The 72,089-nt window shown below is 42.2% G+C and overlaps 1 pseudogene; it reads left to right on the forward strand.

Moving 5' to 3' along the window:
• The first annotated feature begins 43,632 nt into the window (after nucleotides 1-43,632).
• Nucleotides 43,633-44,730, forward strand: LOC125388780 (large ribosomal subunit protein uL2 pseudogene; annotated as a pseudogene).
• The last annotated feature ends 27,359 nt before the right edge of the window (nucleotides 44,731-72,089 follow it).

Here is a 72,089-nt window from a genome sequence, read left to right on the forward strand (position 1 = left end):
GCTCTCTTCTTTAGGAATTAACCCTCCTGCGTGTAGTCACAGCTAGTGACTGCATTCGTCTCGGCAGGATGCTGAGCAAATGAAGGACTCTGACACTCATGGTCTCATTTAATCTGAGTCTACTACTGCTTGTCATGCAGTATTTATATCTCTTCCCCTTCTCTATCCATGGCACTCTCCAGCACGGAAGGAGGACTCTTCATTACCTCATTGACATTGGACTTTACCGAGTGACTAGCTTTTTTTTTCTTTCTGTTTTTTCAAGACAAGGTTTCTCTGTAGCTTTGGAGTGTGTTCTGGAACTAGCTCTTGTAGACCAGGTTGGCCTCAAACTCACGGAGATCCACCTGTCTCTGCTTTCTGAGTGCTGGGATTAAAGACGTGTGCCACCACCACATGACTTCTTTACCCACTGTGAGTCAACATGTCAGTGTGCTGCCTCTAGCCGTTAGAAGGACCACCCTTCTGTTTCTCCTGTCTTAGGACCCTCGTATTCTGGTTAGGCAGGTGATCCTTTGCCCTGGGTCCTAGAATGAGAACATACTGGTGGGGTACATGGCTGCCACCAGTAACATACGGCAAGAAAATACAGTAGTTGTAATCATAGAGATTGTGTTTGATTTCATGTCTTTATTGTAGTGACAAGTGACTTACACTAGCATGATCCCAGTGACACTTGTTGGTGCTCCTTTGAGTCATTTGAATGACCTGTGGTAACTAGGACAAAGGCCAAAGGAACTAGACACATAATTGCTGGCCAGTATGGTAGCTTCAGCTTTTCCGTGAATATTCTTCTCAGACTATAACAGTTTCCTTTTCTGTGCAGTTTTCTCAGAGCCCATGTTATGAATAGAAAATTAGACATAAACTGTGGCACATTCAAGCTGTGGGATACTACTCAGCGATAAAAAGGATAACAACCAAGACTTACAAACGTGTGACGTCTCAACACGCACTGAAGAAAAGAAGACAGACACAAAAGGTTACTCACAGTGTAATCTCATTCTGAAGTACAGGCTGAGTGTCGCTTCTCTGAGATGCTGAAGGCTAGAAAGGTTTATATTTTTAAAACATATTTTGAAATTTGAAGTATCTTGGGGATGGAATCAAAGTCAACACAAAAATTATTTAGCTTTCATTTACATCTTATATAAATGGGTTAAAGGAAATTCTAAATAATTTTGCAATCTATTTTCTATGATCTATCTGTCTGTCTGTCTGTTCCTCTGTCCATCCATGTGTGTGTATGTGTGCAGGTACAGCATACAAGTTCCCCAACATTCTGCCATTGGTTCTTTCCTTCTACAATGCAGGTTCTGGGGATCGAGTTCAGACTTGGTAGCAAGGGCCTTTACCTGCTGGGTCATCTCACCAGCCTCTGAAGTTGTATTTTGACTGTGGCGTGTTATATGAAGTCAGCTGTGGGGTTTTCCAGTTGTCTGTCATGCCAGCGCTCAGTAAGCTGTGGATTTGTTAGTATTTGTAACTTGGGATCAAGGCTGTTCAGTCTGTAGATTAGGGAAAGATGAGATTAATCTATGGCACTTGGTATTTGTTGTCACGTGTGCGACCTCTCTGCTCCAAAACACTCCATTCTCTTTTCCTTCTGAAACCACAATTGTCCACAAGGGAGGACAGAGGAAGACAGGAGTCTAAACTCTCCTGGTGTCTCTTTCAGACACTCTCCTGTGTGTTTCAGAATCACTCTTGCTTTTGAACCTATGTCTCAGGACTGAAGGATTTTCCTTTTAGAACAGCAAAGAAATATTTCTCTAAGTCTATTTCAGTTAGAGAAGACTCAAGCAGAGTCTTCGCCTTCCCCCTTATGGTGGAAACAGGCTTTTTTATAGCTACAAGGCCTTGTACCTATAACATGTCAGGAGCCAGGGTAGAGCAGATGAGCTGGGAAAGATTCAGAAACCCATAATCACTGAAAGAAGTCATCCATCCAGGAAGGGAAACTCCTGGGCAGACGACATTACAGTTTCTGGTCCCTTGGGCAGCCATCTGCTTTCTTCCTCTAAAATCTTGTCTCAGTTCAGTTAATAAAACTGCTCAGGTACAGCATTTCATAGTTCTGAAAGTGGTTCTCTATATTGTTTATATCATGTAATGTTTAGACAGCATAAAAATATATACCCCTGTTTTACAGACATGGAAGGAGGGGCTCCATGTGCCTCTTACATCCTGGACATCTTAGAGAGATGTTCCCTCGGTGACTTCAAGGAGACCATGGCTGCAAAGCTTCCCAGTATACTCAAAAGAGCAGGTATTAGAGGAGAGCTGGTACCTCTCTTGGATCTAACACAAAATACACAACTTTGTCACATCAAAGCTTTGTAGAGTGCTAGGCTTGTTAAACTAGTCTAGCCAAGGCTGAGTAAGGCTCTTCTAGCTCAAACATTTCTCCTTCCTTCCCCTTTATCTGTCCCCAGTTTTATATTTACTGAGACAGCAACATGTAACAATATTAAAAAGAAAGAACTGAAGGCAAAGAGGAGAAAAGGAAAATCAAATAAATTATGCCATTTCCAGTCACCTTAAATCACTACCCTTATCTTTCCTAGGACCCTCCACATGCCCACCTGTCTTATGTCCTGTCTGCCATTCCCTAGACATCACCTTGGGTTTCTCTTTCTGATCTTATGTTATGGGGATTTCTCTATGTTGCTGTGAGGTCCTCTGTGGACCATGCTCAGGGGCCAAAGCTGTTTCCATCAAATCACAGGCCCTCTCTGCTTCCCTGCGTTCCGCTCAGCTTCCTCACAGGTCAACATCAGTCTTCAGAGGAAGGCACTATGTCCCTCTGTGGGCTTTCAGAGATCTATCTTCAATAGGCCTCACATTGGAGTACATAGACAGGAACAAATATGCATGCTGTTAAAGTAGGGATCTTTTAGTAGGGCTGTTCATCAGCAGGTGAGTGTGTTCAAATTTCTGCTTTAAATTGGTATATTGGAGTCCAAGAGGAAATAGAAGGTAACGGCTCTCTAATGCCTTCATTTGCCCAGACGTTCAGCAGGGATGGCAATTTCACTTAAGGGAAAAATTCAGTAGGAATCAATTTTTCTAAATCAAATTCAAGGGTCACTGATTGTTAAGGCAACCATGGGTACGCTAATGATGCTATTTATAGTTTGGCTAATATGTATGCATAATAAGAGAAAATTATTTACAGAGATGATGAATTTAATATTGGGAGTGAAGCAGATTTACAGCCTGGAAAATGTAATTGCTTTTTGATATCAATTAAAGGACTGTTTCAAAAATCAATAAGAATTTTAAAGAATAGTACAAGCCTGAATGAATGATAAGTAACTTGGAAGCAATTTTAAAATCTTATGGCAGACGGTTCTCTTGAGCCTCATGAAGGGCTTTATGGGCCTTTGAGGAATAAGGTAAGATTTTTTCAAAAAACCTTCCGTTGATTCCAAATGAAAGCAAAGCTTGCACACACCACTGAACTGCCACTTGTGTCGCTACATAAAGCCATGTTGGACACAGAGTCCTGGGAGTGATGAATCAGAGGGGATGGGAGGGCTTAGGAATGGATGCCTCATAGGCTGGAGTCAGAAATGAAATATATAAGGAACCTTGGGAAAGCAACAAGGTCAAGGTGGGGAAAGAGAAGTTGGCATCCCTACCCCACCCCACCCCCATCCCAATTCCAGGACTGAACATTTAGAGAGGGTGAGTAGAAGAGAACCAAAGAATCAAAGGTATCAAGGTTCACCACTGCAGAGGTGGGGTTTGTCCATCTATTGGAAAGTCACTGTGGTTGGCTCTGAAGAGTCAGACATGGGTAGGGCAGTCTTGTCCTCGAGGAGCTGATAGATTCGAAGAAGTGTAGACAGTAATTGGATGGTAAAAAGTGTTCCTTTCCATGTATGGAGAACGTACTCCATGACAAGCAATTCATACAACAACTTACCCTGTTGTTACAGGAGCCTATTACTCCACTTAATTAAGTCAAAAACAGAAATGACCCATCCAAGATCACCTGGGTAGTAAGTATAAGAGCTGGAAATCAAAACCAAGCATTCTTCTGGTGTTAAATAAGATAGCATTATTTCCAGAGAGGTAGAGTCATGAATCTCTGCCATGTAGCGTAGAAGTAACAGCCACAAACAGTGAAACTTGGTATGGTGAGTGCCCTATGCTGCAGGGCTGCCTCGGTTTTACTTCATATGGGGCAAGCAGGAGGGGAGCTCAGATTAGTGCAATTCCCAGGTGAAATGGCATATGATTGGCTCTGCTGGGCTTAGCAGGGGATAAAAGGAAGGATGCTTTACGAGGACCGCGATGCTTTATGAGGACCGCATCATAAGATGCCCAAGGAGGCAAGGATGGCCATGCGGTAGTCCCACTACTTGCAGAATAAATGCCATCTGGTCACCACCAACCATGTGCACTATTCCTGTTTTTCATGATTCCCCATAACATTTGTGTGTGGCAAACTCCATTGGCGGGTGATCCTTGCCTGGGCAGCTGAAAGAACCTCCTGAGTCACTGTGGAATGCTTACTCAGGTAACTGCAGGTCAGAGTATGCATCCTGCCTCTTCCTAGCTTTGTATCAGTGGGCTAGTTACTTAACCCTGATACATCTCCATTTCTCTAATTTCAAAATGTGAATATAATAACTATCTCTAATAGGTTTAATTTGTGAACTTTAATATGTGATATTAATCTAAAGTGTCTGGGATGGGACCTTGTATAGAATTAGGGCAAATGATTCTTAGTGTAACTATATTTACTTCTATGTCCATAGTTATGTCCATCCTTTAATATGCATATGCAAATAATCTTACCTGCAATGACAAATACATACAACACTAAAAACCAAGGCAAAGAAACACTGGATTGCACAGACTTGGAATCAAGCCCTTTAAGAGTTGATCTGGTTTAGCTTGTGGATGGGACACAATCCTTGGCTAACTTGCTTCCTTGAACACCACATCGTATGGTGTAGTCACAAAAGACTTCCCGTATTGAACAAAAGACAAATATCTATCCCGATTAGATACTTGATCATGCATTGTCTAACAAGGCCTGGGTCCTGCAGTCATTCCTACTCACCTGTGAAAGCTTGTACAACTTGGTAAACTTCAATGTGTGTTTCTTCAGCTTTAAAATGGAACAGTGATTGCACCCACATCAGCAGACCTTTGGGAGAATGGACTGAGAAATGTGCACACATCTTCTACAACCCTTGCTCCATAAAAAGCGTTTTTAAAAAGTCCATTAGTATTAATATCAAAACATTGCAAAGTTGCTCCCAATGGGTTGTGGATGCAGCCAGTACGTTCCTATCAATGCAGCTAAAAGTTATATGGGCAATGAACTGGAATTTTCAGCTACAGAGGTTGATCTATATTCTATTTTCCTCATGGGCTTACAGAACAGTACTCTATTGATCCCAAACAAATTTAGATAAATTATATTGGTTCACAGATTGATCTTCCCTGAGCGTTGGCTTTGGCTCCCACTGTGATGTTACCAAGAAGAAATCGGCATCATCTTGGGAAAAGGGAGACACGGAAAGATCAATCCTAACATGGCGTGTAAAGAAAACTCACAAAGCACACTGTGCTGGAGAGAACTCTCTCATCTGTGAGAACCAATGACGCTGATGAATGGTGCCATGGGCTTTGGGGGCACTGTGGGCAGGTCACCTTGGTTGCTTCTGCCTCAGGTGCTGCATTCACGAAATGGGGATAATTAAAACGCCTAATTCCAAAGTTTGTTGTGAAGGTTAAATACATGCACATATAAAGTGCTTATAATCTAGTAAATTCTGGATGCTCATCACATATTGTTAATAAAACATGAATCAAATGCACTAGGAGAGTTGCCCAGGGTGGGAGTGGGAAAGAAGATCTTGGGAATTCTTTCTAAATTTTGGGAATTCACCCTAAATTTCTCCACCATCCTAGAATAATTAATGTTTTTTAAAGCAGTTCTTTGACAAACGCATTTTCTGAGGGTCAGCTGTGGGACTTGCAGTACACATGATTCTTCTGGGAACCTACAAGGAGGAGCAGGAACTATGAGGCAACACTTGTATCCCCAAGGGGATTTCCATTTAACTGACTCTGAGCAGCAAGCCCTCTCCTGGTGTCAGGGCTGGACCGTTGCTCTAGCTCAGGCAAGGGGACACGGGGATTGGGTGCATGTTCTCCTCTAAGCAAGAATCCATGAGAGGTTTATGCATCTGTGGACTTCAGAAGCACAGTCAGGGAGGCATCTATGATAAATTGATGGACTGGGGGCAAGCCAGGCTGGCTGGAAAGAGGTGGTTCATCTTAAGGGGCTAGTACAAATAATATTGTCATCCAAGCGACAAAATAAGGCATACCTACTGTTAAGTCACTGAAATCCATCCACATGCTGTCATCAACCTGGGACACAACATTTCAAGTGTCCCAAACCCAGATCTAAAGATTAACTCCCACAACTACAGCAGAATCCAGGGCTATCCTCTTCTAGCACTGCAAACCAGTGTTCATTTGGACTGGAAAGGCCATCTCAGTTGCCCATGCCTTTAGGACCTTGAGGGCCAAGCTGGAGAAATTATGTATTACTCTGGAGACCATGGAGAGATACTTGGCTGCTGATTTTCTTGAAATTTTTATTTGCTTGGGTTGGTGTCATGGTTCTGTCAGTGAAGAGCTTACCTTGAAAGCGCAAGAGCTTGACCTGAATCCCCAGAACCCACATCAAAAACTCCAGGCACAGTGGTGCTTTCTGGCAATCCCAGGGCTGAGGAGGCAGCGAGGTAGATAGATCCGCGGGACATGCTGACCTACCAGCCTAGTCTGCTTATCAAGTTTCAGGCCAATTAGAAACCTCAACCAAGGTGAATGAAGAACGATGAATGAGATCCAAGATCATCCTCTGGCCTCCACATATATGATCACATATGTGCATGTGCAAACACACCTGCATGTGCACCTGCACATTACACAAACATAGCTGGACAATGATCCCTGTTGAGGTGGCATTTGCTCTGTCCAGCCTTAGTGGCATGAGGTCTTGCCCATAGAATTTCCATGGATTCTCTAAACCTGGTGGGCAGTGGCATCGATGTGCACACCAAGGCCCCAAATCAACTCCGAATCGCTAATCTGCTCTGCTATCCTCTCTCGGATCCCAGTTTTGTACTTGTGGTAGTTAATCAGCCTTCCTTCCCATTCTTACAGAGAAGATATCGCTGTTCATGCTGCATCTGCCCCTGCTTTTTACATCCTGTACAAAATGTTGTTCATTCTTTTGCACCCCTTTTTTCTCACCCTAATCTTAGCCTGTCTTTTTCTCTGGTACCCTCCAAGGCTCTAGATCAGCCAGTACAGCCCTGTGACTGACTATACCTGCTGCCCTGATCCTATCTCATGATTCACTGTCCTCTTGGGACACAAGAGGGACAGGTTAATGAAGTAAAGGGCTCCAAGAAAGTGCTGGTATAGCAGAGAACAGTTTAGACCAATTGGAAAAGCTTTCTTGAAGATATAAAATGGACATGGATTTCTGATACTTTTAATTTAAAGAAGGAAGTGTTTAAATGTTTGGTAAATTTGGGTAATTTTAGTAAGGAGGTAGGTTATATTGAAAATTTTGATTGATTAAGAAACATAATTATTTTAATTTGGAAATATACCAACCATTATTGGATAGAGCAATCATTTCTGCTTTAATTTTGAACAGATTATAGTATTCTTTGTTCTATTCTCTATAGATGGGTAGTTAGCTACAGCTGGATCAAACAGTCACTTGATTGGCTTCTTTTTCAGACTCGAAGCACAAAAATGATACCGTTCCTTTTCTATGCAGAAATCCAACAGAAGGAGTAAACTGCAGTCCAATATAGAAATTTCTAGAAAATCTGATAGAAAACATTAATGAGATAACAACAATCCATTTGCCACAGAAACAGAGGGCTTGGGGAGAAGATGAAGGCAAACTATGATGCTGTCCTATTATTCATCAACGTGGACATCTGCTAACTCTGTCCGTTACTCTTCCGACCAACTGCTCACCACTTGATTTCTTTAGGCAACTCTGTCAGCACCTCCATCTCTCCCTAGACTTTCTCCATACTTTTTGGTATATTAATCATGCATCCCTAATCTATTAACAACTCCTTGAGATCTTGGAATCTGTCTTTTACCAAGACCCTCAAAATTGTAGTGCACAGGTCTTTACAGAACAACTTATAAGTCAAATGTATGGCCTCTGTGAGGAAGGCAATCCAGAGGGCTGGTGTTGTACGCTTTATGACTGTGGTTAAAGATGGAGATGGATATTTTGCAGTAACTCTATTATTGCAGGCTGGGTATAAATAAATGACTGAGAATGGGAGTCCACATGTCCATCACTTCCACAAAACCAGCTTTGGTAATCTGCTTGTTTGTTTGTTTGTTTGCTTGCTTGCTTGCTTGCTTGGTTTTTCGAGAGGGTTTCTCTGTGTAGCTTTGGAGTCTATCCTGGAACTCACTCTGTAGACCAAGGTTGAATTCGAACTTACAGAGATCCACCTGCCTCTGCCTCCCAAGTGTTGTGATTAAGGCATGCACCACCCAGCCACCTTTTGTAATCTGGATAGGGGCCAAGGAGACAAGACTGGGTTCAAAGGTAGAAGGCCTGCAAGGTCAGAGAAATGATGGCAGACAGAAACTCAGAAGCTAATCCCTGAGATCAGGTTACCTATGCCAGAATCCTGATTCTTCATTCACTTTCTGAATATTTTTTTAAAAGTGCCTTTTCATGGCATCAAATCACCAAAAAAAAAAAAGATGCTGCTGAGAATAGAGAACACCAAAATTAAAAAAAAAATGTTGTGAAAGGGCCTTGGAAAGAGCATCTGGGGGTTCAACCTGGCAATATTCAGAAACTGGTGGCTGTTGCTAACATCACCTGGAATCTCTTTAGCAAGCCTCACAAATGCCTTCTATATGTTTGTGTTTATCTGGAGGATTACCTCATACATGGATTTATCAGAAACACTTGTTAGTCATGTCATAGGACAGCAAAGAGAGGTCATAAGATAGTTATCCTACACTTAGACCTGTTCCGTGAGCTGTCTCCAAACATGCACTTCTCTGGGGTCCAGCCACCTTCCCCTTTAAGCCACCACCAATAGTCAACAAACTTTTCATCAGCTTGGGAAGTCACCTTCTACCTCGCTGTAGTCCACATATCCCCAGAGTCTCAGGCCTACGCAAACGGTAATTTATATTATGCCATTATAGATTATTTTGCATTTTGTCAAAGATTTTCATAAGCAGATCTATGCTTGTGTATTTACATAAGGCCTATTTTAACAAAGCACAGTTACTCTGAACTGCATACATGCTGTGTGCACAAACCGGTCACCAATTTTTATTGCTGAGTAGAATTCCAGTGAGCGAGCGCACCATGCTTGTTTAGCCATTCATCTGTGGATAGAGCTTATGCTGTTTCCATTTTTCGTTTTTTTTGTTTGATTATTGTGTCAAATGCAGCAGCTATGAATATGCATGTATCTTTGGGCATTTGCATTTGTACCTAGGAGTAGAACAACTGGGTCAAGGGCTGTGTATGTTCAACTTTGTGACAAACTGTCCAACTTTGGTTCCCACTAGCAGTCCATGAGGGTTTCAGGTCCTTGGTGTGCTCTCCAACATGGTTGTGGTTGGGCTTTATTTTTAGACTTTCTTCTAGTGGTTGGCTAGTGGGCTTTCAGTGTGATCTTAATTCACATTTCCCTGGTGACTAGTGATGTCATACATCTTTTCATGTATTCATTGGCTCTTTGAATACATTCTTTCTTTCACAAGTTTTTACCTCATTTCATAGGCTTGTCTTGTTATTGAATGTTGAATGTTTTCATTCAGACAGTATTCTCTGATGTATATTGGTCAATATTCCCGCCTAGTAGGTGTGGTTCCTTTTCATTATTGTCTTGTTTTCTTGATGATTTCTTTTTGGATGCTCTTAAAAACTGAAATATTGAACTTCCACATGACACTGCTATATTACTTCTAGATATATACCTAAAAGAATTAAGTTGGGTTATGGGGCACTTTGAGTAAGAGTACCCCTCTAGGCCCATCGATTTAAATGTTTGGTCCCAAGTTGGTGTAACTGTATGGGAAGGATTAGGAGGTGTGACCTTGTTGGAGTAGGTGTGCCACTGCAAATGAGCTTTGAGAAAAGCCTACACCAGGTCCAGTGTTACTCTCCCGGCCTACCTGCTCCCATGCTTCTTGCCATAATGATCAGGGACTAATGCTTTGAAACTGTAAAACAAAGCCCCCAATTAAGTGCTTTCTTTTTATAAGAGTTGCCTTAGTCATTGTGTCTCTTCACATGCAATAGAATAGTAATTAAGACAGGTTACTATGACGATACCTTTACCCATGTTTACTGTTTCACTATTCAGAATAGTCAAGTTACAGAATTGATCTAAACATTCATGGATGAATAAAGAAAAATTCTCCCTCTCTCTCTCACACACACACACACACACAGTGATAGAGAAGAATAAAATTGTGTGTTTTGTAGGAAAGTAGATAGATTGAAGCTGAGGGAATTAAGCCAGATCCAGAGAAACAAATATCTCACACTGTGCATTGTCTCCCAAATGTGGGATAAAAGACACAGAAGTAAAATGAGGTCTACTAGAAATGTGGAAGAGGAAAATCTGGAGGAAAGAGAAAGAGCCTGAGGGTTGAACTCAGGTCCTAGGATCACAAGGCAAACCCTTTATTGATGGAGATATTTTTTTATCCCAGATGATTTGAGTCTATTGTTTTTGTATGGTGTGAGAGAAAGTGCAGTGTTCATTATTTTTTTTTTGTTTAACCACATAGATACCTGGCCCTCATTTTTGAAATACTTTTCCTTTCTAGTGAATTGCCTTAGTATCTTTGTCAAAAATCAACTACAAATGTGTATTGTGAATTTTTTTACTTACTCATTGATTTATTTATTTTATTTTCAAGGTATGGTTTCTCTGTGTAGTCCTGGCTGTCTCAGAACTTGCTTTGTAGATCAGGCTGACCTTTTAACTCAGAGATCTTCCTGCCTTTGCCTCTGAGTTCTGGGATTAAAAACGTGAGCCATGAGTCTGGTTTAGAATTTCTGGATTCTTGATTTCTTTTTCTCTGATATGTATGTATATATATATAAGCAAATGATCATATTTACTAAAATTAGGTAGTGTAAGTTCCATAACACTGATCTAAATAAAAATTGCTTGGGTTAGTTTAGCTGAGTTGAAGTTTTATATAATGCTCAGAATTTATAATCAGAATTAAGACTCTCCATATACTTTTTATCTTCTTAATTCCTACTAAAGTTTTGATTGAAATTGTAATGAATATGGAGAAAAATGTTATCTACTAATAGAACCTTCTAATCCATGAGGAAAATCATTTATTTGTGCATTCATGTTGATTTCTCTTTATTTTTCTTAGTAATGATTTGTTATCCCTGTAGAACAGTCTTTGGTCTCCTTGTTAGATTATTCCTACACAGTGTAGTTTTGACTCTAATCTATGTGGACATTCTAAATTTCACTTTCCACTAGGTTGTCCTTGGCACATAGTAATAAAATTTACTTTTGCAAAATAATCTACACTATGATATTGCTAAGTTTATTTATTTATTTTCATTAATTCTAGTACTCACTTTATTGATTCTGCTGGATTGTCTACATAAATAATGGCATCAATTACAACTGAAAGGAATTTTGCATTTTTCTTTCTTATTTCTCGCCTATGTTAATGCAATCACCAGAACTTCTAGAAAGACACAGACTCTGTGTGGTGAAAGTGGGTATTCTTGAAACGTTCTTATTAGGAGGCAAATCATTCATTTCAGTCTTTTACACCAAACATGGTCTTAGTTATATTTTGTTTTACTTTGTTATGTATTGATACTCAACTTGAATCAGTTTTTCATTCTTAAATGGAATATGTGTTTCAATATTCATAGCAAAAATTTGTATTTATTTTGACAAACATTTTTCCAAGTCTATTAAAATTTTAGCGATTGGCTTGTGGGTATCTTTGGGAAAGTATGTGCTTATTACACCATTTCAATCTGGAATTTTCGTTGTCATTTATGGACACAGTGCTATTTAGTTTTTCTGTTTCTTTTTATGTCAATTTTGGTGCATTGATTTAAAAAATGGTTTATGTTTCACATAAATTGTTAAATTGGTTAACATAAATGCTTATAGTATTTTCTTATTCTCTTATTAATATACAGAGGCTCAATGGTGGAAAACCTGTTCCATGTTAAATATTGGTGGCATATGTTTCTTTCTCTGTTTTTCTTGATCTGTTTAGTTAGAGTTGCTCAATTTTGTTGAGATTTTAAAAAATGAACTAGTTTTCTGCTAAGCTGATTTCCTCTCTGGCATTTTATTAAATCAGTTTCTGTGTGGAGATTCATTATTCTTGCCCTTCTATATATTTTGAGTTTATTTTGTTCTTTCTCATTTCTTAATCTAAAATTTAGGTCATCGGTTTTAGGGTATTCTATCATAATACAAACTTACCTGCCTCTGGCAAATTCTGGTGTACCATAACTTTACTGTTTTTTTTAAAAGATTGTTGTCTCCAATAGATACTGTGTGTCTCTTGCATTCTTAAGACAATTATTAAAAACTAGAATCTAAAATTGAGAATGTTTTCACACCTTAAACTGGCTTTTGGAATGTGGTTATCCCTTAAATTAAAAATAAAACAAAGTGTTAATCTTGAACTCAAGACACCATTTAGTTCAATCGTTATTACCTCCTGGCCCACAATACTTTTTCTGAAGGGAAGAATCCTGTAATTGCTTCAAGTGTATCCTGTGCCCATGCTCAAGCCCAACCTGGCTGGAAACCCAAGCCTTGACAACTTTGACAGTCTTCTTCTAGTGATTTTGAATCGATTAGAATTGTTTATTCCATATAAACAAAGAATCCCTTCCTTGTGCTAAATGGGATGCACTGTGTCTCATGAAGGACGGGTGTACTGGAAGGGGATGATGCTGGGTAGGGCTCTTAGAAGCCATAAGGTAGCATGTGGGCTAAAAGTCAGATTTCTGGGTGCTGGTACAGCTCTACCACAGTAAGGTTAATTTTCTCTCTCTCTCTCTTTCTCTCTTTCTCTCTTTCTCTCTCTCTCCTCTCTCTTTCTCTTAGTCTGTCCTGCCAAGAGAGTGAGCTATGGGGTCCTCAGTGAAGACTGCGGGTGTAAAAGTCCCACATAGGCTAACGCCTGTACGGGTGGCTATTGCCTGGCACAACTCCCTGCTTTAACACCCCTATACTTGCTCTTTATTTCTCCAACAGACCCTATCTTGTATCTGCAAGGGCTGGCTTTAGCCATTGCACAAAGACCTGTACTCAGAAGGGTTCTTGGGAACTCTGATAGGCTGTTGTCACCTTGAAATTCTTAGTAACTTTCCCTAAGGGGTCTTGCATTTTCGTTTTGTACAGAGGCCACACAAATGCTATAGCTTATCCTGCTTGGCCTGGAAAATTCCTTGAAGACACACGATAGTAAAGTGGGCATCGCAGGCTCCCGGGAAACTGTTTACAAGTGAACATAGCATATAGCACGTGCAGCCCAGGATGAACTGTTGTGTTTTCCACGTCTCACTAGAAGAAGCTCAGCAGCACTGCCCCAACTGCATGCCTCCTTGCAAGGATAATTTTTGGAAGGCTGAGCTATATTTTGCCGGATATTCTTCATCATGCACCTGCCCCAGCAACTCCCCCAGTACTCATTCACATCTAGCCACCCAAGAATCAACAGCTTCCATATGGTGCACCCTCTATAAATGAAAGCGCTTTTAATTAGTGATGGGACACCTCAAATAGTTTCAGCAGATGCTTCCATCTCATGAACACAGGCACATGCTTTGCAACTGGGCAATATTGTTCTAATTATATCATAGCCTGCAGCCCGACTGGGTGTGTCTCTCAGGGAGTCTTTCTGGGAGGCGGCCATGGGTTGGGGAGATCTATTTTACTCACCCTCCTACACCCATGCCCTAGCTTATGCCACCAGTTCATGTTGGCTAGTGGCTTTCTGTTTTGTTTTGTTCTTTAATGTTTTGATTTCAAGATGCTTTAGACAGTCAGGAAAGGAGACATAGAAAGACACAATTACTTAATAATAGTAGGAAAGATGAGGAAAGGCATGGTAGTTTCTCTTCTTTCAACAATTTTCTTTCAAAGAATGGGTCCAGTGATGCAAGGCGGCAGGGTAATGCAGACATTTGCTGTCTCTCTGATAAGGGCACTAAGAGTCTGTGAAAGAGACATGAGGGCCATTTTCTTCACCCCGAACTCACTTAGGACAGAGGGGAGATGCACACAATCTCTGAGCAGGTTGGGTTTATTTCTGGAGGTATCAATATGGTTCTGAGAAGTACTTGATGAGAGAGGTTGATGAGCGCACTGCACTGGGGAAAGTACCTTGCTTGGGTCCCTCAGATTCTGGTAGCGGTTGTCACCCCACTAGTATGGGGTTATCTACTTCTGTGCACACCATTGTATCATGCTTCTGTCTCTTTTGATTCTACAGGAATGTGAGAGATACTTTGATCCATGAAACATAAGCAGACAAGAAATATGCCCCTTCCAGGGGGAAGACTCCTTCCTTTTGCTATGGTAGTCATGGAAACAGATACGAAGAATAACCCCTGTCACTGAACCCTTGAGGGTCAATTCATAACAGAGCCCAGGGAGCCTGGGATGTGCTTGGTTTGGCCATTGAGACCTTGAAGCTTTTGTTCATGCAGTATAATCTAACCTATACTGATTAATCTGCTAGTGATGAAGCTAGCCAAGCCTTCTTTTTGACTTCCCACAGGGCTACTCTGAGCTGAAACAAGAGGGCTTCCTAGAAAGAAGACTGGGAATAGGTAGAGGGAAAACCAACCAGGAAGGACAGTTAATGTCTGCCCATTTCAGGAACATATCTCTCTAGCTATGAAAGTAGAGTAATTAGCCAGGAGGCCCTCAGACCATTTTAGATAAGAGAGGAACATCTTGACTATGCAGCAAGGGGAGACAGAGAAGGTGACTCATGACAACTCCAAGGACAGGCTAAAATAGGCTGCAATGGGTGCTACCTTAAAAAACACAAAAACAAACAAACATAACAAAAAACAAAGTCTCCTGGCACACATGACAGCCTTGCTGTGCAGGGTCATCAAGGAACGTCTTGTCCTTCGCAGACTGACACTGAACTCATCCAGGCTGCGTTGAGGAGCCCACGGTGCACTCAGACATTCCATCTGAAGGTGAATTCCCAAAAATGGCTGTGACTCCCTGGTATCTTGCCTAACAGTCTAGTAGACTCTTTTATTTGTCATCCTCTGACATCCCAAGGTACCAAAACAAGCTCAGAGTGACATGATCCCATTTCTGCTTCTGACCTGATGTTGAAGATTCCCTGTTAAAGCAAATGCCATCTAAACCTCAAAGAACCAGCTGATCATGGCTTCCACTGAAGAGCCCATAAGGACACACAGCGATCCTTAAGTGCTTCATTTTTTTTAAACCAAGGCAGGGTATAAACAAAAATGAAAGCAAATAAGAAATAAAGCAAGCTCCTTATTTCAAACCTCTCCCCCCCACACACTTCAATCTGTTTTATTACCAAGATAGTAAAAGTAATGGGGTTAAATTTAGATAAAAGCAAGGAGACATGGCAACTTTCATTTTAAGTGGCACATAACATATTTAAATTGGTCTCTCTGTGTAAATACTCCAAGCTGAGTCTCCGTCCGGCCTAGGAAGCCTCTCGTTTTGCCCGCTGACAGTGCGTTGTTGAACAGATGGGTCTTTGGCATCCACTGTTGGACTACCCACAAGTGTCTCGTCTGCATCTACTTCATGCTGACTTAGGGGTATTGACAGATTGATGTAAAGCAGAGTCCAGAAGTCTCCTTCAGCCCTGCTCAGAGGTAAGGGACTTGGTAGGTGATCTGCAAGGGGTTCTTTCATCCTAAAAGAGTGATAGTCTAAGATAGGGTCCCCAGGCAATGGCCCTTGCACTGCCCGACTGCTCTGACCTGCAGCTCTGCGTCACAACTGCCACTCTTCAGTCTGGCAGCTTGCCCTGCACGCTATTCCTGGTTAGCTTCCCAGAGGAAGACACAAAGAGATGAGCCTTAAAGAGCTAAATTATAAAAGGACTTTAGTTTAGAAAACTGAATCCCAGCTTTCCATTTCCCTACTCCTTGGTTTTCATTTCTGTGAAATGGGAAGCTGGACTGATGCTCTCTCTGGGTGCTTTCAACACAGGAAGAGCACCAAACTAGTACCATCCATACAGATGGATGAGCCAGTTCCAGGGAGTCTGATTCAGTAGGTCTGAGATGGTACACGCTCCTAGGTGATGTTGATGCTGCTGGTCTAGGACCATACAGGGAGGACTGTGTTTTCCACCTTGTACTTCCTTATACAGCCCAGTTTCCAGCCATACAATCTTGAGAACAGAGACATCAGATGAGGTGCCCTGTTTGAATCCGTGGTGCTGAGCAGTGTCCTCCTGACTCCTGGGCTAGGGACTATTCTGGGGTAGGTAGGTGTGGCTGAGACAGGTGAGGATCAGGACAGTCGGGATATATGGGGGTCCTGATGTCTCCTGAACTGACCTTCAGGGCTATGTCATCACTTTGATTTTGCATGCTCCTGAATCCCCTATCTCTTATGTCCTTTATCCTGATATGTGGAAAAATCAATGCCTGGAAGGTATTAGAAAAGCCATCGAATTGCCCTTACCTGCCACCAGGTGACACTTGATATTGATTTAGCTTATGAAAGTGATTCACAGGTTTGCTGAAGCCTGGAAAAGATCAAATGTTATGAGCCTCATGATCCCATCTTCCATCTCTGCTCTCAGCTAACACCAGAGGAGGTAATTGGGAAATAATAGACCAAAGAAGCTTTTTCTTTGGTATGCTCACACATAGACCAAAAATACAGGAGAACCGTTTCATTGGGACACAGGGATCTTAGCATCATTCGTTTTTATTAAGGGCAATTTCCCCTTTAAGTGCAACATTCTGTAGATGTGACCATTATAGAACAACAATTTTTTTTAACACACCCAGTAAATCAAAGGGAAAAAAAAGTCACTGCCGATGGGGAGCTTTTTACAGATGTGCCAGTGGTTCTTTGCCAGGCAGACCTCTTTTAAAAAGAGAAGGGCACGAGTCTGCCAAAGAGACCCGACTGGAGTAGCCGGGCCTGCTAGAGAAGGCCATCCCTCTTTTAAGTAGAAGAATGCTGGTAATAAGACAGACGATTGCTGGCTGTGACTTCAGACAATCCCAGCCCCTCCGAGTCTTGATTGATGGTAAGAAGCAATGAACTTACTTGTGGGGCTGTTACACGGGCTAAGATTGTGCAAAGGGCTAATGGGCTGGTACACAGCGAACAAGGGTAAGGCTGCTCTTGCATTGTCACGGTGTTGGAAGTCATAGTGGCTAAAAGTAGAAACAGCGGCAGGAGAGCCGAGTTTCCGTTTATTCCGTGTTGTGGAACCTCTGCGACATGCTTAGCCTTGTAAATCAAGGGAAGACCACACCTCCCAGCCTCCTTTTGGCAGTCTAGAACCATGTGACAGGATTCTAACCAATGGGTGGTAAGCTGTTCTAGGCTGGGCGTTAGAAATGTTTTTATAAAATGTTTCTTGCCTATGTTGAACTTGGTCATGAATACCGTGTTTCTTAGCTACAAGACGGAGGAGAGCTACACGACCTGCACTATATTTTTTATGCGTGATGAGAAAGCCTTTTCGGACCAGGACCCTGGGCCCGGGATTTTGTTACTACTGTGTCGCTGATACTCTCCTAGAAAACACAAATGCCTACTACATGTTAAACAATCACTTAGAAAGATGAATAAGTAATTCGGCCTCAATTGATCTCCATAAAACATCCTAAATTCTTTGGTCCCTCATCCTGTTAGCTCACCGCTGGAGCCCTGCAGACACAGCTTCTCTGGGCACGGATTATAAAACACAGCTCAAGGAAGGGAGGAGGCAGGGGTCTTGAAACTGGTCCCTGCTTTGCATAGACATTCTTGCCCTCACTAGGGTAGGACAGGGGACCCTTTATTTAATCATTAATGGATTCCATGCTCTTAATCATCCAAGTGCCATATGGAATCTCACTGCCAGTTCAGGACTGCTGTACTTTATTTCTAGAACATTCATTTTATCATTTGTGTGGCTATTCTTCATGACTTTGTGCTGTCATATATAGCATCATGAGTGAAATGAATATTGTTACATTGGAATTCTTTTGTTTAAATCTGATTGAATGCTGTAGACTGTTTGCTCAGCAAATGTCTTTACCATTTCCACCATGGAATTATGTTCTCTATTGCTACGCATTCCCCATTTTTTGCTGTGATATTTTATATTGATATTGTTTTCTGTCTTTATTCCATTGCCTTTAGAATATTCTCCACACAGACAAAACACCCTCTATGTTGTTGTTTCTGTTTAGAAACACATCTCCATGTCTGGAACTATGACCCCCACACAAGATAGCCCAAAACATGCTAGTTAATATTGGTAAGCGATTTTCATTCATTCCGTTTTCAACCTTTGTCTTTGTCTTAAGCATGACTCCTATTAAAATGTTATCTAAATTAATTTGTATTAGTTATCAAATGCAACCATATTTTTATTTAATTGAAGTGATAGTACATTTATTACAATCCTGAGGAGGTGTGCCTGTTTCTCCAACTGGTAGCAAGACTGTAGCATCACTGCCAAGACATTTCTATTGATAAAGTTACCACCATTTCTCACCTTTTTCTGCACTGACGCATCTCTGTGCAGGGGAGTGTGTACCTGTGTGAATTCGGGCTCCAATAAAGGCTTTTATCCAATGTCACAATCAAACACTAAACGACTACAATGCCATCAAAGCCTCTTCTGAATGACTTTGACTTTGATGGCATACCTTGCCTTGGCACTCTACAACCTCATCTGTGGTCCATTTAAAAACTTTTTATTTTCAGGGCCTAGAGAGATGGTTCGGGGGTAAGAGTGTTTACTGCTCTTGTATAGAACCAGAACTCAGCTCCCATCATCTATATCAGATAACTTGCAACTTTCTGTAATTCCAGCTCCTGGGGATCCAATGCCCTTTTCTGACCTTGTCTTAGTTAGGGTTTCTATTGCTGTGAAGAGACACCACGACTTCAACAACCCTTATAAAGGAAACCATTGAACTGGGATGGCTTATAGTTCAGAGGCATAGCTCATTGTCATCACAGGAAGAAGCATGGCATTATACAGGCAGACATGGTGCTGGAGAGGTGGCTGAGAGTTCCACATCTAGACTGGCAGACAGCAAGAAGAGAGTGCCATACTGGGCCTGGTTTGAGCATCTGAGACCTCAGTGATACACTTCCTCCAACAATACCATACCTACTCCAACAAGGCTATACTTCCTAATAACGCCATTCTCTATAAACCTATGGGGGGCACTCTCTTTCAAACTACCAGAGACCTCTAAGGACACACATACACACGCAAGTATTTATTTCAGAAATAAATGTTACACAATTAGAATTGTATAGTATATACAGTTGGAGTTTGATTTTTTAAAGATAGCATTTAATACTGTAAAAGATAGCATTTATGCCATGGTTAAATATTAACCATTTTAAAATGCACCATTCAGTAGCCATTTGGTACCTTTCCAATTTGTCACCATAACATTGATTGCATCAGAGCCCCTTTATTACTATAAAGGAAGAAACTCTACCCATCGAGCTGCTGTTCCAGCCCCACAGTCTATGACAGCCTCTACTCTGCTGTGGGTCTCTGTGAGTTTAGATGTCCTGGGCATTTCACATAAAAGGATTCACAGTATGTCATCATTCACGTGGTATTCTTTCCCCTAACATAACTCTTTGTTGTTTATCCATGTTGTATCATGTACCAGTAAGTAATTCCTGTTCAGGACTGAATACTATTTCCATTATACTGATATACTCCGTTTTTGTGTATTTATGTACCATTCATTGACATTCTTGTTGCTGCTATTCCCTAGTTACTGTGAGTAATTCTACTCTGAGCAGTCAGGCTAAGCTTCTGCATGGCAAGCGTTTTCAGCTCTTTAAAACATGGATCTCAGAGTGGAATTCCAGGATTGGATCAGATGGTGATTTTCACATTTTCCGAGAAGGTGTCACGCTATTTTCGAAGATTGCTGCACCATTTCACGTTCTCACCAGCAAGGTGTGATCGTCACCAATGCTCCTCCACGTTTTCACCAATACTTGCCATTTTCCATTTGGTAGCGCACATAATTGAATAGCCACAGAGTGGCATCTCGCTGCGGTTTTGTAGTAATGCTGGTCAGCCTTCTCAGGGCTGTGTCAGCCGTCAGTGTTTCCTTGTGGGAAGATGTCATTCAAGGGTCCTGCTCATTCCTTCATTGGGCTGTTTTATTTATTATTACCATAAGAGTTCTTTGTGTATTCCAGGAACCAGACGCTTCTCAAGCCTTTCCCGTTGTTATTCGATTTCTCCCTCCATGCCTTTGAAACACTAAACTTTTTATTTTGGCAAATTCCCATATGTCTGTTTTCTTCTTCTGCCTTTTGGGCATCACATCCAAGAATCCTTTGCCAGAGTCATGGAGATTTGCTCTGGCAGTTTGTTCTATAAATTATTTTTAAGCTTTTATATTTAGCTTTCTCGGCCCATTTTAACTTAATTTTTATTAATATACAGTCAGGTTGGTTTGTAACTTAATTTCTTTGCTTGTGCAAACCCAACTTTTCTAAGACTGAAAAGACTATCTGTTCTTCCACCATTGGATGATCTTGGCACCCATGTTTAAAATGAACTGACAATAGTTGCATAGATTAATCTGTGGCTGCCACTTCTACCCTTGTCTTATGAAAATACAATGATATTTGCAATACTGGTAACTTTGTAATTAAGTTCAAAATTGGAAGATGCAACTACTATAACTTTCTTCTTTTTTAAAAATGACTGTTCTGGCTAATTCAGGATGTTGTTCAATTCCATATGAATATTAAAATCCATTTTTCAATTTCTGCAAAAAAAAAAAACAACTACCATTGGGATTTTGGCATGGATTGCACTGCATCAGTAGATAGCTTTGGGGAGTTTGGTGACTTTAACAATATTTAACCTTCCAATTTCTGAATACGGATGCCTTTTTATTTATTAGGTTTTATTAGATTTCTTTCAGAAATGTTTTACAGTGTTTGGTATACAGTTCTTGCATGGTTCTTAACCTTGGTTAAATTTATTCTGAAGTGTACTTTTCTTTTTGATAGCATTGTGAGTGCTGCTGCCTCCTTGGTTTTCTGTTTGGACTGTGCATTTGTAGTATGCAGAAATATGATTGATTTTGTTGTCCTATCATTCCACTGAATTTGCTTATGGCTTTTAAAAAAGATTATCTAAATAGATGTAGATAGACATGAATACATATATATTATATGTCGATCCCTTCAGAGTGTGTGTGTGTGTGTGTGTGTGTGTGTGTGTGTGTGTGTGTTCATGTGGATGTGTTAGCTCCTGACAGAGATAAATTTAATCCCTTCTCAATTTAGGTACTTTTTATTTCTTTTCCTTGCTTAAGTTCCCTGGATGAGCTTTCCTCATGGTGTAAATAGAACTGATAAAAGGGAGCATTTTGTGTTGTTGTTCATTGTGTGGAAACAACTCTAATAACTTCCTGTGAGTTTTTCATAAATGTCCTTTGTTAGGCTGAAGACATTCATTCCCTTCCAATTTTTAAATCTTAAAAAGATGTTAGATTTTTTTTCTGTCTCTGCTGCGATTAATGTATGATTTATTGACCTTATTAATATGGTTAATTACATTGATGTGTTTATCATAGTTTTAATTTTATTGCTCTTGATAATGGTTTTCACTGAAATCTTATTGAAGAGTGAGCTACAAGAAACTCTGGCAGCCGACTGTGGCTGTAACAACTTACCGTGAAGTTAGTGGGTTTTTTTTCTAACTTAATATTTTCCTTGATTATTTGGAAATTTCACATCATGCACCCCCATCACACACATTTCCCAGGTATCCCAGGACTTTTCCCCCATCCTTGTGGCTTCCTGCCCAAAAGAAAAAAGAAGAAAAAAAAGGAAACCCACAAGTGCAATATGTGTTGCTTATATACTCACTGGAGCATGATCGAACTTCCAGTAGTCAGTCCCTCAAAGAAAACCGAGTCTTTAATTCTTTTTATTGATTTTTTTGTGAATTTCACATCATGTACCCCAATCCCAATCATTTCCCAGTCCTTCTCTATCCATCCTCCACCCTTGGAAATCACCCACCCCCAAAGAATTCTTGCATGGAAGCTGTTGTGAATCACAGTGGGTCACACAGTACACACTTTGCTCAAGCAGCTTTTCTTGACCAGTGTTCATTTCAATGAGGAGAACTGGCCCTGGGGACTCTGTTGCCAAACCAGCCTTCTTCTCTCAGACCTCTCGTTCCATTCCTCTCCCCTCTTCTTCTTCTGTGATCCCTCATGGTAACCACTCAAATAATCCAGCATAAGTGACCTCACTTCAGGATTCTCAGTCACACCCACAAAACCTCCTTTATCATTTAAATAACATGCGTCCTTTGGAGGCGACCCACTACAATTGTTATCAACATTGTGCTGTTTCCATAGTGTCGTGTGAAACTTTCCTGGGGATAATGAGCAAATGTCTACTTGGGTCAAAGAGAGAAACAACAGAACAAAGTATCAATAATACCAAATTCCAAACTGTCAAATCAGTGAGTTTATTGGGGTTACTTATTGGATTGTGGGCAAGGGTTTACTTTTAAGTGCAGTAATATCTCAAAGAAAGTTACATCGCTGAAAAACCCATTCAAGACTGGGCGATGGCTCATGGAAGTTACCTTAGAACCCTCTGCAAGGCTCCAGGCAGCCCGACAGATTGGCAGGCCCCATTCAGGCAGCTCACCTAGTCAGTCTCCTCCCCCAAACAGTGGAGTATTGCTTCTACAACCTTGGGAAGGAGCCTTGTGGACTTTCAGTTCTCTGGGGCTCAAAAAGTTGTGTACTCTCTTGAGTCCCATGAACCTTCCTCCTCCATCAGAAGGGAATATGTCAGTGAGGAAGAAATGACTTCACAAAACCTATTGAAGTATGAAAATTTCCTTCCATTTAGATATCATTGTTTTTGACATTTTAAAATACCATTGTCTTGGATATCTCATGATGTTATAATTTGTTTCAGTCTGTATCACTCATAAAACACACGAGAGAAGGGCTTCTTTGTGGCATATACCCTATTCTTCCTATCCTGTCTTTAAACACTAAGATTCCCTTGTTTTCCACTTTGCTTTTGTCTAAAGAAAGCATTATCCGTTGCCATTTTTAAAAGATGTATCTATTAATGATGTATTACTTTAATTGCCTCATGACAGAGGATGTTCTTATTTATCCTTTATCCTTAAAAGATATTTGCACTGGGTATAGAATTTGCTGTTTACAATTCCTTTCTCTCAGTACATTAAAAGTATTGAGCCATTTCTTTCTGCCCCCATCCCTCAAGGCTCCAGATGAGAAACTCATTATTTCTAGTAGATGGTCCTACATAGGTAAGTTATTGCCTGTCTGTTTTCAATATTCATATCTTCATTTTTAGTTTACATGAATTTAATTATAATGTATTATGACACAGATTTCTTTAGGCTTATCTTTTGGAGATTCTTAGCTTCTTTGATCTGTAATTTTTTTAGCCAAATTTTGGAAGTTTTTGCTTTAAAGAATTATTTCTACAAATACCATTTCATCCCATTCCTTCTCCTCCACATTTGGACTGTAATTCCTCAGGTTTGGTGAGTAGCCACTGGCCTATACTTGTGGATTGTTGTTTCATTGGCAACTAACTTTCAAAGCCTTTGTGGTAGTGTTTTGGTCTCCTTAGTTTAATGGACACCCCTTGAGTTTGCCATGGTCCCTCCTAAATTGTGACCATCAGATATTCTTCAGTGAGGAGGTAAGGTCCCCCAAGAGTGTTATACTTATTTCCTCACATAAATTTTTAGAGTTTTGGGTAGAGGTGAAGAGTCTAGAGTCCAGAGGGTAGAGAAGATTCTGGAAGCAGGCTTCTCCATGTAGCTGGGTCTCTGACCCTCCTGGCCAGTGTCCTGTATGGAGACTTACTCCTCAGCACTGTGGTTTTGCAGATCAGGCAGCCTGCTGTGACTGAATCTTTCCTGAGGCTTTGCCAGCCTGCTTCTCTAGCTCACCCCATTGGTTGGGAGTCTGTCATGTCTGCTGCAAAGTGATTCCCTGACTTCCTACTGCTAATAGGAGAGTCCTGCACAGTTCCGCTGACTGTTGATTGTATTGGGTCAACCTCATCTTGGTAGAGGTACGTCTGTTGATTCCAAAAGAGTGTCCCTGGGTTGCCATGAGGCTGGGGTTGGGAGTGCTGGCTTTAGTAATCTGTCTCTACTAAATAATAGACACGGGGTGCAAGGAACCCTGTAGGTGTGTTCAGTAGAGATAAGGAAGGAAAAGCAAGCCCATGCCATTTGTCTGACTAGCCGCCACTATTTTTGATGAATGTATCTTCATCTTTGCTCACTGTGGTCTGTTCCACTAAAATTTTTATTAAGCAAATTTTGAAAACTTTTCTTCTTTACTTTTAAAAATATTTTCTCTCATATTTCCAATTTCTATTTTTTTCTATGATGTAGAACATTTCTTATCTTTTTTTTCACGTACTAGTTTCATTTTTAGTTATGCTTATTTTTCTACCCTGTTACTTATGACATCAGTTTTCTGATTCCAAACATTTAATCACTTTCCCATATCTGATTGCTCCTTTTAAATTTTTTTTTCTTGAGTGACTCTAAGAACCTAAGTATGCAGTGCAATTTTTAAGTTGCCTTCTTTTCTTTATTTGCACTTATTGATCTCTTTAATTTATTGTATTGCTCTGCTTCATTTTTTTCTCTTTTATACTATTCACTTGTATTCGAAGTCAGGTGATCTGAATGACTTCCTCCATTTATGACTGAAGGACAAGGCTGTTTGTTGGGGATGGTGGTTAGTAACTCTTGCTATTCTGTATAAGGCTTTGAGGGAAGGTTGTCTTATTAGTGTCTGAATTACTTGGGCCTAACTCTTGTCTTCTGCATTTATTTTATTTTTGAGTGACACTACCCTAGTTTGGAGTGTGTGTGTGTGTGTGTGTCTGTTGTGCTGAGAAGGATGGGCAATACCCTCGTTGTTTCTCTCCATTTTCCTTAATAACTACACAGCAGTCCTGAAGGCTACAGCTGGAACTGTATACTTCTGCAGGAATCCAGTGCCAGTGATCCCTCATCCTAGGACCATCACTGGAGGTACCCTCTCTGAGGGCTACTCAAGTTGACCCCACCCCAAAGCATCTTAGAACAACTCTCTAAATATATTTTCTGTAAAATATGAAGGGCATCAAGCCTGTGTGGTTTTAATATATGAATGATCATTCCTGAGGTAGGAGTACAGGTTCCACAGTCTGCTTATTTGCTTGCTTGTCTTGTGGTGAAGCAGTGTTTGTCTCTTATTCTTTAAGGGGATTTATGGATAATACATTCCATTAAAAAAGTCTAATCCTTGCAAAATGGTTAAGTGATTAAGAATTCTGGCATAGAAAATATTAATCAAAGATTTAAATACCAGTGCTAGTAAACACTGGCACCAGGCAAGTGGACACTTTTAGCCTTTACTTGTCACACCACGTGACGTGAATAATGATGATGTCTTAAGAGCTGATGGAGATTTGTCGCCTGCAGCTCACAACTGTCTTGGAGAGCCTTTGGAATACGAACTTTCCTGATCGTTGATGATTAACCTCACAATTTATGCATGTTGATATATTTGCTAATTAGCCTAATATATTTATATAAATTATAAATGAATTTGCATACATTGTAAATATGATTTAGAAAAAGAATATATATCTCATGACAATTGGAAACCGGTGCCACAGACAGTTGCAACTAATGATGCCGATTGTCTCTCATGGCCAAACACAAGCCGGGAGATGTTCTGGGCTTCCCATGGGGAACATTGTTTTTATGATATGAGAGCCTTCTCCTTGACTGGTTTTGAGTTTCAAAAATTCCATCATATATGTATTCTATCGTTCATAAATTTTTTATCACTTCTTATTTCCTTGATGACTCTTTGTATTATATTAAGTGCTGCCAAAGATTTATTCTTTTTTTCTCCCAGAAGTGATTGACACTTCTTGTGAGGACCTGTGGGTGGAAGGGGCAATGGAAAGAGTAGACCACCACCCCAAATCTTAAACCAAAGAAGGTGACCACCGACCTTTGAAAATGAGCACTTCAATACCGACTGAGGCCCCTTTGTACACAATGCTTTCTTTTTAGTTTGGCTGCTATTTAGTAAGACAAAACCCCAAACAAACAGAAACAGCTTGAATCGGAAATCAGAGGATAGAATATGCAAGCTTTGGTTTCCTAAGACAGTCGGGAAGTCCTGCAGCCCACACATGGCTGTGCCATGTTGTTAAGGGATAATTCAAGACATGGTGGAAAAAACAAACTGTTATTATCACTGGGTAATGTTGTCTCAAGGCATGTAGTAATATGTGACACTATTTTTAACTGGAAGTGTGTGTGCCTATATGTGTATGTACGTGTGTGTGTGTGTGTGTGTGTGAGAGAGAGAGAGAGAGAGAGAGAGAGAGAGAGAGAGAGGAGGTGCATCTGCGTGTGTGTGCATATGTGGGTACGGGGGCAAGTACCCATGCATATGCCTGTGGTCTTCCTCTATAGCTCTATCACTCATCGTTCTTAAGACAGTATCTCTCACTGAACCTAGAGTTCACCAACTGGCTAGACTGGCCAGTGTTTCAGCACTGGAATTACAGGTCGATATCGCCATGTTCAGCTTTGTATATGGATGTTGGAATTCAACTGGGGTCTTCCTGCTTGTACAGCAAGTACTGTATCCTCTGAGCCATATCTCAAGCCCCTGGAAGGTAAATATCCCCCACTAGCATATGGTTAACACTTCATCAGAGCAAATCATTTTCCATCCACACCAACTCCAACCACAATGAGAGTCACCTTTGAGTGTCCTTGCTTCCTGCAATCCTTGGAGGCTACTATATTTGGTTTTAATGAGAGAAGCTGTTTTTTTTTTTTTACAAGAAGATGCTCCTATTGCATGGTTTTATGACACTCACACTCCCTCTTAAATATGTCAGGTAGCACATTCAAAATGAGGATGGATTTAAATTAACGGAGTTTGAGATTCCTTTTTGAAGAATTTCATGAGGCCCTTTGAAATAACAGAGTGTCACAAACATGGGTTGGAACGTAGACATCAGGCACAGAATATCCTAGAGGATGATACAGTTGTCAAATAGGTATTTTTTTTCCTTCTGCAGTGACAGGTGGCTCTGACAGCTCTGGCTTGTCAGCACAGACACATGAGGATGAGGGGAATCAGAAATGAAAATAATTCCTCCCGCGACGGGAAGGTGATTGCGATATTTCTGTACCATGATGCCATGCCCAAGGCAAGATCAAAGCAAAACTTCTCAACACAAAGAAGAAATTCCCCATGATAATTCCGTCTTTCCAGTCCTTTCTATATTGATTAGTGTTCCCAGGAGACGAACAGAAAAGGGCAAGATGGCGGAGGTGATCTGTCCAGGTCTAGAGATTTCTAAAGGCCTGGAGCATCAGGAAGTGAGCAGTTTTCCATCGTATGTCCCTGAGTAGATGGTCCCAGGGAATCTGGTGACACTGGAATGGCACCGTAGTGTCCAGAGCCCAGCATTAAAGAACCTACCTTCCTCATTAGAGGACACCTGCACTTGATAAGGTGATCCATTTTGGCCGAAGCACTTTTTGATCTTCTTTAAGAAAGACCTAAAGCAGTGGTTCTCAACTCGTGGGTTGCAAGCCCTTTGGGGTTGCATTCAAGATATTCTGCAGATCACAGATTTACATTATGATGTATAACAGTAGCAAAAAGAGTGGAGACGTAGCAAGGGAATAATTTTATGGTTGGGAGTCACCACATCATCAGGGACTGTATTAAAGGGCTGCAGCATTCGGAAGGTTGAGAACCACGGCCTTAGAGTAACAGCTCTTCTCAAAATTTCTGGAAATAGCTGGTAACTAGGGCTATTAGCTCTTTGGAGTGAACCATTTGAGGAGCCTGACTGAGAAACAGAGCCTCAAATCAAGCTACACCAGGGCAGTCCCGATCCCCAACCCAACCATTAATGATGGGAAAATAAGTAGATTTAAGTTGAGCCCACTCTGGTCCAAAGTCTCTGAAGCATGGAGTTTAGAACTGGGATGGAGACAAAAACTAAAAGACTGCAGGGTAGGGAGATGAAATTCTTCTTGGGTCTCCAAAACTTGCTCAACATGATCAACCATGGCTCTGCTTCCCAAGGTTTTCCTGAATGGCTGGGAAAACATCTGGGTTGATATCAATAGCTGCTCAGAAGCCTCACCACCATGAGTTTTCCGGGTCCTTCCTTTTATGTTGTTGAGTCCAAGGCTCCCCTTCTTAGTCTTCTGCTGTGCAGTTTGTAGACAAGGTTGACATTCACCCCGGGACTCTGGAATTTCAGGAAAACTTGACATCTGTCTCCAAGCTTGTTTCTCCTTGCTGACTCTGTGTTCTGCAATACATCAGGCTCTCAATAATCTGAAAAAAAAGAGAGAGGGGTCTTCTCCAAAAGTCTATAAAAATGGCATTAGAAAAATAAATGTCTAAACTCTTAGCCTTCTTATACTTACTGAAGACTGAACCCTAAGCTTCTGTCAGCTAAAAAAAATGTTAAGCAAGTTCTTTACCACTGAGCTGCATCTCTATTCCTTTTATTATTTTCATTTTGAGACAGGATCTTGTTATGTTGTATAGGCTGGCACTGGCTTCTTAGGTAGACTGGCAAGCATCAAAATTGTGATTCTTCTACCTCAGCCTCCCGAGTAGCTGGGATTATAGGAGTGTACCACTGTGTGCAGCTTACACCATTTGACGGAAAGAAAGCAGACATCTCAAGGCTGCAGCAGAAGAGCAAATTCGTTTCCAATCTTAATTTTTCTAAACATTCAGAAATTACCAGCCTTGATTTGCTGGAAGCGAAAGAAAACTGGCGTGAAATTAGGATGCTAGGGATTGTCAATGTGCACTCCTTCCCCCAGTAAGGCAGCAATTGCTGTTGCCTCAGCTCTATTCTCTAAGATTGCAGGGAGAAGAAAGGAGGGCCTCTTTCTGGGGAACAGGCCCATACGAGCTATTCTTAAAGAAACAGAACTATTTTTATTTTTTAAAATTGATTTTATTGAGTTATACACAAGAGCCCATGCAAGTTAAGGGTACCATAACAGAAGAAGGAAGTTTAAGCAATATTATATACAGAACATCAGGGCCACCAGCCCCTTTCACTTTCAGTCACCAGAACTCTAGCAGCCAGATTTGACTTCCCAGAATGACAAGATTTTTGTCTAGGGCATCTGACCAATCTAGAAGGGTAGGTGAAGGTAGTAGAGTTGGGAATTCCTCAAGAAACAAGTCAGCCAGCAGTCCATGTTGCTACTCCAGTATCCACGAGTGGGAGATCCTGTACAGCACTTGGCCATGCTTCCAGTTCCCGATATCCACAGGAAAAGCAGTTACCAAGATTTGCTTTCAGAGAGCAAAAGTGTAACCTTAAATACTAAAAATAGGAACTACAAAATGTAATAACTTACTTAAAAGATTAGAAGATGGAATTGACAGGAGCATTTGGAAAATAGAAGAATAAAAAATAGACACAGACTCAAAGAGAAATTGAAGATCATTTGGGGATAACCTAAAGATGTAAAATCAAAGTGATAGGCACTCCCTAAAGATAATTTGAAAGAAGACAGTTAACCCAACTGAGCGCTCAGGAAAAAGTTAGGGCCATATACATCACCACCATCAAATTATTATCATGTTGTAAAACGTTAAATAAAAGTGTGTGATTATTCACAACTGTTGGAAAATAGGCAAAGCCAAACTGCCTATCCTCCCTTGCAAGTGGGTCACATCAGGGGATGGCTCCATGTTTGTTTCTCTGGCTTTCTGTCTGAGGATGCTTCCCTACCATGGTATAAATAGGTGGGTTCCAACAGAAGCAAAGTCTCAATAACCTGAGGAAGCAGGCCCAGAATTTGCAGCAACTGAGCATCCTGGAGTGATTGTTATGTGTGAAACTCTAAAGTCCAGCAGCGAACAGTCGCTGTTGAAAGGGAGACGCTAGAGTCTGCATCTATCAGAGTGAGAACTCCCTGGTGAGACGTGGGAATATTCAAGCCCTCCCCCTAAAAGGCTATCTCTCAGCTACAAGGATCACATACTTTATAAGAAAAAGAAGTGCCTCAAGGTAGACATAAAATACTTAACAAATTGAATCCAACCATTGTGTAAAAACACCACCCGAATGAGATTTATAGCAAGAACACAGAATGGAAATCAGCACCTTAGAGAGAACTCTGCACTTTCATGCCCACTGCATCGTTATCCAGTTACCCAAGGTGCGCAGGCAATGTCCACTGACAGATAAATGGATTTGAAACGTAGCACAGAGGATGGGATATTTACCTGTTAATAGCCTCGAAAAAGATGGACATCTTACCATTTTCTACATCAAAGATGGATTTGGAGGACTTTGGGGTCAGTGAGAAAAGCCATATTTAGAAGCAAAAATACCATATGATATGGCATACACGATGAAGCTAAAACAAACTCATGGAAGCAGGGAGGGCAGGATAGTGGTTGCCCTGCTCTCCGCGAGGGAAGCAGGTAAGTATTAGGTAAAGAGTACAAAGCTTCGTCAGCCCAGAGGTTTGCTGGAGAGCACCGTGCTGGCATTAAACATTATTGCTTTATATAAAGCATTCATAGACAGAGGGAGACCAGTCATTCACTGACATTCGCTGACAGATCTCACGTTACATGTTCTCATGATAAAATAATGTGTAAAAGGGGTATGAGGAAACTTTTGTAAAGAATGGATGGATTCACTAGTGCAATGGTTTCATGGGTGCATGCATGTCTGTAGACTTGAGCTGTATACATTCAATGTGTATAGCTTTTATAAAAATATTGTATTTGTATGTATATTTTAGGGAAACTATATTTTAATTATAGCAGTTCCCCCTTCCCTTGCCTCCCTCAAAACCCTCCCCTCTACCCCTCCCTACTCTCCTTCAAATTCATGGCCTCTTTTTCATCAGCTGTTATCACATGCATACATGTATTTGGATACACATAAATATTCCTAAATATAACCTGCTGAGTCTATAAGTGTTACCTGTACATACGTTTTCAGGGCTAACAGTCTGGAACTGGTCAACCAATAACTCCTCTTTGGAAAGGGCCAGGCTCCCAGATTTATTCAGTTGCCTGTAGTTCTTTCTGTAGGATCGAGGCCTCATACGCTTTTCAGCACACAGGCTACACCTAAGCTCAAGGAATAATGCAGAAGAGAGGGCGGAAAGATAGTAAGAGCCAGAGGATCAGGGACTCTGCTTTGAGATATAGTGTGCATTCTTTGCTCCATGTGAGTGGAGGCCATGTGTGTACGGTGCCAGCAGAGGACGGAAGAAGGTGTCAGATCCTTTTGACCTGGAGTTATACATGAGGATGAGTTACCTGATGCGGGAGCTGGGAATTGAACTCTGGTCTTCTGGAAGAGTAGTAAGTATTCTTAATCACTGACCCATCTCTCCAGATTCAATGTATAAGTTGTTTAGTGCCAGTTATGTGCCAATAGGGTGGCAATTTTAAAAATATATATATAAAGGGAAAAGTAATTATTTCAATAAATATGGGAAAATGACAAAATCCAATACTTACTGATGATTTTAAAGCCTCTCAGAATTAATAAAAAAGAATAGCATCAATCTAATTTTTAAGAATTCTGCCCCCTCCCAGTCCTATAGCTAATACCACATTTGGTGGCAAAGCTCTGAGTATCTCTTCTCTGACAGCATCAGTCTATTTTCTCTTGAAATGTCTACCAAGTTTGGCATGGAAGATTTCTGGGAACAAGTTCTTTCCAGGTAGGAAGTAGGAGTTCCGTGGGATTTGGGACAGAAAGAACTCATAGGTCCCAGGAAGTTCCTGAAACTAGCAAGAGTGCCAAGGCCCGTATTCAAGGCTATCTCTGACACATGGGTGCATGATGGACTCTGACCTACTGAGCAACCTCCAAGTCCTGCAGGGAACTCCAGGGTGGCAGCTTCCGTGCATCATCACACATCTTGGGGTAGCCTATTTGGTCATGTGACTTCTGTTGTGGTGTCCCCACCACAAAGTAACCCTTCATTCATATGCCTACAGGAAACCCTAATTTGGTCTGTCAAGATGGGCTTCAGTAGAATCTCATGCTGGCATGTTATTGTTTCTCTGTCTGGGGTGAGTAGCTATTTGTTCATGTTTTCCAAGGAAAAGTCTCATAGATCTGAAGTCCTAGCCTTAGGAAGCTATAAAAGTCTAGCCACACGATTATGAATAAGAAAGAAAAACTGTGATTAGTCACAAGCAGTGTAATTTCTTATATGGAAAATCTTAAGGAATCCACACTCCAAAAAGAAACACTCCTTCAAAATCTAAGTTACAAACTTGGCAAGGTACATAATGCAGGGCCAACATAGCGAATGTCATCAAATATACCAATGGCATCAAAATTACCAAACAGCATCAAACACTACATCTACACATAACAAACAACTGGAATATAAGTTAATCACACAGCATGTGCAGCCAAATTCAAACTTCAAGACATAGTAGATAGAATATAAATAGATAACAAGATCCATAGATGATAGGCAATAGATTCAATAGATAAAAGATACTACAGGATCAGAGGGAAAAAATGACCACAGAAACACATATGAACTTTCCCCCTGAACAGAACAGTGTCTGTTTCATCTGACTTATTTTTATCATCGTGATAAATGACATTTCTGTCTACACAGTTGCCCAAACCAGAAGCCGGGAACTCATTTCTAACCCAACTTCTCCCTCAAGCATCCCATCCAAACAATCACCAAGTTCTGTTAATCCTTCCTTCAAAGACAGCTTTAATCTGCCCACTTCTCTCCCTCTGAGTTGCAATCACTCTGGTCCAAGCCATTATCATTTCTCACTGGGACTGCCTCCTAAATCCTTTCCCCAAATCCAATACATTTTGCACAGAGCAATCACAGTGATGTTTTCAGAAAGTATACTGGATGATGCCTCCTTCTGCTTAACACCCTTCAAAGCTTTACAATTGCCCTGACTGCTGCTGAAGCTCCTACCTGAGGCAGAGGGAGGAGATCTACAGCCTCTCCCTCCCATCCTACTCCAGTCTTCTGCCTGAGAACTGCAAAGCCAGTGGACAAAGCATGGGGGAAGCATTCACTGGCCTTCTTTGTCACCCAGTGCTCCAAGGCACAAAACACTAGGGCTCATGGGAAACGTAGCTGACGGTAGATGGACCCGGGGACTGCTTTCTTCAGAGGTCAAGAAAATCCTGTGTTCGATGGAGACATTTGACTGAGCCCTGGAGGACAAGAAGGAAGAGCTCTATAAAAAGTAGGGGAATGGGGGTTGCGGCAGAGACCAGCACAGGCAGGAAGGAGAGGCAGCAAGAGACAGGAGGAGCAGCTGGTGTAAGGGCAGTCAGTGTTTGCACTGTGGTGAGGAAAAGCAGAGGAAGAATGTAGGGCCCTATTCTCATTTGATGCTAAGTGCCAGTCTGACAGAAAACCATTTCGGGGAGATTTCTTTCCCAGCTGCTGTGATAATCATCCTGACTCTTGAATCTGTGGTTGGAACGCAGTCCTGGTCCCCCAGATCCAAGTAAGAAGCCTTCCAGCCAGCCAGCTCTCAAAGCACCCCAAAACTGTGAGCAATGGACTCACTAGACTGCTCGTTCATGTCTTGGGCAAGCCTGTTTCTAGCCCCAAGCTCCAACTCTGGTTTACACAACATTCGCTGGGTCCTGAGGTGAGTGACTTCCACATTCACGTGGAAGGAGGCACCCCCAGGTCACGCTCCCATCACAGGGCTCCTCACAGCAAAACCGGAGCAAGAGTTAGTCACGAAGATGTCAGAAAGAGGATGAGAGGTGTCTAGTGCACAGAGCTCATTGTCTTTGTCATTATTGTGGTCATCATCACCATCATCACCCAAATCCCTGTGAGGATGAGGTCACTCCTTACCAGACATAGGCTGGACCTGAGCAATCTCTTGACAAAGGGCCACATTTCTCCAATAACCACATAATGACTTTTCCTATCTGTTAGTGCCAAGCTCATGCAGAACGTGCTCAGCAAGCATTCTGATGCCCACCTCCTGTAAGCTTTCAGTAGGGCACCAAGCATCCTGGGCTTCTTTGTTGACTCACAGTGCCCTGATCTGCAGCCTGGTCGCTAGGATCCAAGAAGAGAAGGTAGCTCAGAGCCTCTTTCCAAGATGGGGAAAGGGACCTTTCAAGGGCCTCAGGGAGGAAGCATCTGGGTATAGGAGTAGTCTCATGGAAGTAGATCATGGAAGTAGAGAGATACTGAACCAGGAGCTCCAGCTTTGTGACTAGATAGGACATGAAGGTGGGGACCAACAAGCTAAGGGGGTCTTCTGGCGCATTGACTTCAGGTTAATATGCCATGAAAGGCAGCCCACATCTCTCCTCAATACCGAGTGTGAAATACAGGGACAGCCAAGAGAACAAGCCACATCCTCTCCTCCAAAACCCTGGTTCCTAGTGAGAAAGCAGAAGTCTCTAGTGACATTGTTAACTGGCAGTGAGCAGGCAGCCCAGGATAGTCCAGGGACATGCTTGATGAGTGGGAAGGGGAGATATTGAGGCATAGATGTGATGAGGGAGGGCAGAGATGGGTAAACTCTTTGTGTGTGCCCTGCAGACCTTAGAAAGTTCAATCAGCTAGTCATACTTGGGGATCCAGGGACCAGACAATCTCGGTAGCGAGGGCAATTCATGGCTTCCCTCCACAGCAGACTTGTTCTCCTACAGAGTTGTCCTTAGAGAGGAAAGGCTCCATGCACCCTTCCTGCCCGAATCAGAACACTGCGTGTGCTTGTCTTTATTCCTTCCTCGGAAATGATGTAGAATAAGAATCAGGTGGAGACACTGTCTCCTACTTTTCTGTAATTTCACACAGGAAGGCAAGTGGCCAGGGCAGGGTAATTACCCCTGGCCTTCCCATCTGTGCTGGAGAGAAGCCTGGCACACAGCCACCGGCGCTCTGATCTATGCTCCAGGCAAGCAAACTGACACTTCTATTGCTCCCGTGCCAGCAAGAGACACAACTTTAATTAAATGGGTTGCTTAAAACTGTGGCAGAAGAGCCGGGACTCAGAAGACCCTTCTTCCGTGTGACGTCACCCTGCTCGCCAGCGCTCTTTCTCTGTTCCCAGGACTAATCTCCCCTTGGCAGTTGCCTTCCTCTGGCTTCCGACCACTGAGATTTCTTTCACTTGTGCCTTCAAAGCTCTTTGCAGAAATACACTCTGAGGCCAGAGCCGGTGGGAGGTGTGGGGAGGAAAGAGCGCCTTCTCTGTGGGTCGTCTCTTTCACATTCTATCTGACCCTCTCCGCCCAACCTCTCACTGCTGTCTGATGTGTGCCTTTTCTAAGAGCAGAAAATGTGAACACTCTACTGAGCTTTGGACTTGAGCTAAGAAGCATCCAATTTGATCACAGTCTATAGGCGTAGACACAAACTATGAGAAAAACAGGACACATCTCTCAGAAGCCTCTTTGTGTGATGACCAGAGAAACCTGAAGATGAGGCAAACTTGGTATCTCCAGAGCTATGGGGGCCTGCAGTCCCCCAAGGTTTTCTCAGCAGGATGCTGGGGGAAGGACACAGTCATATTTCCCAATAGGTTTGTCAAGTTTCAGTGGGCTAAGCTCCCAGAGGTCATGGCCTGACACTCTGCAACACAGTTCTCTCCCTGCGCCCTGAGCCTTGTTAGCCTCTGAATTTAGTTGTTTTATATAAAAGAGTCTTACTAGGCAAAGTGACATCTGCCTATGATCTGAGACTTCACAGCAATGATTAAGGTAGGAGGATTGTGGTGAGTTTGAGGCCAACCTGGTCTACACAGTGCATTCCAGGCCAGCCGGTGTTATATAGAGAGATCATTTCAATATTAATAACAAATAATCAAGGACTGAGACAAGGAGCCTGGGGTACAAAGTTTGAGGACCTGAGTTCGTTTGATTCCTAGGACCTGCCTAAGAAATGTTGGACACAGTGTCGCATACTTGAAACTGGAGTACTGAGGAGACAGAGACTAGGAGATCCCTGGGACCCACTTCTCGAGTTATGGGCCAGCAACAGACCTTGTCTCAACAAAGCAAAAAAAAAAAAAAGCCGCAGGTGTCCTCCAGTCTCCAAACATGGGTGCACACACTTGCACAAATACCTGCAAGCACACATGCATGTATGCACACATATACACACACACAAGACATTATCATTACTAATAAGTCTCTCTTCACTTGGGAGTGTTAGGTAAGATCGTATTTCTGCCTTGGCCCCTTGAAACTGATCCTTAGCAGGCTGTGTGTGATATCTGGGTGTCAGAGATGGATAGGAGACCATGTTATTGACTTGTTCGCAGTAAGACATTTATCAGGAGAGGGAGGATGTTTAATCAGAGGAGGACACAGGTGAATCAGGCTCATTATGTCCCTTCTGCAGTTGCAACGGGGCCGAGGGCGGGGAGAAAAGCATGCTGCCTCTCTTAACAGTTTTTAATTTTTTAAAGTCATTAAAATTCCGTTAAAATAAATGAAGAGTTCTGAAGGTTTTTTTTTTTCAAATAACTGTGACTTGACTAAAAGTCAGATTGAGAACGTCACTTTTTTTTTTTTCGGGAAATTTCCCCTAGCCTTTGAAGTACTCCCAACTATATTCTCCCTTCAGAGGGAAAATGGTTGTTTTGAAAGTTGCCTTTTAAGCAGCAACGTTGTTTTTCCTCTGCTGAGAGCTGCTCTTGTGCACTTCAAAAGCAGAGCATGTCAGCCATCTCCACCCTGCCTCTCCCCTTTGAAGTGAGTGTGGGGGCAGTGGCTGTCTCGGGAGCTCACTCGCAAAGTTTCCATGGCACTCTATGGTGTTCAGAGCTCTTTCCTAGCCATTATCTTATTTGATCCTCATCGCCACCCCTGAAGTAGGCAGGGAAGATATCTCTCCCCATTTCACAGATCAGAAACTGGGGCACGCAGAGGTGGAAGTTTGTCTCCAAGTAACAGGATCCCCAGAACGGAGGTGGCTTAGATCAGTGCTTAGCCTTCAGTGGCTTCCTGGGGAATCTTCCTGACAAACCACACCTTCTTACTTTCTCTGGTCTCTGGGGAACTAGGGACTGAGGAATCTGAATAGGTGGCATCTTGAAGCCTGGCTGAATCCAGTGTGTAAGGTGTGTGTTGTGCTCCGAGCCATCGAGATTGAGCTAGGCATTCGCTCCTAAGACAATACATGGGGGGAAACAAAGTACCACAGCAAAGCCCAGCATTGGCAGACTGTGTCCCTTCACCCTACACACTCCAGAGATGTCAGCAGTGTGATTCCATACCTCCTCATCTCAGTGCTTAACAAAAGCGCAGGCCTAGGCTCCTGGCTCAGAGGCTACTGTTCCAGCTTGGCCTGCTGGTATTTTCTGTTGACGTATTAACACTAATGGTATGTTCTGTTGATTTTGAAGCCAGTCCAGGATGTTAACTTTGTCCACAGTTTAGCGCTTCCTCAACCTCATATATCTTACATATGGTAAGTTCTCTTGAGACCTCGGCAGAGAACTGAATGAATCTGACATTCCATGGTGAGGGAGTGGGGGGGCCAGGATAGGTGACCTCAAGTACTGACATGTTTATCTCCAGACTTGGTAGTGTTGGGGGGGGGGGGGGGTCAGAGAGATTTCCAAGGAAAGAAAGACCCAGTCTGTTGCCTGAGCTATGAGTAGGTGTTAGCCAGGCAAAGATGGTGTGGAAGGGTAGGGAGAGGGAACAGGGAGAGAGAGAGAGAGTATGCTTGGAGGAGAAGCAGCATGGAGAAAAGCCAGGAAGTGGGAGGGGATTCATGGGAGGGGGGGGGCTAAAAGTAGCTCACTGTGACTAGAACATAGAGTTTGGGAAGAAAAGGAGGCCTAATAGATGAGGCCATGCCATGAGGGCTTAGTCATAAAGGAATGAATTTTAAAATCTTGGACTTTTTCCCGAAGGCAATGTGCAGCCTTTAATAAGGGTTTTCAAGTAGGAGAATGTCAGGTTCAGATTTGCATTTTGGAAAGATCATCATCCGAGCTGCAGTCTGGAGAATCCAGCACAAATAGGCAGAGAGACCCGGCCTGTGTCGCAGGCCCACTCTAGACACAGGTGACCGGAGAAGCCGGTCAGAGCAAGCGTCCCTCAGTTTCTTGGCCTCTCTAAGCTCTGTCCTCTTATTTAGCAGGGTCATCAGAATCCTCAATTCTCAGCGTGAAATGTCGTCCCCCCCCCCAATACACACACACAATCATGCCATTGTAGAGCTAAGATGTGAGGACATTTCATTTCTATAAGGAGCATCCATCTGGAAAAAAATACTCTTGTTTTTGTCAAGTCAAAATTAAATATATTGTCCAGCAAGTATCCAATATCTTTTATTCAAGATGTTTCTCAAAATGGAACTCTGCTTTACTTAGTACTAAGAAAAATAGTCTGTGATTTTTCCTATATGCAAAGTGGGGTTTGTTGGGAGGGTATATGGTGATCAGACAGGGGCGGGGCCTGGATTCTCCAAGGCACTAAATAAACAGTAATCTACACGTAAGTAGATGATGGGGTGTTACAATATAGGTGTTGAGTGTCCCCAAAAGTCCACTTGATAAGGGCTTAGAACCCACTGTGGTCCTACTGTGAGGTGAGGGAACCTTTGAGAGATGGTCCTTAGTATGCTGTGGGTGGGGTGCATCCCAGTCTCTTCCTGCTTCTGGGTTCATGATATTAATATGTTTTTCTGCAGCAGTATGCCTTACAAGATGCCCAAAGTGATGTAATACCAGAATTTGGATTGGAACCTCTAGGGCCATTAGTTAAGTAAAGCTTTCCTTTTAAGATGTTAATTGTTTCTGGTGTTTTGTTATGATAAAGAGAAACTGACCAATTAATACAAGAGGTAGTGAACTTGGAAATAGGTAAATATGAGCTCATGTCCTGGCTGTCCAATTCTCTAGCCCTGGGACTGTGGGCAAAATGTTTCATTTTTGACAACTTTGCCTTACCCTTCTAGTATAGGGGCAGTAGCAGGTCACTCTCATATCAGTGAACTTCACTAACTCTTCCTCCACCAGGATAAATGGAAAAAATATCGAATTTGGAATCAATATCAACACCTTTTTCCTACCAAATCTGCAGACTTCATTTCATCAGAGTGTGAGAATTATGCAAATTTGATTTTTTTTTCTTTCTTTTTAACTATTGGGAAACCTAGCGCTGGTTCATAGGTTAGCAGTAGTCTGCAAACATCTAGGACTGGACTCTTGTTCACTGGGTGCCTGCATTCTACTTTGTATGTGTCTCTCTCCCTCTCTCTTCGTGTGTGTGTGTGTGCGTGAGTGTGTGTGTGTGTGTGTGTGTGTGTGTGTGTGTGTGTATTATTATTGCTGTTGCTTGAGACAGGGTCTTCCTATTGCGCAGGATATCCTGGAATTTGCAGTCTTCCTGATTCTGCCTCCTGAGTAGATATTCATTTGAATCACAGAAGTTCATGATAGGCTTATTTAATAATTTTATTTGGTTTATCATTGTGCTAGGGAGAGAGAGCTACAGAACTTGATAGAACTATGGAGCGTTAGTTTCTGTTCTAGTCTTTGATCATAGGTATAAAATTTAATATTAGCTGTAATATAGTGATAGGGTGAGAGAAACTGTGGGTGGTCTCTGACAGGAAGAGTTATCTGTCTTGGAACTGGCCCTAGTAGAGAGAGAGACAGAGAGAGAGACAAAGAGAGAGTTGCCTGAAGCAATACATTGAGTAGGTGCCAAAGGCAATGGGGGCATGCAGGCTCATAAAAAAGGGAGTTTATGATTGACAAAATACAGATGTTTTGGAACAGCGATGGTTTTAACTTCATTGGGGCTCATGCAATATCACCTAGACGCCGATCGCTTTTATCTCAGCTCCATTCTCTTTCATGTACTAGCTTTATGCCAATATTCAAGTTCCAGTAAGATGTGTGTAGCTTGGGCCTACAGGTGTTCAGGATCAGCTTCCAGCTTTTTTCTGTCCTTGTCTGAGAATTTGTAAGAAAGCCTTTATGCATCTCATTCATTTTAATTGAATTACGTTATACTTCCTCCTTACTCCTTCCTCGTTGTAACTGGTGTGATTTGATATTCTGTCTAGCTAAAACCATCCCAGGCTCACCTCTAAAATTAAAGACGGGTCATTTTGCTTCACTCGAATGGACTGAAAATGGCAAAGGGGTGGTTTAAACTTCATGACATTTTTCCCAGAAGACGATGAGTGGAGGCTGTGTGGAAAATGAATAAGTAAAGGAGTGCTGGGGCTGGGCCAGGATCAGTCCCTGCCTTCAAAAGCTGGCTTTCATACTCTTCCCTCTGACGACAACTGTACTTCCCTTGTGAGATGGCTTTCTATTAAATTCTGCCAGTGAGATGCACTGGGAAGACTAGAGAAAAAGGAAACCGGGCAGTTTTACTTTTGTATGGTCTATCAATTTTTCCCAATAACAATGGATGGTTTGCATATGCTTCCAGCTCCTTCTGTCCTCGGCACCATTTCTGCCTCCAGTTCTATATCTTCATTAGCTGTAGGCATAGCTAGAGTTGGACTACCTGCATTCTGGAGGGCAGGTGCAAAGTCTCTCTCTCAGAGAGAAGTGGTTCCTCCAGAAGAGTGGCAGAAGTAGGCCAATTTACATAATCACGAACCCAGAAAATAGTCTTGGGAAGGCAAACCAGAAAGGATGGTCTACATCAGTGGATCGGACTGAATTTATTGACATGGTTGCTTAGTTAGCTGACTGAAACCTAAACCTAGCGATATTGACGCACTCAAACATCACAGGTATAGTACAGTCTAAAAGAAAGGGTAAAACTGCTCAGGAAAATGACAATGTTGGGACAGGTTTATCACGTACGAATTCCACGCTGGGTCCCACCAAGCCACGGAGAGAACTATAGCTGCACTCCCTGTTCTGAGAAGAGCTTTAGTGAGGAGAGCACCAGGAACTGTAAATGACTCTGTTGTAACCACCCAGGGGCCTGGAGATGTTCCCACTGTGAATATTCTGAGTTTGGATGGAGTTGACAGAATTCTGAAGTGACTGAGGACAAGCAATAGGAACTCACTGCAAGGATAAGGTGACCATAACTACCATAACTACCATACTGAGCAACATAAATAAAATGCCTATCTTTGGTTAATCTTTGGCAATGACTCGTTGACCATAGAAAAGACATAGATGCACAACAGATTAAAATATTATTTAATTTATATCAGGAGGAAAATTAGAGTCTAGTGGCCAGAGACCTGGATTGAGATTCCAAAATGGGAATCCTGGTCTTCACTCTAGTTTTGAGGAAAATGCCAGTTCACAGGCCCAGGGCTCTTGGGTTCTGCTGAGATCAGTCCTGGAGATCAGAAACATCACCACCTATTGCTCTGTATCTTCTTCAAAAGGCTCTGAAGATGTGGACAAGGGTGACTGTACACAGGAGACAGTGACATCCAGAGTGTTCAAGAATTAGTAGCCACTGACCCTGAGTCTACATTATTCATTTCAGCTCCAAATACCACAGTAGTCTACTGGCGAAGGGAATGCTTATGAAGATTTGAAGATAAATTAGGCCCAGTGCAGCTCACAGTAATCCCACAGGGTTTATTGATCCTCATTATGCTTATTTGCAAGTTCTTTAGTGCATAATTAGAACAGACTACTCAGCAACTAATAGAACCACCACATTTGCTCCTGGAGCTAAGAATTAAGGGTTTAGAGGCAGAAAGCCTTAATAGAAGCTTCTAGAACTTATTCTCCTTCACGAACTAATAATCTAAAAGCAAGACAATATCTTAGAAGAAATTGCAGAGATTAAAGGCTTGAACTGTTCAGGGTTGGTAGTCTGCCCACATCCCATTTAAAATTACTTGTTGGTTTGTACAAACAGTAAATGGACAGATCTTAGAGAATGGCTGTAAAATTCCATAAACGTAATCAGATGCTCACACCCATTACAGGTGTTTCAGTAATGAAATCTCATAAGATGAAAATCGGCATCACCCATGGAAATTGTTACATCGCTATTGTGTAAAACTTTCTCACAAGCTAAGGACCATAAGAAGCAGCTCCCTTTCACCTGGCAGGGGCTACAGTGCACCTTCATCAACACCGCCCTTTGCAGAGCTACCAATTCCAGCAAACAATGCGCTGGTCACCAATGGCTGTTCTTAGCATGCCAGGTGTCTTAGAAGCTTTTGAAAGATATTTTAGTGCCTGAGTATTGGAGATGCATCCCGTAACATTTTGGAAACGTGTTGCTTCTGTAGTATGTCTAGGATACCTATGATCTAGAGCCCAGCTTCTTAAACAGAGGACTGAGACCCTGTGGAGTCGTATAACTGAATGGTGTGTGTGTGGGGGGGGGAGCAGGTATTAGAACTTTGGCAGAAGTAAAAACAAATGATGAGCACTCAGCAAACAAAACAATTCAAAATCAGCGCGCAATGAATCTGAGGTGTTTCTAGCAGTGCTCACCCATGTGGTGCCCTAGGACTTCACTGCCGGCTCTCACACATGGGCACTTTGCCCTGTGCACGTCAGACCACTGGATTCTGACTGAAACACTCAGCTCATATTTGAAACTGTTGTATGGGATGAAATCTTGTGCCCTTTGTTGTGCATGCCAATTTTTTTTTCTATTACAGAAACACTGCGGTTTGAGTGTGGAAAACAGACTGGTAAATCTCTGGATTGATTTGGGTTAAGAAGTTTGAGCTTAAAAGTACTGCTGAGCTGTTGACTCAAGTTTCCAAAGATACCATTCAAAAACATTTGACCAGAGACTAGGACAGAATTTCCAACAATTTCTGAAATGACCCTAGACATACTTCAGCCATTTTGTACCATGCATTTATGTGCAGTTGTGTTCCTCACATTGGCAGTTACAAAATCAAAATACCTATCAAATCTGTGAAATGTTGAATGTGGTCTATGTCCTGTGCTATCACATATTTGGACAAGATTTAATTCTTTATGTAGAAGTAAAAATGCTCGTTCATCTCATTAATATGCAAATTTCACCTTCAGAACTGGTAAAATTGTGTGTGTGTGTGTGTGTGTGTGTGTGTGTGTGTGTGTGTGTGTGTGAAAGAGGTGTTTTAAAATAAGTGCTTTTATGATTCATTGCTAGTAGACATTTGACTTGTATACCTATTTTGTATGTCTATATATCTGGGGTCATGTAAATTTTTCTTAGATGGAATCTGACTGTAAGAGGAAACAGTTTAAAAGGTCATGACCTAATTCTTCTTTCGGTGGTGTTTGCTGGCGGACTCGTGGTCATGGGCTGTGTCCAAGGACAGAGGAAAGGAGTCAGTTCTGTATTCTGTGTGCACGTGAAACACCTTAAGGGCGCCGCGTGCCTGTGAGCTGTGGATTTCTCTGAGCAGCACAGCTATATTAAGGGTAAAGTATATTAAGGGTATTGTAAATTATATCATTCATGACCCTGGTCGTGGCACTCCACTCGCGAAACTGTTCTTTCCTGATCCTTACCAATTTAAGAAGCAGACACAGGTGTTCATCACAGCAGAATCCACACTAAGCAGTTTGTGTAATGTGGCGAGAAGGCCCAACTGAATATCGACAATGTTTTGCCTGTGGGCACCATGCCTGAAGGTACTATCTTATGTTATTTGGAGAAGTCTGAGGATAGGGACAAGCTGGCACTAGCCTCTGGGAACTATGCCACAGTCATCTCCCACAACCCGGAGACCAAGAAGAAGTGAATAAAGCCGCCTTCAGGGTCCAAGAAGGTCATTTCCTTAGCTAACAGAGCTGTTCTCGGTGTTGTGACTGGTGGGAGCAGAATTGACAAATCCAACTTAAAAGCTGGCCACGCCTACCACAAGTACAAGACAAACAGGAACTGCTGGCCACGTGGTGTGGCCATGAATCCTGTAGAGCATTCCTTTGGAAGTGGTAACCACCAGCACATTGGTAAACCATCCACTATCTGAAGAGGTCCCCTCCTGGGCACAAAGTAGGTCTCATTGCTGCCTGCCCGACTGGGCAGCCATGTAGAACCAGAACTGAACAGGAGAAGGAGAACAAGAACTCAGGAGCTAATAAAGTATGTCCATTGGCTCTTAAAAAGAGTCATGATTTAGATCATACAGGGTATGAAATAGGAGATCATAGGGGATATGTCCTTCAAAGTGAAATACCATCTCCTACTAAGAGAATGAGACATTTCCAGAGCTGCCTTAAATTAAAAAACTAGCATGTACTATGTAGAGAGTGGTGTAAATGGGAGAGAGAGAGAGAGAGAGAGAGAGAGAGAGAGAGAGAGGTCCTGCTAGCCTCGCAGCTCCTAACCAAGCTCCTCAAGACTTGTTTCCTATGACCCACAGGTCCAGCATTACTCAAGACTTTTCTGAAAGTTCATGTATTTTCTAAAAGTTTGATGTAGGAGGGTTATCTGTCTATGTGTTACTTTCATTGGTTAATAAAGAGACTGCCTTGGCCTTTTAATAGGGCAGAAAATTAAGTGGATGGAGTAGACAAAACAGAATGCTGGGAAGAAGGCAATGAGTCAGATGCCATGATTCCCCTTCCTGAGACGGACGCTGGCTAGACTCATGCCGGTAAGCCATGACCTTGTGGTGGCATACAGATTATTAGATATGGGTTAGTCAAGATGTGAGAGTTAGCCAATAAGAGGCTAGAACTAATGGGCCAGGCGATGTTTAAAGGAATGCAGTTCCCGTGTAATTATTTCAGGTGTAAACTAGCCTGGGAGCCGGGATCCTGGCAGGATGCAGCCCGCAGCTCCTTTAGCAACAAAAGCTTGTATGTCTTCCAAAAAGAGTCACAGGGGGAAGGCGTAGGATTCTGGAAGAAAACTTGCTTCTCTTCTACAGATAGCTTTTCTCTTGTTTTTTTTTTTTTCTCCAGATACTATAAAAGTGACACCTGATTACAAATGTCCACCATGACTCAGAATGTGGGGACCATCGAAGTCATAAGGTTCTGTATGTCCAGAAGCAGATTATGTCGACACCCACAAGAAGTAGGCTGCTATAATTTTATTGCCTTGGAAGTTTATCAATGTTTGTCAGAGATTCTAGAATTTGTCTCTGCAATGACCTTTCCATGTTTGAAAGTGGGCCAGCTTTTTTTTTCTTTTATTTCCACCCCCTGCCACCTTCATTAGTTGGCTCGCCTATATTACACAGTTGCAAGATAGCTGCAGAACATTAGGACATTATCCACAGTCAATAAAAGAAGAGTGGATAAAGAAAATGGCGGCCAGTATTCCTATCAATCATGAAACAGACGTCCAGAAAACTTCTGCTTAAACTTCACTGACTGTAAGTGTAGATTCACAATCCTAGCTGCAATGGAAGATGAGAAGCCATTAATTTCTCTTCTTCTATAATTAAAAGGAGAGAGACAGAGACAGAGAGAGACAGAGAGACAGACAGAGAGAGACAGACAGAGAGAGAGACAGAGAGTGTTGAGATGGCTGCTGTGATCTCCAACCAGCAATGTCCGACACAGGCATGGCTAGTAATTCTCAGTTCTTGGTGACAGAAATTGCCTTGTGGGTCCACGCCTGGGCATACTATGTCATCATCAGACAGTAGATTCTGGCCATCTTTTTCTGCTCCAGTCAACAAATACAGATTCACATCACCTAAAACTATTAGGAGAGGTCTAAGGCATAGATCCTCTTTTGTGTGTGGCGGTTTGTGAGTAAGAAAGGCATTCCTTCTTTGCAGTTTAGTTTTTGCATTTAAAGGTCTTTGAAAGAGAGTTGGGTCAATACTGGGATTGTACTATTTGGACCAGGTTTGATCTCTGACTTTGGCATAAGTAGGTGATGACAAGATCAATACGTGCTTCCGTGTCTGTGTCTTGGCTTATCTTTCCTTGCATTTTTTTTCAATTAGGGGTGAAGGAATTCATACAGTGCTTGTTTAGATTGAGGTGCCTAAGCCTGCAGCTTACCAAAGACTAAGCTGGCATCAACTATAAAGTTTAATTCAGTGGGATGATGGGTTTACAATTTGAGGAAGAAAGAGATTAACTTCTCAAGTTCATGAGATATACTGGGGTAGAGGGCACAGTTGTCTTTAATTACACGGGAAAGATATTTTGCAAGGACCTGAGCTTGTAACCAAATGCATGTTCAAAGGAATGTGAGAACTGGAGTCTGTCTCCAAAGCTTCTGCTGGTTTTAGGCAGTGAGATGCGGTGTCACTGGGTGGGGGTTGGAATCGGCACTGTCTTCAATCTGTCATGGAATAGTATTGGATTTCCAAGACTCACTCAGGCATTCTAAATTACCACTGTTTGGAGGGCTTGCCATAAACCACCCTTGGTATGTATTTGTGGCAATATTTTAGTAGAAGTTTTAAAACTGAAACGTAAAATTCGCAGAGCACAAATCACAAATGCCTCATGATTTAGATACATGGATGTTACCTCTGCCATGATAAAACACAGAATATTAGTGGGACCTCAGATGCCACCCTCCACATTCCCTGTCAACACTCTTCCCTCCATGGTGACCATTATCCTGATTTTTGACAGGGTATCCGTAACTCACTTGCTTTCAAATTCATATGAATGGAATTATAGAGCATGCAGCCTTTGTGCTTGACTTCTCTCACCCTGTACTGTAGCGATGGGATTCATCCATGTCTAGCATATAGTGTAGCTATTATTCTCAGTGATGTACAATATCCCACTGTATGAATACATCATGGTTACTTTATTCCTTCTTCTGTCATGGTCATCTGAGTATTGTCAATTTCAGGCTATCATGCACAGCATCACTATGAATACTTTCTTTTTTTAATTTTTTAATGAAAATAGATTCTTCTCTCATATGATACATCCTGACCCAGTTTCCCCTCCCTCTATACCTCCTTGTTCTCCCCACCTATCTGCTCCCCCTCTGTTTCCTCTTCAGAGAAGAGCAGGCCTCTAAGAAAGGACAGTCAAACAGAAAAAAATAAGATACAATAAGACAAGGCAAAAGATCTCATATTGAGGTGGCACAAAGCATCCAAATAGGAGAAAAAGAGTCCTAAGAGTAGGCAAAAGAGTAAGAAGCACACCCATTCCCACTGTTAGGGGTCCCACAAAAACACCAAGCTAATGGTGATAACATATACACAGGACTTAGTACTGACTCATGTAGACACCATGCTTGCTGCTTCAGTCTCTGTGAGCCAATGTGAGTCCTGGTTCTTTGATTTGGTAGGCCATGTTCTTCTGGTGTCCATCCCCTCGGACTCCTATCATCTTTCCTCCCCCCCCCCCTTCTTAAGGAATCCTTCATCTCTAAGGAGAGGGACCCCTTGGAGACCTCAAATTTAGACTGTGGGTCTGACTGTAGGTCTCTGCATCTGATCCCATCTGCTACGGAAGGAAGTCTCTCTGATGATGACTGAACAAGACACTCATCTATGAGTATAGCAGAATGTCATTAGGAATCAGTTTTCAGAGAGCTACCTTCTTCTGTCCTAGCATCAGCCTGGGTTGTGTAGGGAACTCCTTGGGACCCTGCCCCTGTTCAGCAACTCAACCAACTGCAACCTAGTCCCACCACTGGAAGACTTGACAGGCTATAAAACATGGCAGTTCAGACTCTCTATCCTCCATTGCTAGAAGTTTTCTCTAAGGTCACCTCCATAGATTCCAGGAGGCTTTCACTGCACTGTGTGTTAAACTGCATGAGTGTGGGCGTTCTATCCCCCACGCCCCGCAATCCCAGCTGTCTCTCCCTGCCATCTCTCCCTCTATCTCTCCCCCACATGATCCTTCCTGGTTTTCCATTCCTGTTTGCCCCAGTCCACCCGCAAATTTATTGTATTTCCCCCTCCCAGAAAAGTACATACATCCCCCCTAGAGCCCTCTTCTTTACCTAAGCTCTCTGAGTCTATGGATCGTAGCTTGATTGTCATTTACTTAACAGCTAATATCCGCTTATACGTGAATGCATTGCATATTTGTCTTTCTGGATCTGAGTTGCCTCACTCAGGATATTTTTTTGTTGTTGTATCCATTCGCCTGAAATTTGATGGTGTATTTTTTTCTTAACAGTTGATTGATACTTCATTGTGTAAATGTACCCCATTTTATTTATCCATTCTTTGGTTGTGGGACATTTGGGTTGTTTCTAGTTTCTGGCTATTATGAATAAAGCTGCAATGAACATAATTGAGCAAGTGTTCTTGTGGTCGCTTGGAGTGTCTTTTGAGTATATGCCCAAGAGTGGTGTCTTAGTTAGGGTTTCTATTGATGTGAGACACCATGACCATGGAAACTCTGATTTAAAAAAATGTTTAACTAGGGGTGGCTTACAGTTTCAGAGGTTTAGTCCAATTATCATCATGATGGGTTGCATGTGGTGCTGCAAGAAGATGTGGTGCTGGAGAAGGAGCTGTGAGTTCTACATCTTGATCCTCGAGCAGCAGGAAGTGAACTGAGACACATTTCTTCCAACAACACCCCCTAATAGTGCCACTTCGTAGAAGCCAAGCATATGAGCCTATGTGGGCATTCCTATTCAAACTACCACAAGTAGCTGTGTCTTGGGGTCGATTAACTCCCAATTTTCTGAGCAACTGCCATATTAATTTCCATAGTGGCTGTGCAAATTTGCACTCACTCCTATCAGCAATGGAGGAGTGTTCTCCTTGCTCCAAATTCTTCCAACATGAACTGTCACTTGTGCTATTGATCTTACCCATTCTGCCAGGAGTAGGATGGCATCTCAAAGCTGTTTTGATTCGCATTTCCATGATGGCTAAGGATACTGAACATAGTGTTTTGGAGCCATTTGCAATTTCTCTATTGAGAATTCTCTGTACCCCATTTTTTAACTGATTTTTTTTTGGCTTTTTGATTTCTAATTTCTAAAGTTCTTTGTATATTTTAGATATTAAAGCATTACTCTAATTAATCTTAGTCAATAAAAACCAGGAGTCAGATATTGGGGTAAAAACTGGAAGATCAGAGAATCAGGAACAGCCGTCAGTTGCTTCCTACCGATCCCCTTCCTGCATCCGAAAGGCCTGAGAACATGTCTACAGTCCAGCTTATCACTTCCTGTCTCCACCTCCCGAGTGCTGGAATTAAAGGTGTGAGCCGGGAATGCTGGAATTAAAGGCATGCGCCACCACCACTCAGCTTCTATGGTTAACTAGTGGCTAGCTCTGTCCACTGATCTCCAGGAAAGCTTTATTTGTCAGAGCACAAACAAAACACCACACAACAGGATATCACACCTCTATCAGATGTGGAGTTGGTAAAAACACAAAAACAAACAAACAAAAAAACTTTTCTCATTCCGAGTGTCTGCTTGGCAGTGTCTTTTGCATTACAGATGCTTTTTAGTTCAACAGGGTCCCATTTATTAATTGTTGCTCTTAGTGCCTATACCATTAGTGTTCTGTTCAGACAACTGTCCTGTGTGCCAATATGTTTAAGTCTGTTCCACATTTTCTCTTCTATCGTGTTCAAGGTGTCTAGTTTTTTGTTGAAGTCTTTTCTCACACATGATTTTGGTAGAGGTTGGATACATTGCTATAGAATTGCTATATATATATATAGCAATTAGCATATATAGCATCTAGGCATATATATATATATATATATATATATATATATATATATGCCTAGATGCTGTCCTACTGATTTTTTGTCAAACTGATAGAAGTTACAGCTATCAGAGAAGAGAAGCCTCAGTTGGGAAAATGTAGACAAGTCCGTGGGGAATTTTCTTGATTAATATTTGACATGGAAATGCCAGTCAGTAGCGTGTGGTGCCACCCCTGGGCATGGAAAACAGGCCGGTAAGCAGCTTTCCTCCACGGCCCCTGCTTTGGCCCCTGCCTCCACATGTCTGCTTTCTGTCCTTGCCTTGCAGTAAAGGACTATAAACTGCAAATTGAACTTAACCCTTTAATCCCCAAGTTGCTCTTGGCTGTGATGTTTTTAACCCCAGCCATAGGAAGCAAACTCAAACATTATGCATTGCCACCTCTTATTCAGAATAAGAAACTGCTGTCTCTAGGGAACTTGGAGTTTGGTCATCCTCTAGAAGTGTCTGGAGCTCTGACATTTGCTGGGGAAGAGAAGGTCTGGTGAAAAGTAGAAGGCATTCATGACATCCTAAGGGCCTCCTCCCTAGTACATGTTATTTATCTTCCTACCTGGTTCTTACTTGTAGTTCTAATGCATCCTGGAAATTCTTTTAGCCAGTTCCTTTAGCTGCTTGTATTCGATGTAGTCAGAGTCCTACTATGTGCTTTACACTGTTATCTCTTTCACCTATTTTTTTCAATTTAAGTTCTTACAGGGCTGGGAGAAGTATTGCCTCATACACAGTGGGTAAAACCTGTGGTCAGAAAATGACGTTGCAGTGCAAGTCCTGAGCCCCAAACCACTCTGCTTGTTTCTTTCGGTCATGCAATAATGCTTCCCAACTTATTCCAATACCTGGCTTCAACAAATGGAGACTTTATTAAAGGTAGAGCGATACAGCGATGCTCTTCCCACAGTTTGCTCCTCTTGAGTGCCAGAGGCAGTGTGAGGAGACTTGGTGACACTTTTCAGCGGCAGCTAAAGCTTTGAGACTATTAGAAAATCTATAAAATAACATCAGGGGACAAACCAGATGAGGCTCTATAAAGCAGGTGACATGGATCAAGCTTTATGGAGGGGCTAGTCCATGCTCTTGAGGTTCTCTGTACCCAGTGTTGATGAGATGCTGTCCTGAGCACACAGAGACAGTCATTTGTCCAGTAAGTGTTCCAAATGATTTTCACATCAAGATGCCAGGCCCTCAGGATGCAGAGGGGTGAACAATGTGGCATACTCCCTGGAGGATCTTTAATCTACTGGAGAAGGCAGTTGACTAAACAAATAATTACTAAGGCGCCTTGACAGAAATATAGGACAGACAAGGCACGAAAATGTGGATAGTCCTCTTGGGGACAGGGGCTGAGTAAGAGTAAGTAAGACGCCTTTAAAGACATAAGCAGTGGAAGAAATGGGCATCAGGTACAAAGGAACAAGGACACTGGGTGATAGAGATGAGATGAGGGACCCCACCCTCTGCGTGAAGACAGAGCTCCTAACTAATGCCAGCCATTACTATTTCCACGAGTTACTGGAAGCCCCGGAAAGAGGCTAGGTTGGTATGGGAAGTCAACCTTGCTCTTTGATAAGATGAACATTTATGCACAATGAATACTGATGCCCATCCCAGACCCCAGAGACCTCTGAAAACCTAGGACTTCTAGGCACAGACGGCTTCCTCGACCTGTTGGATGACTTCTCTAAAACCTCTGCAGGCTGAGCAATGGGAGCCTTGTGAGTATCTGTCCTCCAAAGTATACTGCTCCTCGGGGACCAGTTCTTCCTGAGCTGTGTCTGCGGGGCTGCACATTGTCAGTGCAGTGAGTGCTCACACTTCCAGCTAAGAGGAAATGCGATACCATCAGAGAACTCAGAACTGGTTCAGTCCTCCCTAGGGAGGTTCTGTAGGCAAAGTGCTGAAAGGGCTCCCTGGGTGAAGCCTCCCTCTTGCCAAGTGTTTATCCAGGGCTGAGTTCATTCTACCCAGTGGAAAACAGAAAATGGAATTGCTCCTTCCAAACATCTCCCAGTGTGAGTGGAAAACAGAGGTCCTGAGCCTCTGCCACACTTCTCGGGGGGGAAGGTTTTTGTCCCCCATTTCTGGCTCTGACAGTGCCTGAGAACTCTGGTTGTGGAAGGCTGACAAAGAGAGGTGTGGAGACATTCCCGCTGGTCATGGCCACTCCTAGCCCAAGAGGCCCTGTGATTACAGCCTCAGAGCTGCAAACTCGCCCTCCAGACCCAGGCTTTACTTGTTGCTGGGCAGACATGTTCCCCAATCTCCTCTATCATGGACACAATAGGAAGAAATCTTAGGAGAAAGAAACATTGGGTTAGGTGGAGTGATGTTGGGCTTTACATACAGACACCTGTTTCTTCTGCTGCTGCCCTGGTAACGGACCCAGACTCCTCTCAGAACAGGACACATGGCCCATGCTAGACCCATCATGTACGCTAGCCTGAGAACTGTCAAACTGGTCAAAGACACAGGCAAGCTTGACGTGTGTCATCTGAGAAGGCGACACAGCTGACGTGAATGCAGCAGCCTCATCCCAAAGAGTTCCAAGGCAAACCTCTCAGGCCTCCATTCTGTGAGCTCCCTCAGGAGCCTCTGATTAATTACATACAGACTCCCCCTCCTTGGGGATTTGGTATTTCTCTCCCTGCTTAAAGGCAGCCGGAAATGGTTTCTGTTGTTGCAGCAGAATCTCAGCTGATATAGAAATTGGTTCCAGAAATCAGTTGTAGGCAGCAGGCCCTCGGGGTATGTGGAATTGGTCATGGCCCAAATGGAATGTGTGAGTACAGGGACGCAAAGCAGATACAGCAGTTCTGTGTGGCGTTTACCTGAGATGACACTAACTCAGTGAGAGGACGGCCCTGAAACTGTAGCTATGCATAGCAAAGGGGGGAGGCTAAAGGGAGGGGGCCACTGGTAGCCTACATCAAATGACCAACAGAAACCTCCCCATGACGTACATAGACTTTCATTGCTTGGGAGAGGCCATGGTAGTTAATTTACAGCCTTATCCACTATAGACCCAAGTGGGCAAGATTTGTGACCCTGAGCTAGGAGATCTGTGAACCCCGATGCCTCTCCAAACCCTTCTGAAATGCTCCCCTCATCTCTGTGTCCTACAGAAGTGATGGCGACTCTGTCCCCATTTCATTGCTGTTTCCCAAATAAGGCAGATTTGAACTCTACATGGCCTGGGGGAGTAAAATGAATAGTCAGGGTACGGATGTGAAAGATACCCTGGAAATAATTGCAAGGCTACTGTCTGGGGAAATACAGGGGACATACATTTCAAGAAATAATGAGGGCAAAATATAACCTTAAAGGAGTCAGAGTTATTCGGACACAGCACCTATGTAGATCTGAAGTTAGATCCCAACAATCTGCCACTTACATTAAATAAGAATTTCTGCTGAACTGGCCCATGCTGTATGACACCAGAAAGCTATAAGGCACTTAAGAAATAAGGTAAAAATTCAAAGGCCCATATTCTTTCTATTTCCACTGAAAAGTCTCAGAAAGATTCCTATTTCCACTGCCTTGAGGAGAGTAAAGAAAATGCTCCCCTGGCAGCCCCCATTGGGCCAAGAACATTGTAGATGATGCTGAGTGAAAATAGGTCACACTGTCCTTGGGGATGAGGGAATGCAGGGCAGACATAGACAGGGTACATCTTGAAGCAAAGCCACCTTGAATCTCCTGATAGTCAGTAACTGAGTGTGGCAGTCAGTACCCTGTGGATGACCTTCTTTGTGGCCACAGCAAGCTGTGGTTAATCAGTTGCATTCCTTCCACACATCATGACCACCTTGACCTCTGTGTTGCCCAACACAGTACTGGAGGATGACTCCAGTGGTCTCAGTGACCTCTGAAATAACAAGGGTTTAAATCCCACTCAGTTAACACTGGTTTTTATTTTTATTTTTTATTTTTTATTTATTTATTTATTTATTTTTACCAGAAGTCAGGGGAGAGACTGACAGGAAGGGCAATGATCATCACAATGGTTTGGTGACAATGGTTTTTTGACAATGGTTTATAAATAACATCAACTGTTATACTATCAGGACATGCCCATATTCAATCAAAAGCCTGCATGTTGGCAGTAAAGATTCAAAACCTCTTTCTGGACACATCCCCTTGGCCAATGGGAGGAAGAGGATCCCCATTTTGGTGGTTTCTTTTCTTCATTTATTTCTTCATTTACTCATCCCTCCCTCCATGACCTAGTCCTCTTCCTCAGCACAAAACTCCTGCTCTGCTTAGGTGGCCGTGAGGTAGATCTTGCCTTTCAGAACCACACTTCTTGGATTGTGGCAGCCAGGGCCAGTTCTTGGAAGAGGGATTTACGGGAATGGGACCATGACCAATCCAAACCCATAGACTATGCCCCTCGGGAGTTTACATTTTCTTGGTTGACTGGGTTGCAATTAGCCCAAAGTCAGGCAGGGAAAGGACAGCCTCAAGACCAGTGTTGATGGTGTAGGCTTCTAGCTTCCTGATAAAGGTCTGGGGAGTTATGAGATGCCCTTGAAGAAGGACGGTATTTCTAGACCCTTGCCAGACCCTGAGGATCAAATCCTAGGCTGTTTGCTCTTGGCAGTAGGCCAAGCATTCCTAACCTTGGTAAGGATATTGATATGGCTTGAGTTAGCCTATGGCCTAGAGGTTCTGTGGGGGGGACTCCATTGCTGCAAGGTCATGCATACCCCTCAAGCCTGCTCCAGTTCAAGGGGAAAGAATCTGTCACAAAGAGGGTGGAATCCCAGGCTGATGGCTAGAAAGGTGTGTGCTGTCAAACAGCTCCTGAGTGGCACCCACTCTGGCAGGAAGAAGAGACGGCTGGACCCGGTCAATTGGAGATTGATTTACTTGACATGCTCATGTTGTATGTCTATTGGATTTCCACAGATGGCTGATCTTCAGTTGATATCATACCAGACAGAAAAAGAGTGGCGGGGTGACTGCCAGCTTGGATCCTGGAGCTCTTGGCTTTTCCCGGTAGATGGGCTCACAGATACAACTGACCAGCCTAGGGAACACAGCCAGTTCTAAGCAGCATCTCTATAAGGAGATGGGATCTGTAGTTTCTTGGCCTAGAGTTAAGCACTTCAGCATAGTTCCATCTCAAGTGTCCTGAATCCAACAACTAAGGCTTTTGTGGTTCATGGTTCTCTTTTCATCATTCGGCCCTTGGCCGTTTCCCTCACCCCATGTTACAACCATAAATTCTTTATGTTTTCCAGCTATGGCAGGCCTGTCTTTCACCAAGTCCTTCTGATGTTTATCCTGCTCCTGTCTCTTTCTGGAGTCCTGACATTGTTCATATTTTTATCTTAATCTCTGGGTTTGTCCCTTCCTCCCTGCTAACCTGCAATTGCATGCTCTATCCCATCCCCAGACACAGCCTTAGTTACTCCCAAAGCAGTATCAACTGCCAGAGCCCCCTCTGTTTTGGACAGGAAACCCCATGCTCCAACCTCATTATCAATGTCTGTCTGTCTACATCTTGGCATGCCATACCCATTGGGCATGCAATTATCTCCCCTGCCCTCAAGATCTTAAGATTCCAGCTAGGGGAGTCATTGCTACCTCGTCATGTCCTCCTGCTGTCCTTTCTGCCAAGAGAAATTGTCAAGAATTCCTTCCACATCTTGATGCCTATACCAACTTGGTAATCTAAAGGGCCTTGTGCTGGATGTTGGGCCTGTCTCCTATGAAGAGCAAGGCTGTGTCCTCTGGCAGTCACCCAGGTGTCAATTTTATACACGTCAGAAAGAGAGGGGTCATTCATCATTCGCCTCTCTGAAGGACAGGAACCATATTTTCATGCTAAGAGACCTAGCATGCTTCTGGGTTATAAGGGGTACTTTGAGAGGAAATTGCCAGAGGGTTCTGACTAGCCAATAGGAAGGACTGGGACAATGAGTCTCAGATGTTGACTCTGTTTTGCAATTGAGTACCTAGTATCACATTAGAAACATTTTAAGGCACCCACAGAATTAAAAACAAGCAAGACAATTGTAACTGTAGAGAAGGGTGGGACGGAATCCTGAGCGGTGAATAAAGTCGGTTCCTGCACCTGGCCATAGACACAAGAGCTACATTTGTGGATTCTCTCTGGGCTTCTCAGTGGAAGTTGGGTCACATACAGCCACCAAGCAGAGGTGACAGGGCCATTACTGAGTTCCTGAGAATCTGAATGGATTGGCTCCATTATTTCTCTGTGCTTCGACGTCCATGCTTCCTAAGAGACTTCTTATGATAGTGAGGTTACGAGCAGGGGCTTATTCCTGGTATTGGGGTCTGGGCCCGGTGTTTCCAGGTTCTTGACCTCTAATGAAATTAAAGGCTCACTCAGATTTGTGAAGTTAGGTAAGTTTATTTGGAGTTGATGCAATAGTGTAAATCTGAGAGGGATGTGATGTTAAAATTGACTGTGGCCACAAAAAGGAGAATGCACAAGTTCCCTGATAATTGTTTGGGAGTTCCTTTGATGGGATTCCAGAGAAAGAGGAAGTGGTCACTAAGGGGTGTATTCTGTTGGTTCTCATTTTAATTGGTTGATTAAGCCATATATTTATTTGTCCTACTGCATATTTCTTCCCACAGGCATCTGGTTTTAATCACATGCACATCCATTATGCATGGGCACAAGAGGATAAATAGGGGATTCTCCCTAAAAGTTTACTAGACGACACAGTCTTGTCTTACTGAATATGCACCCTAAACCAGATCAGGCTGGGTGTGCCCTTCCATTCTTTACACTCAGATATATTGAGGGCACACTTGAATAGAAACTGTTTACATTTGATTTTTACTAGGGTCAGAGAAATTTATACTACTGTTCAGAAATTGGAGTCTGTAGAGGTAAATGCATGAGAGAGGTCCAGAACTTGCTGAGGTTGTTAGGTACATAAGGGAGTTCATTGTATATGCAGGTGGAGAAACTATTGGCCAGGTTCATTGCTATAAGAAGAGTATGCATACCCTAAATCAATTGAACCCTGTGTTTGCCTGCCTCAGCCTTGGAAAAGACAGATTTGGGTTACAGAAGTTACTTTAATATTCATCTCTTAGTTTCCTCACTTAAGAAGTGGAGACTCCAACACTTATATCGGAGGACTGTTAGGCAATTACTTGAGATGATGTATATAAAACACTTAGCATATTACCTTGAAACATAATAAATTATCAACAGACAATATCCATTCACTTAATCCGTTGCAAACTTGGGTGCCCAAATATTGTATTCATTAAGAATAAAGACACTGTTCTTTTTATCACCCCCCTTGGTCATTTTCAATTGACTGATGCTTGGTTCTGAAACGATCTCTCTCCTAGGTTCTTGGGACTGATCAATCTCATAGACAAGCCATTGTCCAGCCTTACCCTTCACCCACTCACACCTTTCAGAAGGCACCACAAACCAAGCGAGACACACTGCACCCGGGGCTTTACCTTTCGTGATCTGTCATCCTGAAGGATATTTGATAGTGCATTTAAATTTTCCGTAGAAGCTATGTGAACTAGAAGGTTGTGCAACCTTTCTGTTAAGGAAAATAGGAATACGGAGTGAGCCTGTGTGTATGGGGGAGTAAGGGCATTCAGTGAAACACAGTTCTAAACGGAGGGAGGAGGGATCAGGCTGATATGTCTTAACTCAGAGTTCAGCATGGAATACTCGCTTATTCTCTTTCTGTAACGGGGCAGAACTTTATACACTCCATCCCACCCCACTACTATTGGACTATCACGTGAGTCATCATTTCACATCCTCTCTCTCTCTTAATCCAAGTTAAGTCTCTTAATCCAATCAGTCGTCTAATAGGAGTGTAAGATCATCAAAGGGGGAGCAGGCGGAGCAGAAGGAGGGATGAAGCATCCAAGAGAGGGGATACGAAATGAGATGTTGGCATGCCCTCTCCTTACCCTACCATCAGTGACCCATGTAGAACCACCACTAAGACTCAGGCTAGAGTTCCACCTGCCAGCAGGCATCATGCTCAGCATGCGAGCTAAGCTCAGCATCCTGCCAGGCTGGGTAATTAGATGTCAGTTGGGGATCACTGTCCTTCATCTTTTTTTCCTCGCCTCTTTCTCTTTCTCCTGGTATAAATGGATGGAAGAGAAGGTCTTCGCATTATTCTCACTGTTCTTCCACATTTCCCATTCATTCATTAAACAGTTTTCATCCCTCACTGTCGAGGTGAGTGGCTTTGACCTTAGGGTTATAAAACTATCGACCATCTCAGCATAGCCGGAAGAAGACTGTGTGCGATCAAGAAATCCCTTCCAATGATTTGCTTTATGTTTGTCTTTGCATGCTGCCTTCTGCTTTGATACCATAGAGGAAAGATAATCATATTTGTAGTGTGACTTCTAATTAATCTTAATAATAAAAACACAGAGTCAGATATTAGGGGGTGAAAGCTGAAAGATCAGAAAAACGAAGCAGCCGGCCACTAGTTCTACCTTTACGAAATTCTCAGACTGAATGGGGTATCCTGTCTCTAAAGTCCTCAGACTATATGTACCGAGCTCCTGTCTCCTCCCACTTCATATTCCTCTCTCGGCCCAGTCATATCCCTTCCTGTCTTCACCTTCCTAGTGCTGAGATTAAAGGTATGAGCCATCACCGCCTGACTCTGTTTCTCTTTTAGACTGGATCAATCTCAAGTAGCCCAGAGTGGCGTTGAACTCACAGAGATGATCTGCCCTTGCCTCTCGAGTGCTGGGATTAAAAGTGTGTATCACCACTGCCTGGGATACAAGACAAATGGGAGGCCATCTTCCCAGAGACCCTCGCTGCCAAGGAAGCATCACGTGACAGAGAGACCACTGAAGCCCTCCATGGCAGGATGGTGTAGGGCTCCTCCTGTCCTCTTGCTCTTTCCTGCCCTGCGCAGTGGTGTCTATGGACCCGGTAGTGTGGCCTGTGCACACTCCTCTGGTGCTGTCTGTCTTTTCACTGTAGTCCCTTAGCCTGCAGAAAGAACTGAGTCATAATCTCTAATTCTGAAAAATCTCAATGGATTTGTTGATACAACCACAAATAAATATTAGATGTCTGTTCTACTTCCTGATATTCAGATCCTAAAAACCTTGCAATATCTTTTCTATTAAATGTCTTTTACATTTTGAGATGACCGGGGCTGGAAGACCCTAGACAGTTCTGGAATGGGCCTAATTGCCAGAGAGACCAAGGAGCGGTTGGAGATTGACTGAATGAACAGCAGCCAAGGCTTTAATAATCCGGTGACCTTAAACCCTCCTGAACAATGTTTTTTGGAGAGCTGTCATGTTAGTGAACACACTAAGGTGTTAGGAGGATGATGTCACTACAAAGGGGATGGAAGCTCCACGCCATCTCCCACTCCTTGTCCTGAACACGTCACCTGGCCATTCCTGAGGTATGAGAGCGTATGCCTAAAAATCATTCCAGCAAACCCCTGAAACTGTATAGGAAATATGGACTCTCAGCATTTATAGCCAGAAGTGTAGGTGCTAATCTGGGTTGGCAACTGGCTTTGGGTGTGAGATGGGTTTGTGAGACCAAGTCCTTCATCTGCGTGATCTGTGCCAACTTCGGGTAGCTAGGAGGAGGAAGGGGATGAATTAAAAGGCAGTCAGATCGGGCCCTCCAATGGAGACCAGACTCTGTGATATTCTCAGTGCCTACTGTTGTGAGTGATATCGGTTCAATCTTGTACTTTCTTCCTTTTATAGCAAGACAACAGACAAAAAACAAAAGCATTGGAGAAAGTTGCGCCTGGTAGGTTTTGTCTTGGGTTGAAAACCAGAGAGATGGTTCTAGAGTTGGTGTAAAAGTTGTCTCTCAGGACAAGACTGGTCTTGCTGCAGGCATCATCGGCCAGCAGCTCACTCCTATGGCCCAGGCCAGACACTTCAGTGCTCATAACGTCTCCTTCCCTGCTGCTTTTGCAAGCACTGGCCCTTGCGAGTCAGTGTTGCCCCAGAAGCCCGCCTGTGTCCCCTCGTGTGCCTTCCTTCTTTTCTTTGCCCTTCAGCAGTCACTTAAGGACCCTGGTACCACTCAGTTTCCAAGCAAAACTGGGGCAGGAAATCGGCACTCTTCCTATCCCACAGATCCACAGCTGTTCCTGCTCCACGGGTGGAGAGCCAGGCCCGCCACTTCAGGAGAGGAACCAGCTTAGGTGCCACTGCTTCCTGCCAGCAGGGGGACGGGATGTCTACATCCCATTGAAGGACATGCCCAGATCTTTCCTGGCCACATGGTGAGCAAAATCTGTCAGTGAAGTCTGCTGTCTTGGCAGTCAACGTGCGGCAAGCTCATAGAGGGACCAAGAGCCAAGGAGCAGGAGTTAGGAAACAGTGTGGCTGCAGGCAGACTGTGAGAGTCTGGCACCGCAAAAAACCCACGGGCCTCAGAGGCGGGCACCAGACAGCGGTTCCTCATGCCTTCTAAGTGAAGAACACCCAATCAGATCCAAGCTGGGCATGAAGAATACCACGAGAGCGTAAGGGCTTCTTGACAACATTCAGAAGCCTGTTTCCTCTTGATGTACTTCTTAGAAAAATCTCCTTCATGCCACTACTGCATTTGGGGGACATTTAATTACGCACTCCTTTTACTTGGACAAAGGGGGCTAACTCTGTGCGTGGTGACTGACCAAGCTGGTGCTAGCTCTTAGGGTGGTAGCTAAAAACAGGACTTGTGAGAAATTTTTCTTTATATGGAGAGAAATTCTGCTTTCCCAACTATCTATTTATTAGTCTGAATTTTGCAGTTCTCTGGAATCAGGCTTTATGTGACAACATTCCAACAGTCTGAGACTGTTAAGAGATCCAATATCTCCTCTTATCTCAGGAAATTGCCCTGATTCTCTATGGGTGTCCCCCCCATGTGTGTTTCTAAGTTTCTCTCAGTCCTTTTTTCAGTGGATGCATATAACTCCTTCCTTGATGTGTGGCATAGTATCATCTGGGGACTTCTAGGTGCAGTGTTTTAGATGCCACTCTAGACCTCCTGAATAGGAACCCTCATTCTAACAGGACCCCTGAGTGACTTCACACATTAACTCCCAGGAAGGAGTGTTGTAAGCCCACTGTCTGGTAATTCACACACACTGGTGAGTATCCAGTGCTCCTCACAGGTCTGTGTGCTAGATGCTTATCCCCCAGCTGGTGGCACTATTTTGAGAGGCAGTGGATACTTTGGGAGGTGACTAGGTGAATGAAGTACAACACTTCGGACAGGGGCATATTTCCTAGCATATGCCTGGTCTCTAACCTCTTCCTCCACCCTCCTTCCTGTGAGCCGTGAGGGCAAACAGCCTCCACTGTCATGGTGGTCTGTGTTAAAATGCATCTGGAAATATAGGAGCCATGGACGGGAACTCCTGAGACCGTCAGATAAAGTAAGCTCTAAGTTATGTTTTATCTCACACATTAGGAAAGTAACTATCATACACACACACACACACACACACACACACACACAGAGAGAGAGAGAGAGAGAGAGAGAGAGAGAGAGAGAGAGAGAGAGAGAGAGAAAGGGAGAGAGAAAGGGAGAAAGAGATAGAGAGAGATGGACAGAAACAGATACAGAGAGACAGAGTAGATAACCTTTATGCCAAACAACAGGAGAATTATTTATTAAATTATGATAGACTAATATTATGAGATCTGATGCATTATCACAAGAATGATACTCTACATAGATGCCCGGGGGTATAATAGTGACAACCTGAATGCTAGTTTGCTAATAACTAGCATTTACAGGGAGCACTAACTGCCTCCTGGACTCCACTCAAGGCCCATTCACGACTCCCACTTCGAGTCACCACAGTAGCCCCACAAGGTAGAAGCACTGTCATTTCAACAGTGGAAAATTGGGCTAAGGGAGGGAGAATAATTTCATGTGATCACAGAGCTAGAGCCTAAATAATTTAATTTCAGAACCTATGAGCCTAAGCGCTGCTTTAGTCAGAAGATAAAGCCAGTCACAGAATTGTGTCCTATGCTGTGACTTAAGCTCTGAAGATGCATTGTGAACGCTCTGTTATGTTGTCATATTGGGTTATTGTAATAAAAATAATAAAACAGCACACCCCAAACTGATGACAGTTTGATCCAGCTACAGAACTGCTTCTGCATTTTCTTTCAATTTAAACAATGTTTATAATACAAAAATAATACAGACTCATGGTAAAAAAAAATCAAATATATACAAAGACATAATGAAAAGTAGAGAATACCTCCCCACCCCCACTTTCCACTTTGATGTAACCACTGTTAGCAGCTTCTTGCACATCTCTCCAAAAATATGTTCTGCATTTAAAATAAGGAACACACACAGAGGTACATAGATAATATAATCCACGTTACAGGCTTAGCTCGGTTATATCTGTGAGAGCGGTCTTGTGATTGGCTTCTGTTTTATTTATGATCAGTTGCAACACCCAGATTTTCTCACATGAAGTGTTATTAAGTTTTCATCTCTCCATCTTGTGCAGTTTTTTTCTCACCTAAATGTAGGATATTTTATGTCTTTCATATTGAGCTTCATGTAGCTGATTGTGTTCTTACATTCCATTGAATTGAATCTTTTTTATTTTTAACTTCTGATTCAAAAGCACAGAAACCCTGCTTTCTCGAGTCTAATAAACACACCTTGGGTCTCTTGGTTTGATGGGAAAAACTTAACTTTAGGGTGCGCTTCTTGGGGGGTCAGTGTAAGTGAAGTAAAAGAACACACCAGAATGTGAGCTCTGTCAAAATTGGGGGATTTATTCTCTCATTTCATTTCTCTTTATCTTCCAAATATTTGACAATGAGCATGAGTTACTTCTGTCACTTAAAAAGGAAACAGTAAAACTGGAATTTTACAGACTCAACATTGTTTCTCTTTACTCCTGGACAAGGCTCTAACCACCCATTCCTGTTTCTGCTCGGCTGGATCATCTCTTGTGAACTTCTGCGGCATGAATATTTGCTGAGGAGATCTACTCAGGCCCATAAAGAGCTAGCTTTGAGATGTGAGCAGAGCAGATGTTTCGGCCTGCTGGGCTTTGTCTTGGTCACAAGGCTTCTCCAGGTGACCATTAGCTACTTGAAAAGTGCACCCTAGGCAGTACGTGGCCCAGCATTGAGAGCCCTTGGAGTACATGGAACCTTAGTCATATGACAAGAGGCTGCTTTCAGAATCAACAGAAAAAACCTTGAGTGAGGAAAAAATGTAAAATTGGGAGGATTTTATATGGCATTGATATGTTCATAACTAAGGAGAAAGTAAAGTCAACTCTCCAGCAGGCTGGTTTGTCCAACAGTAATTGCCTCCCTTCCTCTGGTTGATTGGAACCCTGTCTCTTTGCTATGGACCCTATCACTAGCTACTTCAGCTGTGCTTGTCTGCTTCCACCTTTCAGTCACCTGCCTTGTGCCATTCTCTAGAGAGCAGGTCATAAGGTGGAAGCCCTGCTATCTGACTAGTCCTAATACTCTTTCCTCCAGAAGACTGTGTTCTGTAGAGGAGAAAGGGCTCTCCATAAAGTTATTGCATCCACCCCTGCTTATGCCAGCCAATCAAATAACCCAATTCTAGGTCCTGGGTCCATTTCCATACTTCTTTCCATTGTACTTCCTGTGACTGACTTCCTGTGTGAGTCCTAAGTACTCTCTGCGTTGGTAGCAAGAGTGGCATGCTGCATTCTCTTTCCATTATACCTCAGTTCACTCCTTATCCCTCAGATAGGAGCAGTCACCGGAAGTTATCTTCCAGCATCCTGAGCCTTGTCTTGACCCACAGGCAATCATGAAAGGCATTCTATGTGCGAATGCCTTCACAACACAAATAGGTCATCACATAGAAGCCTATGGGGCACAGTTCACTTACCTGGATAGAAATTTCATCAAAATATGAAATAAAAAAATTCAAATCAATGTATTTGAAAGATGGAGTTGAGACCCTCTTAAAGATTACCTAGCTCTGCCTAGGAATGTAGTTCAGTGGTAGAGTGCTAACCAAACATGTACCAAACCCTAGATTTGAGCCCCCAATACCACATAAAACTGGGTGGGGTGATTCACAGCACTCGGGAGGTGGAGGCAGCAGATCAGAGCCAAAGGTCATCCTGGGCTACACGGGGAATTCAAAGCCAGCCCTATCTCAAAACAAAACAAAGCACATGGCTCAGCTCAGGCAACCCTCTTATTTTACATGAGGTCAGAGAAGAAAGGTCTTGGCCAAAGGAAGTTGTTGTCAAAACCAAGAGCAGAGTCTAGGTTTTCTACTTCAGTTCTGAACCATATCGACCCTATTTCTCTAGGTGAAGGGGTTGGTGGGAGTTTATAAGGAGTTTATAGCTTATCTAATCACAACTTCACTTTGTAATCATTCCCAAATCATTCACCATTGTCTTTTGTGTTATTGCATAAAACATACATTGTTAGGAAATTTCACATTGTGCAGTAGAGGCACTCCAGAGGGTAACATCTGCTTTGGGTTAACCTACTCATAGCTCTTTTACAGTAGAGACACACTAGAGGGTGGCATCTGAACTGGTTTAACCCATTCACAGCTCTCTTACAATAGAAACACTACAGAGGGTGGCATCTGAATTGAATTAACCCATTCATAGCTCTCTTGCCTTTAGGATTTCTCACTTTTATATTTTTATGTCCCAACCGGATGGTTGTAAGTGGAGACTGTTCATTCTTTTCCTGGCTCTCCAGACCCAAAATATAATACAGAAACTTTATCAATTATAACACTGTTTGGTCAATATCTTAGGCATAATTTTAGTTAACTCTTACTTCTTAAATTAACCCATAATTTTTTGTCTGTATTAGCCACGTTGAAGAAGGACTCTTAAAAGAAATCCCATACTAGCTCAGAATTGAGAAATAGATGGTTATTTATTTAGGGGTAGACTCACAAATCAGTATCCTCTGCTTGAACAGAGATCAGAAACCAAAATCCACAACCAGAATAGAGAGGCCAGAAAAGAGGCCAGATGCAGACTCTACATCAACATATATAGTATAAGAGGCTACACCCCAGTGGGCAGGTAATCACTACCTGTATGACTTCCTACAGCATCATGTGGTTTGGTACCTTTTATCAGCGAGGCATTCTCATCTTGTTTCCTCTGTGTCTGGGTGACAACTATAGACTGAGCCTTTTCTCTTCCCAGAATTCTGGTTGCCCTGCCTGTTACTTTCTGCCTGGCTACTGGCTAATCAGTGTTTTATTAAACCAATACAAGTAACAAATCTTTACAAGGTACAGAACCATTGTCCCACAGTACTTTCTTTTTTTTTCTTTTCAAAACAAGAACTCTGAATCTAATCTCCTTTGTTTAGCCTTTTTTTGCCTATTATCCATAACAACTTGCAACCGAAACACTTTAAATAGAGACAAACATTCAGAATCCATTTTTTGGGAATGTGGGCATAGTTTTCTAAGCTATTTCCTGCTGACTGGGGGTTCAGATAGTCTTATGGGGAATGTAAAGAAAATTTAGGATCATGATCAAGTCCTAACTGGAATATTCTGTGAGGCTTGATCATCTCAGTCAGCAGTCTTGAGGCTGTTCTGGATGTAGAACTCATCATCGGGGCCATCCTCTCCTATCAGAGATTTTTCAGGGGGGCTTTTCCTTGATCAAACACTAATTTTTCTTATTCCAGAATGAATCCACAACCTCTCATTTCCTATGTAAACAAAAGTCAAACCTCTTCTCCAAAGTAACTTATCTTTTGTCTTAAATTTTGAAGTCAAGGCATTATACATATACATACATAAATATATGTATGTATGTATATATATATATATATATATAGAGAGAGAGAGAGAGAGAGAAAGAGAGAGAGAGGTAGAATTAATTCAGCAGCATTTCTAATCAAATGCCTTTTAGCAGCTGTTACTCCTTCCTCAACCACCAAACAATTCAAAGACAACACAATAACACAGTATACAGATTCTCTGTGTATTTTCCATCATTATGTGACTTTATTTTAAACTCTATTTCTTTTGCTTTTATTTTTAATTTATGTTTGTTTTTATTTTTGAGACAAGGGTTTTCTGTGTATTTTTAACTGTTCTGGAATTCATTCTGTAGACCAGGCTTTCCTAGAACTCATAGAGATCCACTTGCCTCTGCCTCCCAAGTGCTGGGATTAAAGGTCTGTGCCATCACACCCAACTACTTTCTTTCTTTATTTTGTAAAGAATTTTATCCTTTTTTATCTTTCAAGCCTACATATATTTTTAAACACACTGAAAACCATTTAGAGGTTTCTTTTCATCTGAATCTATCTTTACTGTATATCTCTCTTTTTCTGACCACATGAGTCTTTAATTTGCTAAGATATATGTATAGGATTAAAATCATGGCTTTGACAACTGGATCCACCCCATTCCTTAGCTTTCTGAGAGTCTTCCTTCATTGCAGAGGTATTGGTGGAAACCATGTTTATTGCCACAATTCTATGGAGTTTCAAGGTCCCTTCTACCACTAAGAAGCATACTGTCAGCTCTTCATAAACACTATTTAGGTGTTTGGTGGCAGGGCCTCTTTAAAAAGTTTCAAGGTTTTTGCAGCTAAAGCTGAGTCAGGAAGCCTCTCTTAAATGAAATGTACTTCCCTCTTATAAACAGAGCTCACCCAAGAAAATGCTGCTACCAAGAAGCTGGGTTTAACTCTGTTCTTTTGTGTCTTCCCAAGCTCTCTCAGGTTTGATGTGGATGTAGCTTCCTCACATTGGTGTGCCATTTTGTAAGCAGGGGCTGCTCGTTAGTTTTCCAGCCTCCTGGATGCCAATAATCACAAAGAAACTATATTAATTATAACAATGTTTGACTGATAGTTTATGCATATTTCTAGCTAACTCTTACATCTTAAATTAGCCCATTTCTAATAATCTGTGAATCACCACAAGACTGTGGCCTACCAGCAAGGCTCTGGCTTGTGACTGGTATCATTTTCCTTCTGCAGCTACATGGCTTCCCCCTGACTATGCCTACTCCCTCCTTATATCTCTGTTCAGATTTCCTGCCTGGGTTTATTCTGCCCTGCCATAGGCTGAAGTAGCCTTACTCATCCACCAATAAAGCAACACATATACAAAAGGACATCCCACATCAGATGATATTAATTTCAGACTAAAAATATTGTCCTTAATAACATAATTGAACGTTCTATCTTATTATTCTTAACTGTAGACATTAACTACTCATATTAATATAGATAGAAGGATGAGCATGTATTTCTTTCTTGTATTTTCACAGTCAAATTGTGTAATATTTATTTTTATCCTGTACCTATAATTTATTTCTGTTAGCAATTATTCACGTGTTGATTAAAAATAAGTGACTATCATTCAATATATTATGAACATGTAAATATTGAAAATTTGATACCAATACTGTCATTTTTTTTTTACCTCCAAAACATACCTTCCCCTTTGTCATTCAGAAAGACTGCTCAGGAAGAAAGATCCCGCATGCCTTGTCTCCAGTGCTCCCTTCAGCTCTCTCCTCCTCCAGGTCATCCCGCATGCCTTGTCTCCAGTGCTCCCTTCAGCTCTCTCCTCCTCCAGGTCATCGCATGCCTCACTTCTAATTTGCTTTTAATGATAGGACCATGCTTTTCTTGGGCAGTGTTTCTGAGATACCCTCAGCTCCTTTTGCGTCTGACTAATAGATAATCGTTAAGTATCCTGCTCAGGCTGTTGACTGAATGAAAATTCCCATTCTCTGTGGAGAGCTGTGTGGAAATGTGCTGTCCTGTTTCTCTGTGACTATACTCTAGTGTGACTTTACAGCAGTTCCCCTTTTTTTCGAGAGACTGTGTTTTCTTCCTTATTTCTTTCTGGGGAGATAAGGGTTTTGGGGACACATTCTCGAGCATGTCCAGTGTAATGTGCATTTCCTGGGTTGTCTTGGTGGCCTCCTAACATTGACTGTTGCTTTCAGTCAGCAGAGAGTTTCCATATCAAAATAATCTAGCATTTTCCCTTTTTCTTTGTGGAATCCACTGGTAAACTTGGGATGTCTGGGCCCATTTGATGAATGGTGTCCTTTTTCTCTGGGAAGTTTAGGACTTTCTCTTCCTCCTTGGGCTTCAGAAACTTCACTAAGCCTTCTCTCAGTGAGAACTTTGCCCTCGATCTCTGATAGCCTTCATCAGGGTCTGTCCGTAAACACGTCAGTGCTGGGCAGGTTCTTTTCATTTCCTTTGTGGCTTACTATTCCCTCTCCATTTGTCTTTTCCAGTTTTCCTTTAACCCTCTTGTATATAGATGTCAGACCCACTGCAACTTCCTTTTGAATCTCTAAATTTGAATTACAGTTTTAATTTTGCTTTATATTCAGAAATATAACATTATCAAAGGCCAGCTCTGGCTTCAGCCATGTTCTTATTATTCAAAATACAATTCTGTTTTGTATTTCTGCAATTGTATTTGATTACTAAGAACACCTTTTGTTTTCTGATTATGCTTTCTAAATTATGCATTTCTTCTATGGATACAATTTCCCATTCAATTTCTGTGTGTACTAAGAATTATTATTATTAGGTACACAATATTCTGAACTTGTCTTTTGCTCATATTTTGCTTGACACCATGTCTTGACAATTGCTGTATCAGAACCCTAGGATCATCCTAATTACTTGTAATAGTTATATTGTATTTTGCTTTCTATTTCACATAGTGCTATTTTTAACAATCCCCTGAACAACAGATACCTAGATTTTAAGAATAATTGGATATTATATGAATAATACTGCAATAATTCTCTCTGTATGGATATCTTTGTACACTACATTAGTATTTCAATAGACCATATTTTCAGATATACTGATTGCTAGTTTAATGCTGTCTTAATTAGGGTTTCTCTTGTTGGGATCAAACCTCATGACGGAAAAACAACTTGGGTAGAAAGAATTTATTTAATCATCCAGGCAAGTCAGGGCAGGAACTTAAGGCAGAAATCTGAAGCAGAGTTCACCAAAAAAAGTACTACTGACTGGCTTGATCTTCATGGCTGCTCAGCCTACTTTCTTACAGAACCCTGGACAACCAGCCCAGGGGTAGCATTGCCTACTGTGATCTGCGTCCTCCTGCATCAAACATCAGTCAAGAAAACTCACCACGTGGCTGCCTACAGGCCAGTCTAGTGGGCAAATTTTCTCTAGACTGGCCTGTAAGCATCCATGTAGACTGATGTTTGATGCATGATCAGTGAAAAATGGTGTCACAGAGCAGGCCAACTTATATTTTTCTTATTATGAGCAATATTAATAAAAATTTTATATATTAAAAAGTTCTTTGAAGTTTACATATATGCTAACTAGATATGCCTGAACTCCATTTATGTCAAGTTATTAGTGTTTTTATAGGAATTTTTTAGTGTTAAAGAAATTAATCCTCACTTTTTAGAAATTTAGAAGCATTTATTTTCACTGTGTATGAAATTTATCATCCAAAATTCTCAATAGACTTTTCAAATTGAAATAGTTCTAAATTTCAAGGAAAAGTGAATAGTCCCTACCTCTTCCCATAACAGTTTTACCTACTATTTATATCTTCCTTTGCTTTGGCTCTTTTGATGACTAGGTTCTGATCCATTATAAATAACTATAGTCTAATCAATTTAGCTTTCCTGGATTTCTTCCTAATAACTGGTCTGTTTCATGATTTCTGCACATTACATTCCGTCATGCCTTCATAGCCTGCTCTTGATGTGACATATTCCTAGACTTCTTCTTTAATGACCTTGACAGCTTCAGGGCAAAAGGTCAGATACATTATACAATATCCTGCAAACGAAGGCTTGACTTTGTTAAACTTGAAATACCACAGAGGTTAAGTCCATTTTTTGGATGCTATATGAAGCGGACTCACTGTAAATGTGAGTTATTGCTGATATTGACTTTGGGTATCTAGTAGATGTGTTCAGGTTCTTCCACCAAACAATGACTCTGCTTACCCCTCATTGACTATTTGGAGGAAATCATTAGGAATTTGATTTTAGCACCTGTGCTTGGAGAGAGAGGATCTTTGTGAATTATTGAGAATCCTCCTACATACTCAGAGAATCCTTGTGAATTATTGGGAATTCTCCTACATACTCAACTTGTCTATTCTCCCCATTTATGCAGATGCTTGCTTATTCAATTATTTGTTCATGTCACTGTGGACTCTTGAATATTTATGTTATAGTTTTGTCTATAATTTAACACTATGTACTTATTTCGTTGTTCTAGCTAATAAAATCCTCTACTAGAAGAGGATTTTAGTATGGTTGTATATATTGGGACTTTGGGAACTCTTGCAGTTGGTTCTGTGTCCCTTTTGTATATCCTTGACAGTGTAAGTTTGCTTGTTTTATAAGCATTTCTCCATTTTCTACTATATCATGATGCTCCAGGCTTACATCGTCTATCTATCTTACCCCACTCATAAATTCAATTATTTCTCCAATGAGCACTCTTTTCTCATTGAAAAAATGAAGGCCTGATTTCTAGGTGTGTTCATTGCTATTAGAGCATCATTTTTTCTTGGCCCTTTTCAGCTGATAAAACAAGTGTGTGTGTGTGTGTGTGTGTGTGTGTGTGTGTGTGTGTGTGTGTGGTGTATGTGTGAACAGATGAACATACACATACAGATAACTATAATGTTTCTATATTAAATTGTCTACATCTACAAAAAGCTAAGCACAAGCTCATAGCATGCCTTCAACTACAGTTTGGTACCACAGGATCCTTCCTGTACAATTCCATTTTAATGAGAAGAAAATTTCCGGCTATTTTGTGATCGTGTGGTGTTAGCTACTTTCTTCTGTAGACTTGTCAGAACCCATACACTATAGTACAAACAGTGTCTGAAACTTTATTTTTTTAGAAAAATCAATGGGAAAATTGAGAGATTCCAGGATGGGAATTAGTATGTGGCCAAATTTCTACAAATGTTACAAAAACATAATGTAGGCTCATGGAAGGGAGGTGAGCAAGTGGTGTTGATCTAAATAACTCAGCCCAAGAACAAAAGACTTTACTTAAAGCACTGTACTCTGCTTAACAATGTTGCTTCCCATGGGATGTTGCTGAGCAGTTCCACACACTTATATTGTAATAAAACAATTGAATAAATGAGTGGAAGATGCTGGGCTACATCATGCAATTTTACATTGCCATCATGATTATTGAGTACTCAGCCATCAATGGAAGTGTTTTGATTAGCCTCTCCAAGGCCCCAAAAGCATTGATAAAGAAGAGGTAGAAAGACTAGGAGCTGGACGATGAGGAGGAGTACTGTGGAATATTGCCATTTATATATGACACAGAGACACAGCCATTGCAATCTGGAACATTCAGAAGCATACATGTGTCAGACATGTTCAATGTTGGAACATTTGACACCATTATGAATGGGGAGGCACTCTCAAGGCCCTAATACATCTAGAGGAGCCAGTGACTGCCTATGGTTGTGGAGGGAGAAGGTAACATTTTCTCCAGTGATGTAGCTATTGGTGAGTTTTCTGTGTTCTAGCAAATAGGATCCACCCATGGCTATGAAAGCAACCTTAACTAAACCAAAAAAGAAAAGTAGGAGGGGATCTAGTCAGGAAGAAGAAAAGTTCTAGAGAGAGAAGCAGAGGATAAGAGATGGTGATAGATGTAAATATAATTATACTGCATTATATACTATAGTGATATTTTATTTGTATTTTAATAAATAAAGATTGCCTGAAAATCAGAGTGCAAAGCTAAGCCACTAGAAGCCAGGGAGTGATGGCACACCTTTAATGCCAGGACTCAGGAGACAGAGGCAGATGGATCTCTGGGAGTTCAAGGCTACCGTGAACTCCACAGAATCAATACAGAAACAGATCCAGGTGGTTCTGTCACACCTTTAATCCCAGTGTTTGGGAATCATACAATTTAATCCCAGCCCTAGGGAGGTGGAGACAGGAGCGATATGACTGGACAGAGAGAGGAATATAAAGGGGAAGGGACAGGAACTCACTGAAGTGTGGAGTTTGAGGTTTGGTGGAGACACAGTGCAGTCTAGGCAGTCTGAAGATCGCCCCTTCAGTTTGAGCATTGGTAGAGGTAAAAGGTCTCTCTAGTGGCT

This window comes from Myodes glareolus, chromosome 4 (assembly GCF_982192425.1).
Source record: "Myodes glareolus chromosome 4, mMyoGla1.1, whole genome shotgun sequence".
NCBI classification, from domain to species: domain Eukaryota; kingdom Metazoa; phylum Chordata; class Mammalia; order Rodentia; family Cricetidae; genus Myodes; species Myodes glareolus.